General features: G+C 33.7%; 2 protein-coding genes across 4 annotated transcripts; both read left to right on the forward strand.

Annotated features, from left to right (window-relative positions):
* The first annotated feature begins 808 nt into the window (after positions 1–808).
* On the forward strand, positions 809–55,819 carry LOC128995068 (lysine-specific demethylase 4A-like). Of its 3 annotated transcripts, XM_054419948.1 has the most exons (22): positions 809–1,053; positions 15,138–15,277; positions 16,588–16,674; positions 19,511–19,729; positions 21,031–21,215; positions 21,442–21,595; positions 21,932–22,080; positions 22,522–22,686; positions 23,543–23,751; positions 33,578–33,619; positions 35,590–37,851; positions 43,328–43,405; positions 44,526–44,647; positions 45,737–45,808; positions 46,196–46,360; positions 47,147–47,314; positions 48,643–48,822; positions 49,842–49,997; positions 50,668–50,787; positions 51,683–51,775; positions 53,316–53,338; positions 53,875–54,004. In XM_054419948.1, the coding sequence occupies exons 2-21, from the start codon at positions 15,143–15,145 to the stop codon at positions 53,325–53,327; spliced, it is 4,773 nt and encodes a 1,590-aa protein (XP_054275923.1). In that variant the 5' UTR covers positions 809–1,053; positions 15,138–15,142; the 3' UTR covers positions 53,328–53,338; positions 53,875–54,004. The 3 variants fall into 3 exon arrangements, with proteins under 3 accessions (XP_054275923.1, XP_054275921.1, XP_054275922.1); XM_054419946.1 differs by lacking the exon at positions 53,316–53,338 and having other exon boundaries at positions 53,875–55,819; XM_054419947.1 differs by lacking the exons at positions 33,578–33,619; positions 53,316–53,338 and having other exon boundaries at positions 53,875–55,819.
* A 4,363-nt stretch (positions 55,820–60,182) lies between these two features.
* On the forward strand, positions 60,183–72,034 carry LOC128995420 (cystathionine gamma-lyase-like). Its single transcript, XM_054420429.1, has 9 exons — positions 60,183–60,306; positions 62,832–62,990; positions 63,753–63,940; positions 67,320–67,419; positions 67,837–67,971; positions 68,808–68,943; positions 69,508–69,660; positions 70,520–70,694; positions 71,112–72,034. Exons 2-9 carry the CDS (start codon positions 62,832–62,834, stop codon positions 71,269–71,271), a joined length of 1,206 nt encoding a protein of 401 aa, XP_054276404.1. The 5' UTR covers positions 60,183–60,306; the 3' UTR covers positions 71,272–72,034.
* Positions 72,035–72,089: the final 55 nt, after the last annotated feature.

Raw genomic sequence — 72,089 nt, forward strand, 5'->3', positions numbered from 1 at the left:
AAAAAACTACTTCAACTGCTAGAGGAGGAGAAAGAGATTCGACGCAAATTTGATCGTGTTTGGTGCGCTCAGCCTCGAGACAACATCGAATGGGCCGAGCACAATGCAGACATGGCAAGATGGAAAGAGCTCCATAATACAATAGAGGAGTTGAAGAAGTAAACATCCAAGTACACAAGCGTCGCCGAACTACACAAAACGGCCTTTATAAAGGCCACCAATAAACTCATTCGTTTTACACTTTAGCAGACGCTCACTCTAGATACGTACGTTCGCACATGTTTTCCTTATTAATTGTAATAGTATGTAAGTTATTGTCATCCCTCATGTTTTATACAAATAAACAATAAACAAAACAAGGAAGCTATCCTACACTACAAGTGTAGAATAGCTTCCTTTTTTTAAAACACAAACCTATGACCTTGAAAACCATATGATCACCCTCATACACCCCCCCCCCCCCCAATTACACATCACCTATGACGTCACAAAGTGACGTAGCACCGGAAGCAACCATTTCCGCCTGATGGGCTTTAAACTCAATTAATTCACCCCACCTGCCCTGACAGGTGGTGCGATAGGAGTGACCTTTGGCTACTACTACTATATGTTTTCATATTTAAAAATACTGATTGATGCTAATAAAAAACTATTTAAAACTGTTTTGTGGCCTACGTGACTTTTAGTACAACGACGATATACTGATGGCAGCGACTGAAAGTAATTACCCCACAGCCACAACATTGTTCGTGTTCTGTTCGTTTCTTCGTTCGTCTCGTCATCCCGTCATCCGTCCTCGTCGGGGAGAGAAAACTACCATTGCGTACTCTCTCCCATCGCAGGTTTTGCAACGTATATTATTGTTTATTTGTGCATAAATATGCTTCGTTTAGCGAATTTTAAGGCGATTATTGTGATCAATCGTGCAATGTGTTTTGAACTTACGTAGTGGACGACAAGTAACTAAGTTAAGTGATCTTGTGATTGTGACTATTTATTTGTACGGAGGTGGTGTGCCGGAGCCTAGCTTCATCTAGCTGGGGAGACATAGTGGTAAGCTGTTAATTTGACATAAGTGAATTTTTTATCTACCCCTTTGAAACTGTTGATTTAACTTAATACAATATATAAGGTTGATTCTTATACTAGATCATAGTGCAAATAATTTATTGCTGTGATTTGAAACCAAGCTCAATAAAAGTTGTCAAAACTAATCCCAACCCCTAGATAGGCCTAGGCTGTTGTCTTTGTTTATGTTTTCGTCTAAGCAGTCCTAGTTGGTAAAAAATCGTGTTGGTTTATTTTGTGCAATATGACATCTTTAGTAGCTATTTTAAGTGCAATAATTCATTTTTAACTGTAAACTAGGCCTAACTGTTAAACCTAAGCCCCAAAACACTTTGTCAAGTTATTGAAGGGTAAGTTAATTTTGTTTGTTTACACTTAACTTGCTTCAAGATGCACCTTATAGTAATATCGTCAGTGGTTTTATACAGTAGTTTATATATCCGTTTCTGTTTGTATGTAGGCCTATAACTTAGTTAGCTATTTAAATTATTTAACAGATGCATTAGGCCTACAGGTAGGGCCTAGATGTCTAAGTAATTAACTTCATGTAGGCCTAAGTTATTACTTAAGTTAGGCTAAGTTTAACTACATAATCCACCTATCTTGGCAGATAAGAATACGGCTTTACAACTAATTTATTTATTTAGGTCTATTTCAATGGCAACCACAGTTTTTGTCATGAACCTACCTTAAGTTGTTAACTTGTGTGGAATGTTTAGGGCCTAATTAAATAATGGAACTTGCTTGTTATTCTTATCTTGTGGTGGTCGAAACCTCTAAGTTATAACGTACATTAATAATTTAACTTAAAGTTAGTACGGAGCATTAAGTTAACTTTCCTATTACTTTCCTGTTATTTTCTTAAAGGGAACATTCATTATTATCGATGATTTTTTCCCGCTATATTTTTTGATCCGATATACCGATATTAATGAACGAGATGTCAGCTGACAACTACTATAACTTAAGTAAATATTGTTCAGTATCAACAAACAATTTAAAAGTATTATATTGAAATGAAACAGTTCTAAACTAACCTTAAGTAGCCAACCAAACTTGCTGTAACATTTCCAAATCCCGTTTCATATTACTCACATGCCTTTTCTGTAATCAAACAAAATTTTGAAATGGTACAGCAAGTTTGGTTAGTTATGTTTGGTTAGCTTAGAACAGTTTTTACTTATTTCTGGATCCGCATAATATACTATTTTTGCCTAAACAAGATCGTCAATTATTAATTTAAATGTGTTTGAAGATATAAAAACAGAAGGTAGCCTATGGATCGTAAAGGAAAACACAAATATCGATATATCGAAAGAAATCAGATCGATAATTAATGAATGTTCCCTTTAACAGGATAGTACCCATTACTTTTATTAACTAAGTAAGCCTAAACTTGACTTAAACTTACTTGGTCTCCAATGACTCCATGTTGTTAGTTCAAAGTGAAGTAGTGACAAATGCGGACGTAGCTCAAATTTGCGATTAATTTTCAAAGTTGATTGTGTCTTAAAGTCGCGTTTGGACATAAGTAGGAAACGGGGTGATTCCTGGTGAAATATGTGAGAATCAATATGTAATTGTTGGACGAAGGGATTTTAATTTTCGTTGTAGGCTAGTTGCTGGTTCGCTGTCGGCAAACCAAAGACATGGTGCTCTCCATGTGTGCCGGTTTCGGTTATCTTTGAGTGAGAGAGCAGTAAATTATATATTGAGTGTATATTCCTTGTAAATTTTTCATATCGATTTAGTGAATCCAACATTCTTGAAGTGAGGAATTGTGTAAAATTGGTGTAGGCCTACGGTACATTGAAGTTTTGGAGGAACTGTGCTTAGGGTCGGTTATATTAAATTCCAGTCAATAAGTATTTCATTGTATTTGGGACTGGAATTGCTTTTCCCCTAATTATTAACTTATCCTCCAAAACTTCATTTTATACACTTTTTAGGCCTACACAATTTTACACGTTTCAGGAAGTGTTTTTATAAGCTGGGGTCTAGGTTCTAAATTTTTACCGCATGTTTTGTTGATGTGCCAGAAATCAAAACTGGTTGGCCTAAGGGTGTGATTAAATTGCATAACTTAGTAATCAATCAATCTTGACTACGGTAGATGATGGTACAATTTACTGGTCCCTTGTCATGTAACTTAACTTATTTAGGCCTAATCCATCTTCAGTTCCAAAATCATTACTAGGCATAGTCTACGTTGTTGTTATTTTATTGTACCGGTACGTAGTTCTTAGGTCCCACTCACGTATTGTCAGCTTCCTTATTATTGCACGGTTTTTGTTACCACTGATATTAACTTATTATTTGCTACTTATTCATAAGTTAGTTCATAGTTTGAATTAGCACGAATTACGATTTTAGAACTTTCATCTTTAGAACTGCCATCTTGTAAATCTAGTTTTTAGACAAAATTGTATTAGGCCTAATGGAGAAACCGTTGGAATAAATAAATAAATTTGACCTAGAACTTACTAGGTGTTTCACCTTATTGCGGCATTGTAAATTCACAGTTTGGTTTGATTCATTTATTTAAATTTATTTGACTACAAATTTACACCAATTTTACAGTTTGATTAAGTTGTGAATATTGCATTATGATTAGTTAGCCTATACTGTAGGCCTATATAATAACAATGGGAGGAATGTCAAAAGTAACAATAATAATAAGAATAGGCCTACCACAGTCATCTGGTAGTATGTTTTAAAAACCAACCATTCATGGCTAAGTAATTTTTTATCACAACAACTTTTCTTGTTTAAGTTAATCTAATTAACTTATGCAGATTGTAAGACGGAAAAGTAAGTTAATGTTTTAATACAAGTAGGCCTAGCCTACATTCTTAAGTTAAGTTAGTATTTTCTTAGTTATTCAAATGTAGGTCCAGTGAATAATTTTGACCTCCATTTGATTTAACATTGGCCTAAGTTAATTTTAAGTGTTACCAGAATTTAGTACAGTGGTACTATTTATGTATTTTAATGTTACGGGTACCTAATAATTTTATCACTTTTTCGTATGAATAAATATATCCCTTTTTGTTACAAACATGCGTAGGCTATGTACATAAAATAATTAATTCCAAAATAAACTTAAACATTACTTTGTACTACATTTGTTTGATTACACCATATTATTAGGTATAATATAAACTCTACCTGTGCTTCGTAATGGGGCAAGAGTACTAAGTTAAGATAATAATGTGGGTCTCTAAATCTAATGTAAAAAAAAACATTAAAACAAAGGCCACCATGCAAATTATACCTAGGCAAATTTCAATTGTACTTTGAGGCTAAATGAAAATCCCTTGTAGAGGCTTATTTTCATTAAGCTGTGTGGCAGAATCAACGCTAAACTTTATCGTAATGTGAACATCTATAGGCCTAATGAGAATCTAAAGTTTAACTCAAGGAAAAAGTAGGTAAACATAAACTGTAAATAATAACCCCACCGCAGAAAACCTACTGGCTAAGTAAATTTCCATTTAACTGGTCCGATTTTCCCTAATAATCCCCTTAAAATTGTCAGATTTATTTACTATTTAAATAACATAAATTTTTGTGAGTAGGCTACCGGTACTTAGGTTTGCTGCTACTGGAAAGGACCTTTCCATTAGACTATTTATGAAAGTGTGTTTTTATTGAAACTAGAGGTAGGCCCCTAGTCCAGTATCTATATAAATAAAATTAGAGTTTTGTCTGTACATTGCTCAAAATTATAAATTTTTAGATTATTTTTCCGTTTTATACATTAAGGAAGCTGAAACAAATCTCATCTCTATTTTTCTGTCTGTCGGTCTGTCTGTTACGGCCCAAAAGGCATTTTACACGGCCTTCTCCTGAAAAACGAGAGTACCTATCAAGATCCAAATCATTTTATTGTATTCACTGGATTGGCGAGATTGTCTTTAGCCATTAAAATATGGCCTCACAATTTTTTAAATAAAATGACGGATGTTTAAAAACCTGATTTCGTGCGATTTTTGTCAAGTTTCCTCCCAAAGTCCATCACATAATCTTCTATGAAATAACGAACAGCTGTTCGGATCAAGATTATTTTTTCTAGCTGTCAGCTGTCACTGATATGTTTACATTAAATGTTGTTTACAAACACCGCAAACATTTCCAATAACGTTTTGAAAGCAAAATCCAAACCAAGTGAGATTAAAAACGATTTTCCTTACATAAAGGATTTAATTTATGGAAAGTTCAATAATATGTATATTGTAACCGTAAATGAAATTAGAGATTCTTTGTGTATACAATTGTTCTGAAGTTTTGATAACCGGGAAAAAGACCTTGAATCAGTGTTGTATAGCCCTCCGAGTGTCATGCGTCGCTGCAGCGACTCACGAACACTGTTTACGGCAAAGGCTCTGTGACTGACTGAATCAGATTGAACTGGATCGAGTTAGGTACCGTATCGTTCTTTTCGTTATACTCTAAGCTTTCTCCAGAGGTCTGTCTCAGTGCTGTATGTTCTCCGAGCCGATCGTAACTGTAGCAGACAGCTGACATGCATATCTGTAAACAGCTTGGTTATCCTCGGACCGATGACTGATGTGTTTTATTACGTTTATCATTGTTTTAGTGTTAAAAATCAAAAGTAGTGATATACGTGGTGCATTATAAGAAGATTTAAATGATTTTCCCTTATGAAAAAGTTTATATATGGCCATATAAAATTCTTTTTATCCGGTTATATTTGGTTTTGGACCAAATACAACCAGATATGATCATATATGGAATCCCCCAGATATGATCATATATGGAATCCTCCATATATGATCATATATATGGAATCCTCCATATATGGAATTTTTTAATAAAAAATATATAAATAAATAAAAAAATAACAATTAAACATATTTTTACCTTAAATGGTATAAACTATAAATTAAAACTATAATAAAAATTTTAAATTCAAAAATTTCAAAACAAAATTTTTAAGCATCTGACTGGGAATTGAACCCGGGACTCCGGCGTGAGAGTCTGCCCCCTTAGCCACTACACCACGATTGCTTCATATCATGTGGATGATCAAAACCCATTACAAATAAGAGAAGCTGTATTTGGTCTCGTAAAACAAGATTTTTCTTAGACATTTTATGTCATTTGAAGAATGTTATTATTAATATAGCCTAACTACGTGACATTGATATTTGAGGCTGTTTGATAGCAAAGGTACAATTAATTAATTATTAATATAATATTCTCCTTATTTAGGCCTACTACACTTACAATTTTAAAATTATACGTCAGTTTTAAGATTTTGTTGCGTTATAATAAAATTGTACAATAGATGTATGTACAGGATTTTGTCATCAGGGTTCAAATCTGGATATTTTATTTCTTTACTAATAATTACTTTAAAGGAGAATTGCCTATATTATCTGCCCCCTTACTGTACCACATATCAACTCAATCAGTTAAGTAGTTTGTGCTTGGAGAGCAACAAGAAAATACACAAACTGATAAACTTTAGATTTTTAATATTATAAGAAGTGTTTGGGAGTTTGAGAGTTACATAATCCTAAAGTGGCAACAATCCCTTATAATAATTCCAGTTATTGTCAAAAACTCATTTATAGATGAGCATAAATGGAAAATTATTATTCCATATATGAGTAATTTAATTTCATACCTGGGAGTCATATATGACCATATATAGACCATAATTCCATATATGGAGGATATTTATGGCCATATATGGGCAATATTTTCATATATAAAAAACATGTACGGCCATATATGAACAATAATTTCATATGTAGAAAACATGTATGGCCATATATGGGCAATAATTTCATATATAGAAAACATGTATGGCCATATATGAACAATTATTTCATATATAGAAAACATGTATGGCCATATATGAACAATTATTTCATATATAGAAAACATGTATGGCCATATAAGAACAATTATTTCATATATCGAAAACATGTATGGCCATATATGAACAATAATTCCATATATATACTACATATATGGCCATATATGGACACCACCATATATGGATACAACCACATCTGGCCATATATGCTTCCATATATGCTCATCAAAACCCATATATGGCTTTATAAAACCATATATGGAATTTTGATATGGCCATATATGGCCAGAAATTACTTTTTTATAGGGGTTGAAGGGCTGGTTGATGATCCTGAAGAAGTAGGTAGTGATATTGATGTAAATTATCAGCCAGATTCCTAGCTATGGTTAGGCTATGCATTCTTAGCTAAACGCAATGTACTGAAATCTGTTTTTCACTCATAACTTATTTATTTGATAACTTACCTCACTATATGATTATATATTTGTAATCCTCATAAAATTTAGAACCAAGTGGCTATTTTCATATATTTATAAACAAATGTTCCTTATGTTTTATATGTAATATTGAAGCCCATGATTTTCCAAACAAAATGGTATATAGAACAGTATAGGTAATTAACATTGTTTTTAAGCTTCTCAGAACCGTTTTAATAAAACCTTGCAAATGAGCCAAAAATAGGCAGACATTAAGGCCAAAACAAGGGACACTCGGAGGGATAGGGCTGGGAACTTACATTTATAAAATCATCGTCGCCAATAGCTTACTAACAAGTTTTTCACTCATTGACGGCGTTTCAATGGCGGTTGAGTGAAGTGTACCGTGAAAAATCATCACTGCAGTGGGTGATAGTAACAGAGGTTTGCCGGTTTACGGATGATGCTAAACTCGCTTTTCCAATGTGTCACTTTCGGTTTTACTCACCGCTATGTGCTGCAATCGCTGGACCATACAGCCAATAAGCCCATAGACTGTATCTTGGGTACGTAGACCTACCCAATTATTCATGACAACCTTTTCGACGATGATCCTTGATACCGGTACTTTTCCCTACAATACATGTCCTACCTACTTAGGAAATCAAATTAAAAACGTTAAAAAAACTAACATTGTGTGATTTTTTCACATTTCCTTCTTATGTTAACTACATATACGAAACATAGTTTAGAGAATACGCAATCTTTTATATAACAAAAAGCTGTTTGGATGAGGTTGTTTTGTTCAAACTGTCACCAAAATGTTTACATTAAAAGTTGTTTACAAATAATTCAATTAATGGGAAATAACTTTGATTTTCGATAACTTTTTGTTAGAAAATCCAAAACCAAGAGAGAGATCAATTAGCCTCGGAACTGGATTAAGGCATTTAATTGGTCGGATGTACTATAGTTCTTAACTGTAAACGTTGGTTTTTGGTACTGGGGTTTTCCTTAGAACCGGTGGTATCAACAAGAATAATTTTTACGTACCAACACATCACTATTTACAGATTACGTTTTGCTTTTCCTTTATAGGCCCTATGTCATTATAATAGGTTTATATATTCATTTTGTTTGAGTTAAGCCTCCGAATCACTGATCAATACGTGTACTGGTGAAATTACCTGCTGTCAAGTGATCCTTTTGACCTTGAAAGGCGACCGGTTTCGATCCTCACGGGATCATCTTCAGGCGGACGTCGTCATCGTCTTTTCGTTCTTGCGAACACGTCGTTTATGATACAATTTTCTGCACAAAACTCGGAATATATAAGCCAAAACTCCTATGTGCAGAAAATTGTATCATATTCACGCTACGTTGATGACACATTAGTTATATTCAATGGTAATAAAAGGCAATTAAACTCTTTAAGCAAGCATATCAATACATTGCACAGGAATATACAGTTCACATTAGAAGAAGAAGTCAACAGTTCAATTAATTTTCTTGATTTAACCATCACTAAATCTCAAGACAAACTCAAATTTAAAATCTTTAGGAAACCAACAACGACAAGCCAAACCATTCACAATTCGTCACACCACCCAATAAGTCAAAAAATGGCGGCATACCATAGCTTTGTGCATAGACTAATATCAATCCCCCTAAGCCCAGAAGATTACCAAAATGAAATAAATGTCATAAAGTTTATAGCTGTATCCAACGGATATAAAAGCGAAATGATCGACAAAATGATCCAGAGACATCACGCAAAAAACAAGGCTACAAAACCAGCCAATGAACGGAAAAAATATGCTTCTATGGAATACGGAGTCTCACTAAATAATGTAATTAAAAATGAAATGTCCAAAAATAACATCACACTATCCTTCAAAACATCCAACAAACTAGCCAGCATTCTCAAAGATAAGCCTCAAAATAACAAACAAACCGGAATATATAAACTGAAATGTAACGACTGTCCTAGTTTTTACATAGGCCAGACAGCAAGGTCATTTAATACCAGATTTAAGGAACATCTGCCAAAGCAATCAAGACAAAAATCCACCTCAGCATATGCCAACCATCTGATTGATTACAACCACAGCTACAGTAACATCGAACATAATTTAGAAATACTCCATAAATGTAATAAAGGGCCATTTATGACAACAATTGAGGAGTTCGAAATATACAAAGCCGTAAAACAGGACCCACAAAATGTTTTGAACGACAAGCTCTCTTTCGCATCTAACATTATATTCGACACAGCAATAAAAATAGTTGAAAATGGATACAAACAAAAGCGTGCACCTGATAAGAAAGATTAGGGGAGGGGACAAGTAAACAATGACACCGGCTTGCAGCGGTCAGTCTAGACTCAACTTCCGTGTCGCCCGCCGCTCCACCGATCGGTACCATAATAGTTATTGGCCATTTTTCGTGTTTTTGTGTTTTAAATGTTAAAAACTGTCTACTCAATGTTTTTTAATAAACGACGTGTTCGCAAGAACGAAAAGACGATGACGACGTCCGCCTGAAGATGATCCCGTGAGGATCGAAACCGGTCGCCTTTCAAGGTCAAAAGGATCACTTGACAGCAGGTAATTTCACCAGTACACGTATTGATCAGTGATTCGGAGGCTTAACTCAAACAAAATGAATATATAAACCTATTATAATGACATAGGGCCTATAAAGGAAAAGCAAAACGTAATCTGTAAATAGTGATGTGTTGGTACGTAAAAATTATTCTTGTTGATACCACCGGTTCTAAGGAAAACCCCAGTACCAAAAACCAACGTTTACAGTTAAGAACTATAGTACATCCGACCAATTAAATGCCTTAATCCAGTTCCGAGGCTAATTGATCTCTCTCTTGGTTTTGGATTTTCTAACAAAAAGTTATCGAAAATCAAAGTTATTTCCCATTAATTGAATTATTTGTAAACAACTTTTAATGTAAACATTTTGGTGACAGTTTGAACAAAACAACCTCATCCAAACAGATTTTTGTTATATAAAAGATTGCGTATTCTCTAAACTATGTTTCGTATATGTAGTTAACATAAGAAGGAAATGTGAAAAAATCACACAATGTTAGTTTTTTTAACGTTTTTGTGCATGGTTGGACTCATGGAAAGAGTATGCCTCAAAAAATGAAGCAGGGTTTTTAACTCAAGATACATACAACGCATTAAAGCACACCACATTAGCAATGAAAGAACTCATAAATTACATTTTAGTAGACATACAAGTACCTTACATTCTAACAGGTAAATTTCAAACTGACAATATTGAATCTAGGTTTGGCCAGTATCGCCAAATGGCAGGAGGGAATTATAACATAAGTGTAATTCAGATATATGAAGCAGAAAGAAAGATACGGGTAAAAAGTTTACTTGGTTTGCATTCTTCTAAATATGGGGAAGTAGCATTATGTGCAAATTTAAAGGAGCTATAATGTAAGGACTCTGTTACTCAGGGAAATGTGACGACGGAAATAGATTCCAAGTTATATGGGAAAAGGATCACTTGACAGCAGGTAATTTCACCAGTACACGGTTTATATATAATAGTTTTGCCAGCACATCTGAAAATATGCAAACCAACTGTTGTTCTTTGTATAATAAGGTTTCAACTGACTACTATAAGATCCCTGTGCGTAGAACGGGCACACAGCTAGTTAACTAACTAAAAGAACTTGACCAAAAATATGTAATTGAGCTGTACCGTACTGACTTCTCTGGCCAGAAATACATAAATGCATCGGCTGAGTCAGAAAATACAATTTGTCTTAAAAATCTAATTTCTTATTATAAAACAACTTTCAAACTAAACAATCCTACTAATATTATAAATGAGAAAGTTTGGATGTATGGATGGATGGATGTATGTTTGTGACAAGTAAACACGATCAAAATACCCCTCGGATTGGGCTGAAATTTGGTATGATGATAGCTCACATTCCCGATTAACATATAGACACATTCTTATCTTAAAAGTCCTTTCGGGCTCCGCCCCAGTGGCTCTGGAGTTTCCCATGTTAACCTTATGAGTAATCGTATTTAAAAGGAATAAAAGAATTTTTTCAGCGGTTTCAACTACACAAGTTGGTTCTATGATATTAAATAGCATTAAAAAGTTACAAGGTTTACCAACAGGGTGCAGTACTATTATTTTTTTACATTTATGACAACAGCTATCCTATTAAGGCCATAAAGGTAAAATTTTGTTTTTAAAAGGCTTATGTGTAACTATTTTATCAACAGATGTAAAGATCAAAATGTTTCTATTTCGTGTTCTCTTCCCGTTGCAAAGCACGGATACAACAGCTAGTATTTAATAATTCATAAACAAAGCATACCATATGTCTTTGACTACCGGTACCTATTCGCAATAAACTCACGGACGCGGTACGGTAGTAGCATTTCTAGACACTTGTAATTTACAAAGTGATTTTTTTAAATTACAGGACTTGACTCACTTTTTAGATAGTTTAGCAGTGCATTGAAAAGCACTAGTCTATACTGTTATAATAAAGATTTTTTTAGAAAACGGTGGTTGAATGCTTTGGGATCTGCAGATTAAGATTGTTTCGCAAAGAATATGGGCATGATCTGGAACTTGTAAAAATATAAATGTTATTTTTCCTACAGTCACTCAACAAAGTTGGCTTCCTTGTACTGTTTATAGTACAGAAAGCTGCTAATTGCTGCATATTTATACTTTGTCGTACGGTTTATACTTTGTCGTACGGTTTATACTTTGTCGTACGGTTTATACTTTGTCGCACATCAGGATTTTAACCAAACAACACAAAACAGCGTGGTTTTATTATGCACGTAATCCGTGTACACTTAGAAATAGGTTGGCAACACTTAAAGATAATGATACTATGATCAGCTGATTGACTATTATAACTACGATCTAACCTCTCATTTCATGTTTATAGTTTATGCTCTGTTTTCGTTCAACGCTTTGGTTTGAACACAATCTGAAGTGTAGTATTTGAAAGATGGATTATAAGTGGGCCTAACATGTTTAAAAATAATGAACTCAACGAAAGTAATTGTGAATATACTAGTAGAACAGAATTAGCAGAAACTGAAAACATGTTTTATTAAACCTGTGTTACCAGAAAAATCAAGAATGAAGTATGAACAAGCATACGAACTGTTTTCCTCTTTGGCGCGTAAGTAAGACAGTTACAAAACTGTCATAAAATATTTTATTGCCATATTTTGAAGAACATCTACTTGTTTATTATGCGTTTATACTGATTATTTCTGTTTATACCTGTACTCTTGAAAATAAGTAACACTTAAAGATATTAGAACTACAATCAGCTGAGTATTTCCTATTCCGTTAATGGCTTGGGTTTAACGTTTAACCTAACCTAAAAACGTGTTGTATATAGTTTGAAAGACTAATTATTTATATGCTTAATGCTTTATAAAGACTGTAGGAAAAATATACAGTAGACCCCCTCTTAACCGACCTCGTATTAACCGATAATCGGATTATCCGCCTTCCATCGTAAAATATTACTGTTTGTTTTAACCGACCATGCTTTGAGAGCAGTTCGGCTTAACCGCCGCTTTCTAGGAATCTCGGCATTTCCGCTCCCACGCTGGGCGATGAGAACTGAACCATACGCTTATCTCCTCAGGATGTGACTAAGAATAAATTATTTTTTATTGATCACAAAAAATATAGCATACCGTATTGTCAGTTTTTCATCATCGTTCGTAGCGCTATCACATCCTGATCTGATTTGTTATCTGTGTGGCAAATTTATAAAATCGTAAAGTGCGTTACGATTTTGAGAACTGATTATCTTATCGCTAGAGTAAACAAACAACGCAACTTGTAGGGAAGGCAGGGAAGGGGGGTTAACAACTCCAAGGTCAAGATAGTTTTTGTTCCTCGAGCATCCAGTGAGAGGCTATAAATAAACATCCTATCCTGTCTTGTAACAAAATGGTTGCTTGTATCTTTAATTTCGACAAAAGGTTCTGTACTGTATTACGGTGGATTTGGAAAGCATCAATTAATACATTACAGTACTAAAGTTATTAAAATAGGAGTTTTTATTGACTCTTGCCTAGTACTATAATCTATTACGTTTACGTTTCTTATTAAATGGCGACCATACAAAGTAGGTATTTTAAGCCAAGTATGAATGGAGATGAGTGTAGGATTCCACTGAAAGTAGGCCTATTTAACATAACAGTGTTTTGTGTTTATTTATGACTTTTCTATCAATAGGAAAAAATGAGATAAGGTATGACTTCAAAATAATGAATTTATAATTCCAAATGAATAACACTTAATTATGTTATGATTTTAGGGATTGCCGTTTTAACCGACCTTTTGAGTTATCCGACCTAGGTCCGGTCCCATTAGGGTCGGTTAAGAGAGGGTCTACTGTAATGTGTAACACGAGTGTTAAAGGCCTTTGCTGCACTCGAGATCATTCCACACTCGCCTGCGGCTCGTGCGTAAACATTGCTCTCGTGTGCAGCAAAGTGCCACTTTACCCACTAGTTACACAAATAACTATTTCAGAAAAGAGAGTGTTTTAAGAATGTATATGCATGGACAAGTTAAAATATTTGAAGACTGAACAAATTCTTTGCAGGAAGTTCGTGAGCTGATTTTGAACGCTAGTTAGAATTGCCCTGTTTTGAAGTTAAAATAGAAATCGGGTTCTTTTATTTTCATTTCCCATACCAGCAATGTGTACACCATATTAGGAAAGACTAGTGCACCTGTTGCTCGAATTCGAGCAATTGCAAAGTATTACAGGCTTTATTTCAAAACGAATAACAGTCATAAATTACGATGACTTAAACAAGTAAACTCAAAGATAATGTAATCAATCACTCCACTCCAGTTATTGAAACTGAAAACGAACTCACTCTGAAAACTAATGCTTTTTTGTGTATCATGTGTACTATGAACAGCTGTTTTAATATGCAATTAATACAAATTATTCGTCTGAAAGGTAAACAAAATCTTTTCTTCATAAGAAATACATTGGGATTTTGATGGCCTGTGGGGCAACACCCGAGGACTTTTATTACAGGAATTGGTGAAAGGAGGCATCTACACAAACAATACTTCATTTTGACACATCGTTTGTAAAAATCCGTCCATTATTAACGGAGGAGTAGTGTTTCGTAGAAATCACCTGCACGTAAAATATTATAAGGATGGCCCCATAATAGGCTGCTGTCATAAGGACATTCTGATCAGAAAAATTGGATATTTGTTTTAGCAGAAAGATTCCGGAACCAACCCTCATGCACACACTGTTGGCATGGTAAAAACCAAAAACAAAGAGGTTTGTCTTTTCGTTGTTATTTTGTCACTGGCATAGCAACCCGTAAGACCATTGTTAATTTAAAAAAAAATATAAATTTTTCATTTTTTGTGCTTGTTTTTTAACCTTATACTGTAAAGAGATTCTGTACATCTACAGGAAAATATCTTTCTAACAATACCGGTATGCAGAGATTTTTTCCACGGTTTTTATTTTTGCGATTCACACAAGCTGAGAAATAAGGTCTTAAAAAAACGTTAATATTTAGGATATTAATAGCTTAGTAGGTATCAAATTTAATCAAATTTACCTACCAAATTTTTTCAGCATACATATGCCTTTGTAGCGCTTAGTCTACAAATAAAGTGCACTATTTATTGTTTTAATTTTTTAAGAAAATGTAATAAAACATATGTAAATATAGGCCTATAATATTGTAACTAAAGTTTTATTAACCATTGATGTTTTGTTACAGGCAAGATGGATACGCCAAAGAACACCCACTGTGCTCCTCGGATACAAGTCTTCCGGCCGACCTATGAAGAGTTCAAGGATTTCTCCAAGTACATTTTGTACATGGAAGAGAAGGGAGCACACAAAGCTGGTCTTGCTAAGGTATTATTGTAGACAAACCTAAAAAAAATATGTCAGTAGCCTACAAATTACTTCGGAAAAATTATTATATTTTGTACAATAAATACGGCTTTGCATTTAAGTTTAATATGTCAATCCTTACTTAAATTAAATTTCAAATGGATTTTAGAGGAAGGAATTTTTCAAAACTCAAGAAAATTTTTGCTAGAGAGACCTACCGGTACTATTTGCTTGGTTTTTTCTTAACAAGCTACGGTAGCTGAACCACTGAGTCGCGTTATTTTCTCCAAGCTAATTTTGTAGGAAAGGAATCTCGTGCACTATCCAGGCACTACCCGTTTCTCTTTATGAGGTATGACAATTTGATGTTACCTAAATTAATTAAGTAGGCCTACCAATAGTCAATTACAGTTTAGACTTTTAATTAACCTAAATTGTAAACATGGATAGGCCTACTCTCTTCCCTGATTATTCATCCAAAGTGAAATTGGTATATTAATTGCTGGACCGTTAATTTCACATATTAATGTCTTTGGTTCTCCATTAGTTTTGACCTTTGACGTGGATAAGACCAATCTAGGGACTTAGTTGGTAGATGGCTCTGTCCGTAGTATGAGCTAAAGATGGGAGAAGAATGCTTAATAAGGGACAGAAAATATCGCTGTAGTGTTTCCAAACAAACAAACCAAAAAGCCTGCTTACTAGGTCAAGAAAATCCTGTTTTGTGCCGCTTAAATACAACAAAAATTCTGTATTACCCAACATGCAATTCCCCGTTATAATCGGAGTGAACTTTTATGATTTTATCATGTAGCCTACTTCTTTAAACCTTGCTAAAATACTGTGCTAGAACAATTGAATCAATTGGGGTTAGTTTTCATAAGAAAAACAATATAAACTTACACAAAAAGGCGTCAGAGCTGAAATTACATTTTATTCACCATCCCGTCTTAATCCCGTGCATGGTCTAAATATCTTGTTTTTGGGAGGGAAACCTTTGTATGGAAAACAGACCTATGATATGGCAGATTTTTTTAAAATGCTGCTGCTAGAGTTGATTAGTAATACACTTCACAATGTAACGACCTATCATTTGCTTGTTTTCATCCAAAAAGGTCAAAGGTTTAAGTTCAGAATGACATTATTTAGAGTGTCATCCTCCCTAACCTTATGACGCTTTGAATCAACTGTTCGTTGACCCATTTTAAGAATTGGATTGGTTATTGGGCAGAACTTGTACCTTGTCATTCATTTGTTAAGCATTCTGCTCTTATTTAATTTATATTAATGTTATTACCGCCATCTAACAGTATTACCATGTTTGTCCGCAGGTTATACCACCACCAGAATGGAAGCCTAGAAAGAACGGCTATGATTTGGACACCTTGAATGTCACAATCCCCGCTCCTATTTGTCAGGTATTTTTAATATAGTAACTAATTTTGCTGTAGTGAATACCATAGACTAACCAGCACAAGTATACTTCTCATCCCATTGTACATTTTGAAGCTCGTTTTTTGTTTCCAGTTCATGTACTGTAACACTGGGTACTAGTGTAGACGAAATTTTGTTCCTATTATTTTACGGTTAATTTCTTGATTTGTGCTTTACTGTTTTGTTATATAACTTGGAACGAGTTATTGTTTTTGATTGGATTGTATTTTTTGGCTAAACGAGATCTTAAATGACTGAAATAACAACAACAAAATTGTAAACAAAACCTCGGCAGTACACCGTACATAACTAACAATAAAATCGTCTTCAGCTGTTCCATAAGGATGAGAAATCTATTAAGGTAGGTAGTATGTTTTATCAATGATTAAACGTAACTTTTACAATGGTATTCAAAGAAAGACCTAGGCATACAACCTTCCCATTAAACTTAAAGATGCTTAGATGTTTGTTTCTTTAAATTCTTATACATATTGATAAACGCCCATAGGATTTATAATGCCAGACAATTTCTCTGATTTTTTTCTTAAATTTGGGTCTGAGTATTGAATCTACATCTGAAGGAAGGTTTCGTGGGGAGAGTTTTAAATAGGCCCAATCTCAAAATTAGGATTTAGCTTTTTGACCAATTTTTTCCCATTTTTAGTTAAATATATAAAACCAAACATTTTGAATCTAAAAGCTACATATTCGACACCCACCAGTTAGGGAAATATTAAAAGTGTAAAGAATTAAGTTTGTTGCTCTTATGTTCTTTCATGAAGGAAAAATTTGTTGCTGCCCAATGCTTGTTTTTTCAGACATATGACTAAAATGCTTTTTTGTTGCTTAAAGTCAAAGTCAAAGTCAAAACATTCTTTATTCAATGTTTTGTAGCGTAAGTACATTGAACATGCGTCACTTCTTAAAACTAATCCTTATATTACAATTTCTGGCAATACATACAATGATGTTAAAAACACCATCATTTCTGTTGGCAAATATTAAATTTAAGGCCGTTAGTTATTTAAAAACTCATCTAGTGAGTATAATGCTCTCTCAACTAGGTGTTCTATTAATTTTCTCTTAAATTTTGAAAACTCTTGATTTGTGTCTATTAGGCTATGGTAGAAATTTTGTATAAAAATTTATATCCTATATCATTTGGCTTTTTCTCAAACATTTTTAATCGGTGACTTTGCAACCTTATTTTTTTATTGTTTCTTGTATTATAATGGTGGATCAACTGACCAGTCTCAAATTGCTCTTGATTTTGTTTTGAGTAAACAATAGTTTCATATACATAGATACTAAATACCGTCATAATTCTTAATTCTTTAAAATTTTCTTTAACATGGTCAGTTTGTTCCATATTTAGCATTATTCTGATTTATTTCTTTTGTAGTTTTAATATCTCATTCAGATTATTAATATTGGTTGCTCCATAAACATGTATATTGTAGGCTAAATGAGAATGAATCATACCGTAATAGGCCAATTTGAGAGTTGTCAGATCACAAATATTTGTTAATGTCCTGAGAGCAGACACACCCGAATTCATTTTTGCCAGTACTTTTTCAACGTGGGAGTTCCAACTGAGACTGCTGTCTATATTTAGGCCTAAAAAGGTTGTTTGTCGAACAGGTTCTAAAGATGTATTATCAATTTTTATGTTGGGGAAAGCAATTGTTTTGTTTTTGGTGGAAAAGTTGAAATAATTAGTTTTAGAAATATTAAAAAATAAATTATGCTCAATTAAAAACCTTTGGATATTAATGAGTTCTGAGTTTGCCACAGATTCTATATCCTCCAATCTTTTTCCTGATATCTTTAAGTTTGAATCATCTGCATAAAGAATTATTTTGCTTTCCCTTTGATTTACTAGTGTTTGGTTCAAACCGTTGATGTAGATTATGAACAATAAGGGGCCCAAAATTGACCCTTGAGGTACACCTGTTTTTATTTTTTCAAGTTTTGATGTTATTTTTGTTGTACTGTTTTTGTGAGAGTGTGTTACTTCTACATATTGAGCTCTGTTTTCTATATATGACTGAAACCAATTATAAGAAATGTTGGTAATTCCCACATTCTTTAGAATTTCCAATAACTTACTGTGGCAAACACTGTCGAATGCTTTTTTAAGGTCCATAAAGATGCCAATACATGTTTCACCTTTATCTATTGAATTTAGAATGGTTTCCACAAATTCTGCTGTTGCAGTCCCAGTTGATCTCCCTTTGCGGAAACCATGCTGAGATTCATCTAACAAACCCTCCGTCTCTAAATATTCCAATATCCTTTTGTGCATGGCTCTTTCATAGATTTTTGAGAAAGTTGGGAGCAACGATAAGGGCCTATAATTTGAAATTTGTTTAGGATCACCTTTTTTTAGAGCTGGTATTACTTTGGCTATTTTTAGTTTGTGTGGAAAAATTCCAGAGACAAAGGATGAATTGATCAGATGTACCATCACCTTGCATATTGCTGGGCCAATAAACTTGACCACTTTTACTGGTACTTCATCGTACCCACAGGGAAGCTTCTAAAACTTTAACCGATTTAGTCTCTGTTTATTGTAGTATAAGACTCATTGGACCAAGTCACACAAGGCTTGAATCTGAAATAAATTCCCTCCTCTTTTGAATGTGTCTGAATAAAATATAATTAAATCTAGAATTTAGCTTAGTTTTGTTCAAGAAAAGGCTCTAGGCCAGGATTTTGAATTTTAGCTTATTTAGAATTTAGCTATTCTTTACAAATCTTCAGCTTTTGTTTTGCATTCAGTTTGTGTAGCCTACAATACTTATCTTATTTCCGTTATAGGTGGTAACTGGTAAACAAGGCCTTTACCAGCAGATCAACATCACAAAGAAGTCAATGTCAGTGCAGGAATATAAGAAGATGGCTGATAATCCTAGATACAACACGCCTCCGAGTTTTGACTATGAAGATCTCGAGAGGAAGTATTGGAAGAACATTACGTACATTGCTCCGATATATGGTGCCGATGTTTCTGGATCTCTCACTGACCCTGATGAACACGTGAGTTATCACTGACATGTTGTATCAATCAATCAAATATTCTTTATTCAAGTTTAGACAATATGTCTTGAATAGCGTCAATAAACTAGCATAAACAAAAAATTATAAACTAAATAATTAAAATCATTCATTACAAAGGATCAAATTCTTCAGCTTGAGCCTATAGTAAAACTAAAAATGAGTGCTTTAACTTTAAAAAATCAGAAAATCTTAAAAGGTTAGGTCAGAGTAAAACTACCGTAGGTAGTATCTGGAATTCAGATGAATGTTTTGAGATTACAATTAAGAATTATTTGATAGAATAAAATGGGTTTCTTATCAATAAGTCTTTTGGAGGCTTTTGAATCTGTTTGTATTATTTTCTTTTTCAGTGAAATCGGAAATTTTTGAAGAAATTTTAATCTTGCATATGAAGGTTTTTTGGTGTAGAATCGTAAATTAATTCTAGGAAGGTTAATTTGAAAGCGTGTGTTATATTTACTTGCAGTGGATAATAAATGAAATTGTTTTGCAAAAATAATTGTCTCATAAAAATACAAACTGTAAACTGTTAACATACCCAATTCAGGAAAGATATTTTTAATTTCATGATCACTCTAATAGCTTTTTCTTGTTTTATAAGTATTCTATCCAAATTTGCCTTAGTTGTTGCTCCATAAATGGCCATCCCATAGGATATGTGGGAATGAATTAAAGAATAATAGATTATCCCAAGAGTTTCCAAGTTGCAATCACTCGGATAAGTTGGTATTGGTACTGAAAAGTATATTCAATTTTTGTTATATGCAAAACATGGGATGTTTTCTTTCCTTTGGTGTTGACAACACTGGCATTTTTTCAGGAGAGGTAATGGTTTGTGTACCCAAATAACGCTTTTAGGAAGAGCGGTCCAAACCCACATGTAGATGTGCTGGTAATCGAGTCCTTTCCCGCACCAAAGTCCGAGATACTACTAGGCTAGCAATACACCTGTACGGTGGCAATTGTGTGTGCCTACTTCTCAATAACTTGTTTAGCATTGTAGTTGTTGGACATTGATTCTGATATAAAAGACATTTTACCAGACAGTAAGTATTTATAAAGATGTCACAATAGCAACGGTATCTATTTTAACCAGTCTCTTACCGTACTGAGTTGTTACTTGGGGAGATAAATTTGGGGATTATTGACTACCATTGCTACTATCCCAAATCCCAATTCCTCCATGAGTGCCTCAAAACCTTTAACATGTTGTTTTTAACTGGTAAAAATTACTTTTGAAATTTTCGAACAATTGCTTAACATCACGTTGACACTGGTAGGTGTGGAACATCAACAGACTCGGCACTATACTGGACTATGTGAACGAAGACTACGGCATCAGCATTGACGGAGTGAACACCGCGTATTTGTACTTCGGCATGTGGAAGACGACGTTCGCTTGGCATACGGAGGATATGGATCTATACAGTATCAATTACTTACACTTCGGTGCTCCCAAAACCTGGTATGTACATGAATATCTTGTTTTGTTCCATATTGAAATGTAAATAACAAATTATAGTAGAAAGAACTTTGAGCAAATCCTTACCTTAGACCCGTTATAACTGTATTTATAACTGTGATTTGTCAAATCTGAATCCCGAATCAACCACATCTCAAGATAAATTCAATTCAGGGATAACATCAGCTGGAATCTATAACCTAATCTCATATTTGTTTGGTATTCACAGGTATGGCATCCCACCTGAGCATGGTCGTCGGCTGGAAAGGTTAGCCAACGGTTTCTTTCCAAGTAATTGCAAATCCTGCCCTGCATTCCTCAGGCATAAAATGACAATTATCTCTCCTCATGTTCTCAAGAAATACTCCATTCCTTTCAATAAGGTGAGTTTGATCAATAGTTTTAACACATACATGTGTTCTGTTGATAAAAACAATCTCTAAATATTACAACAATAAACACTTTTGCCATCATCAAATTTTGCTCTAATTGGTAGTGGACCTTTCTTTTTGCTTCTTTTTGCTGAATTTTGTCACATTATTTTGACGTATGTAACATTGTTCTAAACCAAGATGATAATTTTTAACTGATAATTCTCCACTAGTTTTTTACTTACAGTCGAGTTTCAAATACCCCCCTACTATTTGTTGCAAACGCCTCATTTGATGTATTACCAAAAAAGCTTGGTGACTTATGATTATCAATGTAAATGTTGCCAGATCACCCAAGAGGCAGGAGAAATCATGATCACGTTCCCATACGGCTATCATGCAGGATTCAACCACGGCTTTAACTGTGCTGAGTCCACGAACTTTGCCTCCCCGCGCTGGGTCGAGTATGGAAAACGAGCAACGCAGTGCATGTGTCGGTGAGTGAATGATATTCTGATGTAACCTACTCTATTTGAAGCAACATTGCAAACCCTCAAGTTGATGGATTTTACACAAAAATAATATCCCTTTGAAGCCACTAGAAAACACATAAAATCTGTATACAAATTGAAATTAGCTTTAACGTTTAGAAAGTAACGTTCCTTTTGGTAATATAAATGTTTTATGAAAACATGGTCCTCTTTTTACCCTTGTAACTCTTCAACTCATTTTCTAATCGTCTAGACCTTTTACTGTTGATATCTGAAAACTGTAAAGTATCAAACATCTGTAACATAGAAGGAAATACATTAGTTACTACAAATATGAAGTCATGTTTAAAATCCCAATGTTTTAAATATTTTGAGCCAGTTCTCTTGACATTTTAACCCAGCATTTTGTTAAGGCTAGATTATTTTACTCGGTGTGTCAATGTTTAGGCCAGACAACGTGAAAATCAGCATGGATACGTTTGTAAAGAGGTTTCAGCCAGAGAAATATGAGTTGTGGCTTAAAGGTAAAGATGTCGGCCCTCATCCCGAGGATCCTAACAAGATGTCTGCAGCTCCGGCACCCAGCGAACTTGACATCCTATGTAACAAAAAGTAAGTAATTATTGCCTTGACCAGTACATGATTATTAACGTTTAATACACAACGTTAAATAGTTCACATAGTATGTTGCATTGTTTTGAAATCAAAATTGGTTTCATAGTATGAGGTGTAATTTTTTATTATTAGAAAGAGACTTATTTTTGTGCACAATCATGTATTCTATTCTGTTCTGTAGTAATGTTTGGCTCAAATTCCGCTATATTTAAGTATAATACTCGTGAGTGTGGTTGAGTTTGTTTGTCAAGTTTATTCTTGTCTCGTGGGAAAATTGTTGCAGACAATGTTTTGTAAATTAAAAATATTGATTCGTTGAGGGATTTGGTTGTTGAAGTATTCCTGGATCCCTAACAACAAATTTGCTTACAGCCCCCTATCAAAACACACCTTAGTTGTAGCATATGGTGTTAAAACACTATCTATCTTAGAGAAATTGTCAGGAGAAATCGGCAATACCATTTTGTTGAAAATTTATCAGTGACAAACTCATGAATTATATTTTTTTAAATTTTTAGTAGGAGCTTTTTTCTCAAAACCGTGTTTCGTATTTTCTAAATTCTCTAAGACTAATTGCCTAAAAGATCAACAAGGTTAGGATTTAAAAATCATCTTTCTTACCATCCTTATTTGACTTTGAAAATTGATTGTGTCTTAACTTGGTATCCACACTTTTGTAAAATGATGCTTGAAACGTTAACTATCTAAATTCACTGGATTTACTTTTTCTATTTTCTTTCTTCTATTTCATTTTTATATTTTGTGCTCTCTCATAGCCAGTATTTTAATTTTTTTTATTACATTATTAGTAAATCTTTTTAACATTATTACCAGACTCTTGTGTCTTGTGCAGTAATCCAGAGATTCCAGCAGCTTTCTTGGAAGGAGGCGGGAAAAAGAGACAGCCCTCAGTTCGTAAGCCGAAACTAGAAATCCCACCTAAAGTCGAGATACCTCCTGATGTGAAAAAAGTTATGGATGAATTAGAGTTTGAAGAGGAATTTCCAGATGAGCAACAGCTAGAAGTGCTCGAAGACATTTGGCTGAAAGCTGGGGAAATGGGTAAGTTGGGTGACTTACTCTGTCGTTTTTTATTTGTAGTGCTTTAGTATTCCCTTTCATGAGCTGTGTACATGTTGCTCTTTGGGCAGCTTTACCCAAACAACATCCTGCTTCTTTAAAACCATCTATAGACCATCTATCACAATTTTACTTAGTTCATTATCTGGCACTTTTTTAGAATTAGTTAAAAGTGTAGTGTAACTAAGTTTAATTTTACCTTAATGGAATACATTAAACCACTAACTCAAGACAAAAATTATGAACATTTCTCAAGCATAACGTACCATATAGCCTATTACAATAAAAGAAATTAAATTCTAATTTTGTGTTTACTAATTAATTCCTGAGTACGGTATGAAAAGTCCATTAAGGTTTATTAGAGGAAAAATAGCCACCTGACTTTTTTTTTTTTTAGTTGGTACTTTATGTGTTTTAATCATTCATTTCATTGGGTTAGAAACAGTTGTGAGTGGATTTAACAGAGAATGTAGAGTGGAATAGAATATGCTGTGGTTGTTACTTTTGACTTGAAAACACTTTTGATGTTTGACTTTTTTCTTAATTATTGTCTTACATTTTGGTTTGTCCATTTTATTGGTTATTTAATTTGATTGTTTGTTGGTCTGAAAAGCACTATGTAGGCCTACTACTGATAAACGCTTGCGCTTGGGCAATAATACATTTTTATTTGTTTAATTAGATTGTGACATATAAATGTTGGAGTATTTTGTCACCTTCATCACCTTTTGAGTAAACAACTTGGGGAAACAGAATCTGTGTACAAAGTGAGAGTGTAGAAATAACACGGAAACATTATTTTACCAAAGTTTGATTTTATTTTGCTTTTTTGTTTGAGAAACAGTGGTGGCTTGGTAGGACTTGAATCTACTAAAACTAGATTTTTGCTCAATCATAATCTTTAATTTTCCAATCTTTGCTTGTAAACTTTTGCGTGGATGTACAAGTTGATGTCTAGTTATAGCAAACATAATTTTCTCGGTTTTCAAAAACTATAGCTTTTTGGCTAACAATACTTATGTATAAATAGTTATGATGAAGGCGAAGCATGCAGTATCCTGTAAATATTTGGGTCGGTTTCACAAAATGGGACAATTTCATTCCCTGTAAGTTATATCAACAATAAAATAATAATATTCAACTAAAATGTATGTTTTTATTTCTATACCTACCTTTATTATAACATCCAAATAATTTAAGGTACCTTTTTTAATTTAAGACATCGTTCTAATGGCACATAACCTTCAAAATACAAGGTCGCTCACTGTCCCCAACCGCTGTGCTGAGCAGACGAACATCAACAAAACATAAATAACTTTGGAAATGTCAGCTGTTTGATAGCTAGACGATTACAACAAGACAGTTTTAAAGAAACTCCAAAGACATTACAACGAAAACTTATAAAGAATTGTACTTTTGCCGTCTTTGATCCCTGTCCCCCAGAATCGTTTCACCAAAGACTACTAAAGTTGAACGTCACCAAAAAAAAATCCGCTAGGTGGTTTCGGCGGGAATCGGTCTTCTATGTTACTAAATGAGTGTTACAAGTTGTGGTTGATTAATTATGTGTAAAGTTTCGTCAATTTCACCAAATAATAACAAATAAAGAGGTAAGTCACTATGCGTACCTTAATTAGGTGACAAGTCGTTCACGCTAACATTAATTAAAATATGTTTGCAAATCCAACAAGTTATACAATTAACGATTAACAAAGATGCTCTTTTCCTAACCTCAAAAGTAGGTTTGCCGCGAGGCTCAGACAGAGTAGCTATCCTAGGCTATATGGGAAATCTACAAGTCGCTCACGGACAATTCGCTCACGTGAACGACCAGGTAAAACGTGAGCGACTTGTACAATTCAGCACTTGTAAAGACAATAATATAATAATAACATAATAATATGCATAATATATACATAATAAGTCCATTTTAACAGCTAAATGATTCTTTAGCTTTATTTTGCTTATTCAAAAAAATTAATTACGTCCTTTGAGCATAATGTCTATTTTGAATTACTTTACTGTTTGAGCTAAAATAAACATTAAATTGTATTTCATTCTAAGGCAGTCTATTTATTTTTTCAAATAGCCTAGGCTACTAAATTCATAAACTAAAACGTTCAAAAGAATATTTTATTGTGGTAGTATTGGTACTTTATAAATTTATTTCGTCATCCATTGCTTTTAAAACCCATTTCATTTGGGTTTTTTTATATATATATGTTTATCTATGAATACTAAAAAGTAGTACCATTGACTATACACGACCGTAGTGTATAGTCAATGGTAGTACTATGTGCGGTAATATGTATTATAGTATAATACATATTATCTTATTTAAATTATTATTTTATTTTACTATGTTATATCCAAAAATAATAATTAATGTGACAAAATTATTAAGGACGAAATAAGTTTAGAAAATAAAAACCATAATTGAGAAATCAGAGTGATAGTTTTTTTTTTTTTTTTTTACAGACGCTTTAACTTATTCGGAGTGAAATGGCCCGCTCAAAAAAGCTTTCAGATAAAGAAAAATATGAACACCAAAAAAAACTAGCCCGTGAGCGGCAACGAAGAAGGAAAGCAAAAATGACAGATGAAGAATTAGAAGCAAAGAGGAAGTATGATCGAGAAAGAAGAGCTCGACTAAGAGCCGAAAAAAAAATCAAATCAGTAAAAGACATGACCTCTAGAGAACACAGACAAATGAAAAAGTATTGGCGGGAAAGGAATAAAGTACGAGCTTTAAAAAAAAACGCGCTTAAAGAAGCATTGGAAAATACGCCACCCCCATCACCGGCTGAACCTTCCCCTCAGAGGCTGAGGGGAAGAAGGAAAGTCCGAAGAGAAAGAGCAAAAGTTTATAGAACTGTAAAAAAGCAAAAAAAAGAAATTGAAAGTCTAAAGAAGAGATTAGAAAGATATAAGAAAAGACTTAGAAGGGAACAGGAACGAAATGTTAATCCAAGTTCACCTTCGCCTAGGAAACAGGTGAAGGAACTTCTCGGAACCCAGAGGGTCTCACCTGCAGTCAAGAGAAATTTATTGTTTGGATTCGCTTTGAGAAAACAAGTCAAAAGCCAACAAAAAGAGGTAGCTGGATCCAAGAAAAAATTGCAGTTTTTACGGAAGTATCTGGGCAACAAAGTGTTGAAGAAATACAGGATACAACGACATTTCCGTGACATACTACCTTACAAAAGCAATAAAGTATTGAATGATTCTGGCTCATTGGAAGAATATTCCAGGAAGAAGAAGGACAGTATAAGAAAAAAACTCAGTACTGAACTAGAACTATTTTATGAAGATGATAGAGTCAGCCGCATGTGTCCCGGAAAAAAAGATTTTGTACGCAAAGGATCAATAAAGAAGCAACGCCGTGTACTGTTACACCCACTTAGAGAACTTCATAAAATGTTCAAAAACGAAATTAACTGCAACATTTCGTTCACAACCTTTGTTAGAGCCAGACCTTTTTGGGTGTCTCTGCCTAAAAAGTGTGACAGGGAGACATGCCTTTGCATGAAACATGCAAACATGGAGCTGCTGGTTTCTGCTCTAAAGCAGCATAAACTCATTAAAGAAAAGTCCCCAAAAGAAGTTTTGAGGTCTGTCGTCTGTGCTGAAGCTGAAGAAAGTTGTATGATAGGTAAATGTGCTCATTGCAATAAGAAAAAAGTCTTCTTTTCATATGAACAAGATTTCAAGTTAAAATATTATAAATGGAAAATAATCAGTGAAGAAAAGGTCATTAAGGGGAACAAAAAGGTAGTCAAGAGAACAAAGAAAGTTAAAATAATGAAGATGGTTTCGAAACTTGAAGCTGAATTTGTTCATGAATTAGCTACATTTAAAAAGCATGTTCATTATTCTAGACACCAGATTAGTACCGTGAAATCGAAAGTTGAAACAATGAAGTCAAATGAGTTGATATTTCGAATCGATTTTTCGGAAAATTATGTAGCTAAGCTGGCTCAAAGCGCCAGTTATGCCTTAACACGGGTGTTCGTTACTCCAAAACAGATGAAGGTGTCACCGATGCTTTCTGCTTTGCCAGTGTATCGGATAATGCCGACCACCAAGCCCATGCAGTCTGGGCACACATGCAACCCATCTTAGAAAAATCGGCCCAAGAATTTCCCAACACCACTGAAATCCATATAGTTTCTGATAGCCCGTCGAACCAATATAGGAACAGATACAACATACATTTGTTCAAAGAGATGTTGCCCCACTTTTTCCTGAAGGTAAAATATATGACATGGAATTTCACAGAGGCCGGGCACGGAAAAGGCCCTATGGATGGTGTAGGGGGGACTTTAAAGAGGCTTGCGGACCACAAGGTATCATATGGGGCTGACATAACGTGCGCCCATGACTTTATTGAAGCTGTAGGAGATTGTCAGATCTTCATTATTGAAGTGCCACCCGAAGACGTTCAGATATATAAAGACAAACTTGTGCGCTTGAAAATTGATCCGATTAAAGGAATAATGAAAGTTCACCAGTTTGTGTATTTTGAAGGACAAATTTACGATGCTCGTGAGTTATCATGTTTTCAATGCCTTCCTCCCCAGATCTGTCGCCATTATAGCGTAAAACTTAATAGTAAAGAAAAGGTTCGACGTGCAAAATCTGGTCCTTCATCTAAATCATATCAAAAAAAAGTCAAACTGTCCGTGGATGCAATCTACACTTCCTCAGAAAATGAAGACGAAAATTGGAGTGATGAAGATTCTTCTTTGTGTGTTCTTCAGAAAGCAGATTGTAACATTTCTTCTGATAACTTGCAGTCTGGTGATTGTGTGTTGGTCAAATATAACGTCGGCCAAGATCAAAAAAAGAAATCCAATGTAAAGCAGTACGTTGGAATTTGTCAAGGCAACATGTCGGACGATCTAATAGAGGTGATGTTCTTAAGAAAATGTGCTAAAGACAACAACCTCTACTTTGTGAATGAAAACGACAAAGCTTCTGTCCACAAATCGGAAATATTTCAAAAGTTGAATCCGAAAATTATTTCTAAGGGCACCAGGGTTTTTTATAAGTTAATGAATTTAAATGTAACAAGCTAAACTAAAGGTTTTCCTGAACAAGACTACAGTTTCGGTATTATCTCTTTTGATGCCCATTTATTATTGTTGTTCTATATTACCCTTATCATGTTGCTATTGTTATTGTTATGTTGTTGTTGTTGTGTCAATTTGCATTTGTATTATGCCATACCTTGTTTTACAAGTTAGTTTGCTTATTATGTGTTTTTTTTCAGTTTTTTGGCGACAATCTCTGATGTATGAGTGATTATTTTATTAATTAGCCCCCCATAACATTTTTATAATTAATTAAAAAGGTAGAAAGTTAAAATAATGAAGATGGTTTCGAAACTTGAAGCTGAATTTGATCATTGTTGGTACTTCATTTTTATATATGTTAGTTTTATATTTGTAATAATGTCTTCTTTTATTTCGTTGTCTTTGGTTATTTTCGTTTGCGTAATAAACGATGTTCTTTGACTGATTGTTGAGTGTTCATTCTATTCTCCACTCTCCACACAAAATGTCTGTAGGTCTGAAAGTTAAAACATGCAGCAACGATTTCTTATTTTGTTTACTTATTACTATAAACACAATTTATTGGTTATGCACACTTAAGGACGGGAAAAGGAAAAATAAAACACAAATAATCAGTTAAAACGGCAGTTCTCTTCTGTTTATAGTCTTGCTGAATGTTAATCTGGCAGAGGTCACAAGTCGTTCACGCCAATGACAAGTCGTTCACACCAAGAACAAGGTCGTTCACGCTTACATATATAGCCATATTTCATTTTTGAAATAACTCTAATGGTTATTTTGGATGTCTGTGATAGTAAAACCTTGCACCGTAACCTATTATGGTAGTTGCAAGTAATAACTTTGAAGTTTATGGTAATTAATGGGACTTTTAGAAAGTGTTTCATAATATTACTTTGAAGTTGTCATGATAAATTGCACAATATTCGCTATTTTAAGAAATAATTCAAATTATGTTCAATATATCAGTGGATTAGGTGTTTGTAGTTATATTAAAATTATATTTTGAGGTTATGTTTAAAATTATTGTATTTTATGGCACTCCGAAATAGCGTGAGCGACTTGTACTTTTGAGTGACATGGAGGAACAAAAGTTCTTATTTCCTAAAAACAAAAAAATATTCAGTTCTGCTGCTTTTGCATAGTGATCATAGGATCATTATTCATTGTTTAGGCTAAAAAAGAAAATTTTTTCTTAAAGTTAATTTTAATTTTTTGTCATGGTGGATATTATCCCATTTTGTGAAACCGACCCATTTAGTAAAAAACAATTTCAAAATAAGTAATTTTACTTAAGTTTTCATTAAAGTTGTTAATTGTTTTTGGTTGCTAAATAATTATGCTACAACCCAACTTTTCTTATGCAATATACAAATATTTCTTATGTTTGCAAACTAAAAATGAAAGTAGTTGTTATCATAATAATACTCCTCTTCCTTTCACTTACTCTGCTTCTGCATACGCTTGGTGTTCATGATTTACTCTCTTCTTTGCCTTTCACTACTGTGTGTACTGTGTGTGTAGTATTAAAAAAAAATTAAGTCAGTTACCTAAAAATTTAGAAAATCCCCATTTCAAACCATAGCCAGGTGTGACTTAACTATGCCACACAAAAATTAAACAGTCAACCAGTTTTCTTCTATCAAGTGAGGAATTGTTTCCGATAAACACTGTCTAATTGACCAAAATCTTCTTTTGAAAAAAAAAAAAACAGTTTATGTCTTTGATTACAAACAAATGAGTAGAGGGGGAACCAGTACATCATTGGGAAGGGGTTTTGATACATCAGAAAAAGAGGGGGGAGGGGGAATAAATAACTAACAATGAATTTTACACCATCCTTACACTAACAGCAATTTAACTTAATATTTCTTCCATGCCTCTATTGGTACTAAAGGTAGTTTATTATTGATTATTGAGCTTGTTTTGATTGTTTATTGTCTTTCTATGATATGGTTTCAGTGTAAACAGTTTAATTGTTCTTGATTGTGACTATCAAAACACAGCTGATGTTTTTACCCATCAACATTTCATTCTTGGGTAAAATTCTACAGAACTCCCAACTATCTGAATAAATTGGTACCAAACCACATTCGTTTAACCAAAACTTGGGATAGTTGGATTTATATCGAAATGAGATGATCATGCCAAGCTGTTACTATCGTGATTGCAAAACGCATCTGCGAAGATTTCACAATGGAAAAATTCATGCTTCTTATGTTAGTGTGGAGGACGATTGTAAGTTTCCGTGGCTGCAGATAAAGATGATGTCTACACGAACGCAGGAGACATTCAGGATTTTGTCACAATCATGGCTTCTGCCTTTGAGTCCTTGGAGCTCAGCCTTTCTAAATCATAAAACAATTGCAAAACTATGAAGAGAACTTATTATCTCATAGTGCCCTGGATATTTAAATTACAATCACTTTGGTATTAAACATGTCTTGATCTATTGAATACGTTTCAGCTCGTTAGAACTACTAAGTTTTCAGAAATATTTTAGAATGATTTCAAGAGAAACATATGTTTTGTAGCGTTAAATTTTTCTGTCCTTGGAGCCTAGACATTCTTTCTTGTAAAACAATTTAACAAAACAAGGTTGGCCTCCAAGGACTGTCTTGGAAAACATTTACAAAAACACAAAGACAAATTCTGACTCACAGTGCCCTAGATATTTAAATTACAACCACTTAGGTAAAAGCTAAAGTAAAATTTTCTTTTTGTTGTTGGATCTTCATTTGCTTTTAATATGGTAGCTATTTAATGTTTTTAGAAGAGATTTAACTTAAATTGACTGTTTAGAATATTTTCATTGCTGCATTATTTTTTTCTTTACTTGAAAAATATCCTATTTTATCAAAAATACTTCATGGAAGGACATAAATACAGGGGTGGTTGTAGGATAACCGATCCATTCAGTAATTTGGTTAAACTATACAAAAATGGTATCGGTATCGAGAATAGATTTTTCAGGTATTGATATTGGTATTAAGAATCCATAAATTTTGGCATTGACACGTCATTACTTAAAAATAACTTATTCTTTTTCTTTTCTTTGATTATATGTCGAAGGACAAGTTTTTTCCACCACACATATATTTAGCGCAAACAGTCAGTATATCTAATTTAAAACGGATATACTTTCTTCCGGTTATTTATACCGGAAATCTTTCACGGTTATTTATTGTCTAAATTTAGTATTTTTCTCAGGGCCTTTTTTCGCAGTTTAAGAACTATCTAAATTATATTTGTTCAAAATTTTGTTTGGATGTTTCTCTTTGCATTGCCAGACCGTAGGGCAAATGATTATGTTATTGCACAAAATACCGGGTGTCCATAAAGTATTAACAACATTTGAAATAGTTTTTGTTTGTAGAATTGATGGGATTATACATGTTTTATATATGTTGTTTAACAGCTGATTGTATCAAGTTTTGTTTGTATATGTTGGTAACCCATAATTTCATTGTTGAGTGTCATACCAAACAAAAGTTACAATTCTTGTGTCTGTCGTAAAAATGGCTACTAAGGAAGGATAAGCTCAATGTCTTTTGTAACTTCACGAGTCTAATTCGCCTGTTTACCTTCAAAGACAGATCAGATTGCACTATGGGAGGCAAGCTAGAAGCTATAGATAAATTATTCGTTGATAAATAACTTCAAGAACAATGGAAGTGTTGCGGACCTGCCGCGTTCAGGTAGGCCTACAATTTTAAAAGAAACCGTTGATGTCGTTAGACAATGCTTCAACCGCAGTCCACGTACATCAGTTCGCAAAGCTTCCAGGGAACTTGGTTTACCACGTACCATAAGATTTTGCGTATAAAACTCAAAATAAGCGCATACAAGATTCAACTAGCGCAATTTTTGAAACCCTTACCGAGCTTCTTTTGCTAATGAAATTTTACATCTCATTCATGTAGATAACAACTATCTTAGACATCACACCTTTAGACTTCTTCTTTTGGGGCTTTGTGAAAGACAAGGTTATGCTACATCTGTCTCAGAAATGGGAGTGTTGAAGAACAGGATCAGGGAAGCAAATTCAACAATCACTGGAGAGATGTTGGCAAGTACTTGGGAGGAGATTGTATTTACACTGGAAATTCTACGGGACACAAATGGGTCACATGTGGAAGTGTACTAATGTTATATTAATTGTATATAAAACTTTTTTTCATGCTCTCTCTAAAAAATAAAATCTCACTTTTGTATGTCTAACGGTTTTCATTTTATTACACAACAAAATGTTGTCAGGACTTTATGGACACCCGGTATATTGATTTTAGTGAGTCCCGGTTACAAAATAGTGATATACGTCTTAAATTACATAAGTTAACCCCGAAAACATTTGTTGTATTATACATTGTGTATGATTATCCCATCTGTGAGTTTTGTCTACCTATGAACACTGAACACCCCTGCTATCATCCATATTTAAATTTAAGCCTTCACGACCATACTTTTGGAATTGACAATTGAAAAAGAGAGTTCTTACGGTAATGTCTGCTCGGCGTAGTGAGAAGACAACCCAAGTTTTTTATTTTCTTCTCATACCTATTAATTCTGAGTCAAACTAAAATTGTAGACGCTTATTAAAACTTCTATCTCTTCATTTTTTCCTGTTTAATATGGTTGCTTTGGGTGTATAAACTATGTTACCTTAAATTTTAATTTACTTATTCTTTGTTGTTATACTTTGTTCTGATTTTCGGTCGTCACATATTGTTTTGTAGATCGCAGAGCTATTGCGGCCGCATTGTGCAGGAAGAAAATCGGTATGTTCAAAACTATCTTCGACTAATAATTTAAAAACTAGGTTTTGTGGAGTTTGATAGGCTCAAAACCAAACTTTAAATGGGGGCTTAGAAGGTAAAAAGTTGTATATGATTTGTTTCATTTCAAGCAATAACAAGTAGAAAAACCTCTTGAGTTAATGTTCAAGTATCAACTGTACAAGTAGGAATAACTTTAATATAAAATTTGTTTACTTTTGCTTGGTTGAGGTTTTTGCTTCATAATGCTTTCAAGTCGCCACTTTATCTGTTACTTGTTTGTTTATTAAAATTTATTGCAAACTAGTTTTGTTTTCTTTATATGATGATCTTAAATTAGTGAGTGAACTTATCTGACTTCACTAAACGTTTTTTGCACCACTAACACCATTTGCCTTATAGTTTTTAATCAGTAATGCTTTAGTCTTATGACTTCCTAGTCAGTAACTATTGAAGTATGATGGTTGCTCATTAACTACATTTTTTGGATAATTAAAGCATTAAAATGTGTGGTATAGAGAGTGAACAACAAATTCAGTTATATAGTGGATAAAAAAAATAAAATAAACAACAGTATGATTAGTAATTAACACAAGGTGTATTCAGGGAACTCAATATTTTGAATAATGATCATGCTTAATTGAAAGAAAACGATACTTTACAACTTAAGTCTGAATTGTTGAGAGATCAATTTTAGGTTGAAATAAAAAGTAAAAATTAAATACTTATACTTAGCATTTTTACCACAGGTTTAAATGGCAATGGAGCAAAAATTTATTTTTTAATACATACCATTACTACTAAATGTAAGTTACGTAACTGCTTCGCTCCTCCTTAATGGCTTGAATGTAATGAGAGATAGGCCTACTTATTTAGCGATGGAAATAATACTGCAGGTTTGTAGGTGTGTAATCCTACAATTTAGTAGATTTATCAAATATGAGCATTTTGTAATGGGTCTTAAAGACAATGAATCATTTCATATTAAAAAATTTGCTTGTAAGTATGTCTTGAAAAAACGGTTTTGTGCAAACTTTTGGGTTTTGGGTATCATTTCATTTTGTAATATTTTATCATTTAGCTTGTGATTTTGTCATGCTGAATCCAAAATAAAGTTTATGAAGATTAAATAGTATTACCACCATGCATTGAAATCACAAAGTGTGCATTTGGAAAATAAAAAGTAACAGTCTTGTACATGTGAAAAGAATTGTGAATTTACTAATATGTTTATATAAAACTTAAAAATAGCTGTGAAACAACATTTAGATGCCCACCATAGCTGCTTTTACCAAAAATAAATCTATATGAATTCATACAGTATTTGTGAACAGCCAGTAAATTATAATTCTCCATGACAAGAATTTGTTCTTAAGTTATAAAACTAAGTAAAATAAATTTGACAAATACAGTAGAGTCCCGATAGTCCGAAATGGTTGGGACCGGACCCATTTCGGATGACCAAATATTTCGGATTAAACGGTTTTTAGTTTTAAATTTTTTTTTTATTTAAAGAATTATTTTAATGTTTTTATTTTTTTGTTGTCCAAGGATGCTAGGCCTGAGCCCTGGATTGTTTTTCTCATTATTGTATGCTAGACCTAGGAATTGGAACACGGGGCAAAAATGAAAATTTTTTCTAAAAAAAAGTGTTTTCAAAAATCAAAAAACCTTTTAAGAAAAATCCAAAACTTCTTTTAAAAAATCTAAAAACTTAAAAAAAATCTATAAAAATTTTTATGAAAATTAAAATTAAATAATGATAAAAAAAAATTGGGTTTGGATTATACGGACTTTCGGATTACCTACCGTAGTTCGGATTATCGGGGCTCAACTGTAGTCAATATGTTTAGTTGAGGTTAACTGTTAGGTTTCCATCATCAAAACTCATAATGTTAGATTCTTAGAGTTGCTACAAAAATTGTATGGAAACATTACAAAGTTAATTTAATCATGATTGTTTTTCTTTTTAGAAATGGAAGACGCCATGATACCAGACGAAGGTTCTAAAAACTCTGTAAAGAGAAAAGGAAAAAAGAAAAAGAAAAGAGATTCTGATGATGACGATGACGACGAGGAAAAAAAGCATACTAGAAGAAAGAAGAAATTACTTAAAGGGCTTGAAAATCTGACTCCTAAGAAGAAAGGAGGAAGGCCTAGAAAAATTAAATTAGAAGACGTCAAAGTGGAAGAGGTGAAAAAAGAAATTTCAGACAGTGATAACAATCCCAATGCCAGTGAAAACGAAAGCAAGTTCTTGGATAAAAGCGAAACTGAAGTGAAAAATAATAGTGGAAGTGAAAACGAGAGCAAATACAATGGAAGTGAAAGTGAGGCTAAAACTGATGTTGAAGATATGTTGAACAGTTTTTCACAGACTCCCCAAAAACCAGGGTCTCTTCCTGTACCTGATATTAAGAAACAAGAACAGTTTATGCAACAGTTTGTGAACTTTGTTCATAAAAGGAGGGGAAGACCGCCTGGGTCTAAAAACAAAGTTAAAAAAGTTAAAGAACCAAAAGAAGAAAACAAAGTAAAAGTAAGGCGAAAGAGGAAACCCAAAGAGGTTAAAGGTTCTGACGGTAACGGTGGAACAACAGGAATTTTAATGGTTCCAAATGATCAAAGGGTCAACAACAATCCTGCGATGATGCCCAATGTCGATCATTACCAACACCACAACGATCCACTGAGATTAACAAGTCCAGAAATGGAGACTGAGAAAAAGTACTTCCCTCCCCCTCCAGAACATTCTTATTCATCGTCGTTTCTTTCTCCTGGGCAGCAGCAGTACATGCAACCGCCTCAGCAGTACAGTAACCAGCAATACCAGAGCCAGCCATACCCTCATCAGATGTATCAGCAGCAGACCATGCACATGCAGATGCAACAGAACCCACCTTACATGCAGAATCAGAATATGAACCAATACTCGATGCAAAACCAGATGTACAACCAATCCATGAGATCGCCGGTGTCTAATGCGGGTCATAGTCACAATCAGTATGATCCGATGAGATCACCGGTGTCTAATGCGAGTCAAAGTCACAACCAGTACGATCCAATGAGATCACCGGTGTCCAATGCGGGTCAAAGTCACAACCATTACGATCCAATGAGATCACCGGTGTCCAATGCGGGTCAAAGTCACAACCAGTACGATCCAATGAGATCACCGGTGTCCAATGCGGGCCAAAGTCACAACCAGTACGATCCAATGAGATCACCCAGTCAAAATCAATTGCAGGCTCCTTCCCCAATCAACCAATCGATGATGAGTCGATCTCCAATTCAAAGCATGGTGCAAATGTCTAATTCCATTACACCGTCACCGGTTCAAAATCAGATGCAAAGCCCTTCCCCAACTAATATGCTTTCGCCTAGTCATATGAGTCAAATGAATAGGTCACCGCAGGAAAATCAGTCGTGTCAAATGCAAAATCACCTGATGAATCGTTCACCAATTCAAAACCAACATCCGGTGCAGGGAGATCCGGTAATGAACCGATCTTTGATTCCGACAAACTCAAATCACAACCAGATGCCTCAAACAACTCAGTGTCAACAACCCAATCAGTACCAGACATCACCCGAAGTTCAAGTACAAAGTCCTTCAGCAAACAGCTTGGTCAGTGTCAACCAGAACCACATTACGTACAAGAAGCCGTTATTAGTGACCGTGTCAGGTAGAGTTACACCAGGAAAAGGAAACTCCCCTCTACACTCTCCGGTTGTGATCCGAGCTCTGAATACACCCAACAGTTCCCCTCAGTCAGAGGGCAGTTCTCCTCAGCACTTCCGAGGCAAGCTGCTTACAACGCCGGTGATTAAAACTATCAACATGAGTAGCATCAGCATCGGAGGGAAACCCGTTCAGATGCGCATTCAGAACTCGAATCAACAGCGAGTGATCCGCGTCAAGATGTCGAACAAATCCAACGGTAAAGACAGTGACGAGGGTGAAGTGGCGTCGCCTAACAGGACGTTTACAGACGGATATTACGGGAATCAACATCAAGCTGGGGAGACGGATAGGTTGACGTACAATATGGACCACGCTACGGTGATATCGGAGACGAGTGCCTGTCGCGTGGAGACAGTGGAGCAGTACGATGTGCCGTACCAGTGTCAGCGACTGCCGAAACTGGAGAACCACCAACCTCACTCAGTCAGGAGTGACACCAGCTTTGACAGCTTGCACAACTCTTGGCACAGTGTCCAGAGCTCACCCACCTGTGAGTACAGAGCATGTAAATACACTTAAAACTTATCCAACTTTGCTTCACATGTAAATTAACTTGTACTCATTCAACTTTGCTCAGCATGTAAATAAACTTACAATTTATTTAACTTTGCTTTATTCTTAGTGTGTAGTATGTCAGATTTATTTGTAATTGACTGTGCAGATTGTGAACTTTATTTAAATATCAAGTTGATTTTATTTTATTTAGTACTATTTGTTTATTGCACTGTGAATTTTCTTCAAGTTATTTTATAAATAAATTGAATACTTTAACTTTTACATGCAGTTTTTTTAAAGTGAATTATCAATACAGGGCACACTAAAAAACAGCATATAGCTTCCAACTAACCAAGGTACATGCGTAGTTAAAACTAGAGGTCCCTAGAGTGACTAAACTAAACTAAGCTAGACTTAAAACTAGGGTGAAAACCAGAGGTCCCTATCTCAACCCAATACAAAATGGCGACAGTTTATTGAAAGAAACTAACTTGCTCAATGTCTATTTCCAATCACATGGTTTATAATTAATTAAATCATGTGAATGATTGTTTTATAATAAATCATACAGTTAATAATAAAGTTTAACAACTATTAATCAATTATATTTTCATTCTTTATTTAAAACAGTTTTAGCGAATTTCCCATATAGGGAATAAGCTATTACCGTAGTACTCATGGTAAGACCTGGACGCGGGACCGATTTTTTTTTTTTTTTTTGAGGTCCCTATAGGCCAAAAACACCATCCGTTCAAATTCATATCTATATATCTAATTCTGTAAGCCCAAAATTTTACAATGAAATTGTGAGCTAACGGGAGGCCGTAGAAAGCTGGGAGAGGTCTCATTTTAAAGGTCTGGGCATGAAATTTTGGGGAAAATGATTCATTTTTCATAATCTTGCACCAAAAAGTTGCTACGGAATAAAATAATTCACATTGAAATAGCATGGGAATCTAGGTCATGTCTGCTTTGTTTACTTTTAAACATGTGGTTTAACTTTATTTAAAGCATATGGTATGTAATGTCATTACTTTAATATGTGTAGGATACTATTTATAAAGCTGATATAAACTTTTTCCCAAATTTAAGGGTCTGGAGTTAATGAAGTACGATTGGTTGTGTAGGTATGTCTGAAATAAGTGTAAAGATAGAAGTAATTACTGGAGTAGGCAAAGGGGACATATTTTTCATGCCAAAAATTAAACTAATATCTACAGATCTTCATTATGCCGTTTAAGTTTACAAGGATTCAATGCCCATTGGAAATAGCTTTCACTATTATTATAAATAAAGTGCAAGGCCAAACCTTCACAAAAGTTGGCATTTATTTGAAAAAAACCAGTGTTAACATACACAAATGTTAAACGATAATTCAAGGTAACCCACATGTAATTTGTACAAAATAGTTACTAAAATATACATATAGGGGCTATTGCCCCTACAAGCCACTAGTATATATATATTTATGTATCCGTCAGCACGATAACTCGAGCAAAAATGATCTGATTTTGATGAAATTTGGTACAAACGTGTAAACCTACGTTTATTCGAACGAGTTCGCGATCCAGCATGATCGGACCATGGGAACGGGTGTTTACGGGGGGTTTTATGGGGTAAAAATAGGTTTTTCCCATTTTTGACCCAAAAACCATAAAACTTAGCAATTTATTTCCAAACCATTTTGTAGAGCTTCAAAAAACAAATAATTTAGTATATTGAAGCGTTATTATGCGCCTAATGGTTACGGAGAAAATTCCAAAAAATTGTCAATTTAAAATTCCCATGTTATTCTTATGGAGAATGAGTAAACTGTTGTAGTTTGCTTGTTTATGAACATATTTTGATCAAATTTGGAAAATTTTTTTATTTCTTACTAACTATTAACATAAAAAAAAAACTGTTTTACCCTCCCTGATGCAGCAAACCTAAGTACTTGTTAAACTAATTCTATTTAAATCGGGAATAAATGTTATATTTTCAAGTAGACATTTCAGTGTAAATCCAATCAGTCAAATGGAAATTCGCTTAGTCTGCAGGTTTGCTGCGGCGGGGGTATTTAGTTTTCTGGCATTACATTTAACATTTTTGAGCTGCCTTAATATGCTTCATTTTGTGTTCCCAGGGGAAATTGTGATGCCAATTGCCAACTAAAATAAACACTGTTTTTCTTATGAAGGGATAAACTTTCCTGGTACAACCTGATAAAATGTTAATATTGGGTGTTATAATGTATTTTTATGGGGTCTCTGAGGTTGATGAATATTAAAACTGACGCCATTTTGTATTGGAAAGAGATAGGGGGATAGAAAAAAATAAAAAATCACCGCCATTCTGCAATGAATGGGTTGAGATACAGACCTTTGTTTACCGGCGATATTCTTTTAAACTAATGGCCATTAAAATGATGTGCTACTTGATAGGGGTTACTATTTAAAAGCAAGTTTCCCCCAGCAACCCCTATTTGTGGGTGGGCATGAATTAAAAAATACCCCCAAAAAGTACTTTACATTACCCTAGTAACATGTATCAAAGCTCGTTAGAATATATACGGGAAACCTGGTTTCTCAAGAATGACAAACAATGAACATGTGAATCATAACTTATTGGTTCCAGTTAATCTCTAAATATGTACCAGTAAAAGTCTTCAAATAAAATTGTGTTGGAACCTGAACCTGCATTTTAAATTATTTCAAGTACGGCAGGTAGCAAAAATCACAGTTTCATTTAAAAATTCAATATAAGAAACATTGAAAAGCTTAAACACTTTATCTAAAACTTTTTGATTATTATAAGCATTTTTTGATTATTATTGTAATTGTAATGAGTATGAAGGGAAACCTCTTAGAAAAATTTAACCGCAAGATCCAAGGTGGCTGATGCTATGGTTTTTCTTTCGATTACAGTAGAGAGTCAAAAATCCAAACCAATTGGGACCGTAGGTAGTTCAGATTACCGATTTGTTAGGATTTTCAAACATAGCCTAGAAATGCCTAATAGACACATAATTAGGCATACAGTATTAAAAATACAGTTCTAGGATACAGTGAATGAAATAAAAATAATGATTTTTGTACTTAGATATTTCCGTTATGTAACTGTAATTTGTTTCTTGGAAAAATATGTAGAGCTTATACATTGGAAACCAACAAAACACAAACTGGCTCGGCGGGTTCACTCATTTTCCTGCCAGGCGCTGACTGAAATTGTAAAACATCTGTTGTCTCTGTGCTAATTCAATCTTTTAAAACCCTCAGGAGCGGTTCGGATTTTTTACGTTTCGGATTGTTGACGTTCGGATTTTCGACTCTAATGTAGTTTTATTAGTAGGATCGTATGCATGTTATGGAAGTATAAATACCAAGGAAAAAGAAAACCATAAATTTGTAAAAAATCACCTAACTTTATTCTGAGTTTTTTTACAGATAAAAAGCTGGTGGATGGCAATAGTTTTTGTATTCAAGTTATTCTTCAGAGAGGTTTCTTGAAATTTTGCCGTTCAAAAAGAGTGTAGTCTTTAACAGGATGTGTTACTAGTCATCAGGCTATTTAACTTTGTTTTTACACGTTTTGGTTTTTAGTAGCCTATTAAGTTTCTCACCAAGAACTCAAGAAGAAAATACAAAGCAAACATCTCGTAGGTTATGCTGTCAAAGATCATTTTCTTCACAAGGACATAAAAATACTCCAGTTTTCCACTAAGTTGGCCACTTAGTTTGTATTGGTTACCAAGAAACAAAGCATAATCTGTGAAAATCCTATGGTATTTTGGCTACAGACACTTGAATGGTAGCATAGTAGCCTATATTTCGTACTTAGGGCTGAAAATGAGGTTTTGCCAGTTCGAGATAGTTTTGAAGTTCAAGACGAAGTTGAGAACTTAAAACAATCCAGAGCTGCAAAACCATTTCGGTCCGTGGTACGAACAATATTTTTCACCACACTATACCATATTACCACTATTCACCAGAATAATAATTAACACTTATAGTCAACACAACTATACCTTTAAGATTATGTGAGAAATATTTTGAGGAATCAGCAAAAATAATAATAAAATGTTGCTAGGGAGTGGTGACAATAAAACAAGTTTTAATATGCATTAATATAAGTGAAAATCTGATTTTTGGCCCTAGGGATGTAAAAATCCTGTTCGGCCCTCAAATTATGATGACAGCTGGCATGGACAGCAATACGTAGATTCGGCCTCCAATAAACGTTTGTAAAACAGCTAAAAACATTGTAGTGTGGTGAAAACATATTAATGCTCCCTTACTTGTTGTTATGTTTTTGTCAACTAAACTTTGTAGAAAATTTGCATCTTAGATTGTTTAATGTATAATTTTGCTAGGAGGATAAAAGTAGCAGTGGCACAACAAAATTAAATTGAAGCGGTGTGTACATTTGCAATAACACCTGTATCACACTTGACACTGAATTAATACCATCAGACTGTACTTGGACAAATCACGTATCTTATTAATGTAGTAAAGCTTCTGCTGAAGACTTAACTTCTGCCGAGTTTGTGTCTTGCAAAACCAAACAATTTTAAAAATTGTTATCCGTATCATGTTTCTGTGTGTACAACAAAGTACCTAATAATACTTTTTTTATTTTAACTTTGCGATATTTAGCAGATGCAATAAACACAAATCTTCGTACAGACTGAAGAAGATTCAATTTGGCGCTAATACTATTGGTTTTTTGTTCAGTTTAAAGACCAATCATAGGGAAGTATTTACACAATTTTAATTTTTTCAATATTGTCTTATACAATAATGCAAATTTAAATTTATATTTGAAGAACCGAATTGACGGTTGGTTTGTTAAAAACAGCTGTTAGAAATGGTTTGTTATAATTCAAAGTTCAAACCCATGCAAAAGCTTTCATTCATAGTTTAACAAACTCTGCCTGTTAGGTAGCAGGTTGTTTTTTATTTAACAAATCCCAGATCCTAACTAATGGACTCAGTAAAATCTCATAAATTTCTATCTTATTTAAGACAAAAAAAAATAGTATATTAAACAAATGGAACATTAACCTATTAAATAAATACATATTTGTAAGAAGATACCAAAGACTAACCAACGTGACTGAGACGGTGGCGTTGTCCTGTAATCCAGCTACTTGGAGGTCATACATTTTGGATATTATCTAGGTACGATCTGTAGATGCAATGCTCCCTAGTGTGGATTAATGTCCCACATACATATGGGATTGATTACAAGAAAATAAATTGAGCCTGTCTTCTACACAAATCAAAACAAGAAGCTTCTTGATTACATTTTTAAGACAATTAAAACACATGACCTTAAATTTAACTTATTGAAACAAACCGTTTTTAACCAATGAATAAAAACCATCCTCTCAGCTAATGTTCTTTTAAATAGATTTTGGGGATAAAAAAATTTTTGTTATCGATCAGATTGTTAAATTTCCAATGTTATCCAAATATTTAAATAATTTCCAGGTTCAGATCGATCTCCTCCAACGTTGATGAGAGCAGACCAAGATTGGACTTCTAGTCAAAACTGTAGTGATAATGAACGTAAGTATACAATTTACCGTAGAATCAATTATAGGTCCAGGGGTAGTTTGATTGTACAAATTTTCAAACTTTGAACATCTAAATCAACTTATATTTATGTTAGTGCCTGGACATTTTTCTTGATGTACAATATATAAAAATTTGGTACTTTCCTGTTAAAAACATTCATTATTATCGATGATTTTTTCTTGATATATCGATATTAACAAATTGAAACATATCAGCTGACAACTACGAAAAATATTGTTCAGTATCAACAAACATTAATGAAATGAAACTGTTCTAAAAAAATAACCTAACATAACTAACCAAACTTGCTGTAACATTTAAAAATTCCGTGTTTATAACTTGCCTTTTATATTCAAACCCAAACGAAATTCTTTAAATGGTACAGCAAGTTTGGTTGGTTATGTTAGGTTAGCTTAGAACAGTTTCATTTCTTAATCCATATAATGGGCTAGGTATTTTAGCCTAAACAAGATCAGTTAGTTGTTGTCAATTTGTAATGGATCAGAAAACAAAAACATCGATATATCGAGAAATAAATCATCGATAATAATGAATGTTCCCTTTAACAGGAAAGTACCAAAAATTTGGCAATATTTATCTCCATTCTGTGACAAATTTCTAAGAAAAAAAATCTTAAGCAACTTGATTATTGATTTTATGACTTATTGTAAGCTATAGCATCTTTAATGCCATTATTTCAGTAACAAAATCCAGGGGAAAAATACAACTTAAGAATGTTGAACCATTGACTACTAGATACTAAAGTAGACATTCCATCTATATATGGACAAGCTGTTGCCAATCTTTTATTTAAAAAGAACATAGTTGTGAGAGCCAGTCACAGAATGACTACCCAGCTATCTGTCGGTGGCTCACATCAACTGTGGTGATTTTGATTAATAAACTGACTTAAACTTGGGGATGGATCGTTTAGTTGTATCAATAGTCAAAGGTAGCACATTCATTGAGTGGCTCTCTTGTTTTTAACAAAAAAATTGGTTACAGCTAGTCCGTATTCTGAAGACGGGATGTCTACTTTGTAACAACTAGTCCCGATAACCACTCGATTATTCGGACAAGAATATCTTTAATATTATATTTATGTTTACAGAGTTTCATCTTAAACTGATGAGTGCCAGTAATTGTGACTTAGAGCTGGAACGAACAATCAACCGATACAACAGCCATGCGGCCCCACATTGCTCCCTGTGTGTACTCTTCACTGCGGATAAGGTAGGTTTGCGACCTATCAAAAATTAAATCTTTGATTATCCGATAGTCCATGCTATAATCTTCAAGGATCAGCTGATAAAGACTATTACGTAATGTTTCTGTTCAGCCCATGTTCAGTTTACTGTTCTTATTTGTCTAATTAAAAAAAAAAAAAACTGTTTTAGCTGAATGTATAATCCATTTGTAATATATTTTGTGCTCTCTAAAGGCGGCTCCAGACATGCGTCATTCACCAAACACGAAATATTTCATTTTCGGCAACCTAGTTGCTTTGCTATTCGTTGATTAACGAGGAGACGCTTACACACATGTGTAGTTTTCTGAGCAACTTTTTGTTTCGGTAATAGAAAAAATTTGTACTTTGATCTGTGCAAAAATACCGACAATGAATGGAAAAACATAAGCACAAATGTTTGCTGCTTGACAAATAGACAAACGCCTATCCACACTACTCGCGATTCAGCGAGTCGCTGCTCAGTGCTTGGCGAATGGCGCATGTCTGGAGCCGCCTTACAGTGGACCCTCAATAACAAGTAGCCCTTTATAGCAAGTGTCCTTTTCAAATCACCTAGAGATTACTTTACCCCTAATCACACGTTATTGTAAACCTCGATAAGAAGTCAACCTTGATAACAAATCTTTTAAAGTCCCCATGAGAGTCTTATCAAGGTTCCACTTGAAATTAGCTTAGAATAAATATTCTTCAATTTACGTATGACAATTAATTATTGATGAAACATTTTTTAAATTTTTGCTGTCTTATAAAAAGGTTTGAGTCTCTTGACATTGTTCACTCGACCTTTTGCGCTTTGTGAAACACAAAAGTGAACAAGTACGAATGAAGATTGAACAGTAATGACAATATTCAGAAGCAACACTTAATACAAATTGTTCAAATTACTATTACTGTCTCAATATTTGTTGCATTTAAAAACAGAATTCTTATCCTACTTGTTGATCTGTAACTGTCTTTTCATTCATTTAACATTCATTCTTCATTCTTTTGTTTATTTGCACCCAGAGTTTTTTTATAAATCTAATCTAGTATTTCCATTTAGTACTCCAAATTATTTGCAATATTTTTTACAGTGGGGCGGCAAATTCACAGTTAAAGACTGGACTACTCGAGAATGGAGTCAGGAGTTGCCTTCAGAAAGTCAGGTAGGCTAATTCAATTAATAAATTTGAGTATCTGTGATTGAAATAGGCTTAACTATTTGTGTAATTGACGTAAAATTCTTGTGCTACAGTTCTCTCAGGAGCAGATATTTTCTTACCCTATTCTCTCTCTACTACTTTTTTTCTACAATATTTTACCAGGACATTTATTTCAAAGCAAAAATCTCTTTATCTTTGAAAATTTTGTATTGCTAGCTTAAATAACAAAAATAAAGATTTTTTATTATAAAATAGAATTCTGAGAACTGACTAACAATTTAGAAAAATTCTAAACAAGGAATATATTTTCCCAAAAAATTGTCCAGATCCTTAATAAATAATTAGGTATATGTTTATATTAAAAGTTTAATATTTCTGTTTACATTGCAGGTGATGATGCCCACGTACACTCAGTGCAGTAGACAAGCGCCACACAATGCGCCACTGGTAGTGTGTGCGTCGTGTGCGTTATGTGTGCATACAACCTGCTACGTCACTCCATCACCCATTGGAGACTGGCAGTGTGATAAGTGCAAGGCCAACGAGTCTTTTGCAGTAAGATTCATTTTCATATTGTTTTATCAAGGAAAGTAAGGATGTAGTAAGGATGTAGGTTTTTTTTATACTTTACAAAGCTTACAGGTTCAGATTGCATAAACAATCATTGAAAATGTTGTTAATACCTGCTAAGGTAAATGCCTTGAATTGTATTCAGCAAACTAATAAGTGCTGCAACTAGTGGCTCTACACAATTTAAGGGATTACAAAAACAGGTATATACTTTTTATACAATTTCTAATATTTATGTGATAGCTGTGATAGCATAATGAAAAAAATACATTTTACACGTTTTGTAACGTTTAAATGTAATTTGTCATTTTTATTTAAATCCCCTTCAATTTATTTTACCCCTAATCACATGTTATTGCAATCCTTGATAACAAGATGCATTCAACAATCCCCTTGAGAGTCTTGTTCTTCTACTGTATTTTCAATTAGTTTCTTAAATTAGGGAAAATAGTTACCTGAATCGTTCTTGTGTTCAGAAGGCAGCCTGTTCATTCTTGAGAAAAGTCAGTACCTTCTTGATTGTTCTCAACTCAACCCGACTGAATTAGCTTAGCTCTAATTACTGAACAAAGCTAAACAAGGAATATCACTCACTCTATATTAAACTACTCCTCTAGGCACACTTAGCTTAACATTTTTAACATTGTGCCATTCTCATTGTAAAATATTCAAGTTATTTAAACAGTTTAACCATCTTTGAACGAAAATAGGAAGGTAAAATTACAGTAGAATAACGTTAGAATTTTCCTAATTTGTATTTACACCACTTAGAGGTGCTGCCTGTGTCCCATCCGCGGCGGAGCTTTGCGAAGAACTACAGACTCTCGTTGGGTTCATGTCGTCTGTGCTCTCTTCATGCCAGATGCTAAGTTCCTCAACATCTGCAAGAGTAATAACGGAGACGTCATAGAACTCTCCAACTTTGCCACTTATCATTTGGTGAGTGAATTGATTGGTACAAGTTTTATTATTTCACCAGAACTTAGTTATTTTTTGTCTAACTTTAAGTTAAGATTTATTTTGCATTTTTTTTTACTTTCTAGACTCTCTAATGAGAAAACGTGACAGGTGATTTTTGACCACACGATACTCCAGCCTTTCATATTTAATTTTAAAAGGAGTATACTGTTTACATTTGGTTGAAATACCACTGTATTCATTGTATGGGTATGCACAATTTTTATTTCAGGTTTAGTTTTGCCGACAGTGTCATTTGGAGGCTTCTGATTGACTATAATGGAGGTTTACTAATCGAAAAAATAGTTCTGTTCATAAAATAAAATTATAAATGCCTCAAATTAAATTTTATAATGTTTAAATTTTAAATTATAAAATCAAACTGTCATAACCTAACCAAACTAACCAAACTTGCTGATAATGAAAAAATCAAATGAAGGTTTACTAATTGAAAAAAAGTTCTGTTCATGAAATCTATATCTATAAATGCCTCAAATTCAATTTGAATTTTTTTTAAATTATAAAATTAAACTGTCATAACCTAACTAAACTTGCTGATAATGAAAAAATTGAATGAAGGTTTAGTCGGACAAATAGTTTTGTTCATAAAATAAAACTATAAATGGCCTAAATATAATTTTATAATGTTTTAATTATAAAATTAAACCGTCAAACCCTAACCAAAAAAACCAAACTTGCTGATAATGAAAAAATGTTAACAAAAAGTTAGTGCTAGCAGTGGGATTCGAACCCGGCACCTTCAGATTATCAGCCCGACACGCTATCCAGAAGAGCTCTGGAAGCCAATGTCGTCCTATCGTATCGTTTCGGTAATAATGTTCCCACAGCCAATCAGAAGCCTCCAAATGACACTGTTGGCAAAACTGATCCTGAAATAAAAATACAGCATATAAACCTTATATTTATTATGTTTGGATTGGATGGATAGAAGGCTTACTTTACTAATAAAAATAGTTTAAAGTACAGTACATATAAACAACACATGAAGATGAGGCATAGCATTTTCTGTACTAGTTTCTTCTTCAGTCTTTGTTCTTGTGCTACTTTTCATGAGTAAGGCAAGTCTGCCGTTCTTCCTGTCCACCACACTGACCCAAAGCCATCTTTGCCAAATATTTGATTTTAGTAATAACTAGTTTTCATACCTCATGTCAACGTACCTTTTGCTTACCATATCTCATAAATGAATGTGCTTTTGTTTTGTTTGACACAAAGGTTTTTGGTTAAAATGCAAGAGCAAAACTATTATTTTGTACTTGGCACTGCCACTCACTGTATTTGTATTGCAGTGTGCCGTGTGCCAGATGGGCCAGGTGTACTCCCGGTGTTGTGAAGGCAACTGTGGTGTGTGGTACCATGTACCATGTGCCGTCTACCGTGGTGCCAAGATACGAGTCAACAGCGCCATGGCTGGCAGCCGGTTCCTCATCAACTGCCAGGGGCACAACAGTAATCACAGGCACGACAAGGTAAGGAAATGGACATATAAAAAGGTTAAATTACATGTTGTCACATTACGGTACACGTCCTGACTGGATTATGCACATTTCGGTTCTTCCGCCAACATCAGTTCCTCCTATAAGAACTTATCTTGTCTAAAGAGGTATGAAAAAGGTTCAAAATAAATCACATGGTAAGTAACGTAGAACACTTGTGGCACTTAAACATAGTTTTTTAAATAGGTCTAATTTTTCACGACGCCTGAATGGTCAGAATGGAAATTCCAAGTGTCTCATTGCCCTAGCATAATATTTTACAGTTTTACAGACTCGTCGCATAATCCAACTATGCCATCGCCATACATACTAAGTTACAACTAAGTGGCTTACTTACTAGCTTAGTTACATATTAAGTGACAATTTTATTGCGGTAATATCATGATCATTTCCCAAATATTTAACATCTTTCAAACTCGTGGGGACATCATCACCTTCTGCGATCACAAATACTTTATTGTTGTTATCTTCGTTTAGTGATATGTTTTGAGTGTAAATGGGAAAAACTAATGTTTACCCCCTGAAACCCATTTGCCATAGTCTGATCATGCTGGTTCGCAAACTTGTTGGAATAAATGTAGGTTTACGTGTTTGTAATAGCTTATTCCATAGTAGAAATTAACTTGTAGGTAAATTAGACTGTTCTCAAAACAGTTTGAGTCTACTACCTGCGCCGGGACCGTCCGCATCGTGTGATAGGCCTATCTAAATGTTTCGTTTCGTTTTATTTATTTATTGTGTGCATGTGACAGTAATGTCTTTCTGTGTTTGTACCCTGACAATGCCATATTAATGGTGAAACATGTAGGTTTTTAACCTAACATCAAAACATTGGATTACTTGACGAGGTAATTATACTACAATATTATAGTGTTCTCAAAACTAATTGTAATTTCTAAGCGTTTTATTCATTAAATAACATCTAATTTGAGTAAATAGGTGCAAACACTGAATGATCAACGTATTTAACCCCCCGAGTGTGTTTGTTACAGATGTGTGGTGTAGGTGTGGGACAGTGGGTGTGGGCTCGTCATGAGAATCACCGGTACTACCGTGGCAGAGTGGTCGACGTCGCTCGAACTCTCTTCTACTTGGTATCCTTCCCCGACGGTTCCTTTACAGACAGACTGCATCCATCCCTAGTCATCGTGAGTCACTGTTTTATACCAAGTTTCAACTAATTTGTCAAATACAAATTTTGAATCTGTTGAATTTCAAGCAAAAAAAATTGGATTAGAAATTCCAATCGGCTGGTTTCAAGGGTTGTATCTAGATCATAATTTGTTACAGTGCCGCTTAAGACAAAAATATTGATTTTTAAGTACCAAAACTTAAGTTAGGAAAGTTTTATCACTATTTGTTTTATATAATTCAAATAATTTTGTGATTTTTGTGGAACAGGAATCTTTAGATGTTATTTACAATGAAGGAGTGATAATCAATCACTATGTTACTATGATTTTGAGGTTTAAAAATAAAACATAAGTTTTGTTTAAACTAATTTGTAATTAAGTTAATAATTGTTAAAATTGATTTTGAAGGCATTTTTAATATTTTTTTAAAATTTTATAACACTTGTATTGAAAATTTGGGCCTTGCTATTTTAGTTCAGTTTTGAGGTTTGTAATTCCTAAATTTGACTCCTAGTTTCAACTGTCAGGGTACCTTATTTTTTCTTTTTGCCTTATTGTGGTTTTTTTCATCTTCCTGAAAAATTAGTTGTGTTCTATTCTGAAAGTGAATGTTATTTTGAATAATTTACTCGTACTTTGATAAGACATCCAAAATTTGCTCATTTTATCAATATGTTGTCTGCAGAAGAATCACGAGGGTGGCGAGGAAGACCCTGTTCCAGGAATGCAGATGAGGTTGCGATGGAACGGCCAAGAGTACTATGACGCAGTATACCAGGGCTCCGATACTAGGATTATGTACAGGGTGAGTAAGGGTAAACTTAAGACAATTTAAACCTAAAATACTACATCATTGCTAATTTCAGATTTGTAGACTTTGTGTGGTTTCGACGTAGTGGTTGTGTGATTTTTAAAACCGTAAAAAATAGAGAATTAAGCGAAGAGGCAACCTAAGTATCCTGCCGACGGGGAAGTGGCAAGACTGGAAGGCAATGACCTTGACTAAATCATGTAATGAAGATTTAGGCATTTTTTCAAATACTGCGGGGCTACAATCTTTTGCCAAATTGATATCGTAAAATCCTACATTATTTTCCTAAACATTTTTAAAAGGTCCTAAAAAACTTTAAACATTTTTTTGAGGTTTTTAAATTAGGAAATTTAAACTTAAGCATGTTATCTTGTGTTAAATGAATGAATGAATGAATGATGAATGTTTGAGTTTTTGGTGGATTTGCCCGTTTTAGGTCCCCTTTATTTGAAAAAAGTGGTTTTAGAAGTGATGTTTGTGTGGATATGTAGGCCTACTAAGCTACAGACTACACCTTCAGTCTGATTTTAATGAAATTTAGTATGTGCATACTAATCCATGTTATCTCCAGAAGTTTTTTCTTTTTTCAAAATTTTGTTTTTAATGGTGTTTTTTTTTTCATAAAAACCCATAAAAAACAGAAAAACCAGGCTTAATAAAAACTGGCCTTTACGACTTTGACTAAAATTTGACACAATATGACACAATTTAACTCTGAATACAATGGTATAACCATAACCCCCAATGCTGTAAGAATTGTGGTTCAAAAGTTATTGCAAATTTTGTGATTTTACTTATACCATAGTTACCTCCATCGCCCATGATAAGGGTTGTTGACAAGCTAATGGGAGAATGTATGTGTCGGATTGCTGAAACAGTTTGTTTATAGGTGGAGTTTGACGACCAATCCGTGTTATGTCTGGCCCGAGAAGAGATCTACAGCTTGGACGAAGATCTTCCCAAGAGGCTAAGGATGAGATTGGTTAGTTATTGTTGTTTGTTACTTTCTAGAATTATGTCTCTGCTACTAAACTGCTATCTCGGCTCACCTGATGCTGTTGGATGATAAAATGGCTTCATTTTTAAGTCCTAAATGATAAGTCACCTCAAATAAATGATTGTTATTCTCATCTCTGGATTGTCTAAAACAAATGTAGTAGGGATGGGACGGGTCTTGAGATTTTGGAAATTTTTCTGGAAATTTTAAATCTCGTTCTATGAGACAAGATTCTATTTTGGTCAACATTTTTTCGAGACGAGATTATAAAGAAAAAAACGCCTGCAGAAAGTCAATGCAATACCTGCAAAACAGGAGCGTGTTGATGTTGCATTTCCTTTGCGAAAGCGTTTTTATTTAATTATTAATAATTCTTTACATGGAAATAATGCTTCAATTGTTTTATAATTTTTTTATATAGCAAATGATGAGAAGTTTTGTTAGTGTTTCAAGCAGTGAGACATGTTTTGCCACTGTAAACTTAGCCAAAATGAGTCACTCCAAAATAATTCTAAAAATAACACAACACTGAACAATTTGTACTTTATACTTTACTGGTAAGACTGTTGTTTTAGACTTATAAATTTGGTATTTTTGAAAGTTGAACTATATTCTAACTGATATCTCCATGTTTTGTATGCCGAAGAGTTATTTTTAATAAGTTAGGCCTTATTAATATTTGTTTTTTTTATACTGACGTGTTTTATTATTGTTTTTTAATAAAAGATTTTAATTATTTTTGTATTTAAACAGTCCGTCATAAATCGTTACGTATTTAAAAATGTTGAAGAATCAGGTTAAAATGTGGAACTTGCATTTCCCGTTATGTGTGAGAAAGGAAATCCCATCTAAATCTTGTCTCGAAATTTTATGAGAAATAAAAAATCCTGTCTCGTCTCGTCTCGTCTCAAACTAAAAATCAAATATTGTTCATCCCTAAAATTTGGATTAGATTACTAATTGAAATGGGTATGCAACCGTGGTATTTCAACCCAAATATGAGTGTATAATGGTGTGAGATGATCTGTGTAGCTTTGTCACTGACTAAGGCCAGCTGTTTCATTAGGTAGGGCCATTTATGAAAAGCCCATTTCATTAAGGCTGGGTCCAGTTTCGAAAAACAGCCAAGAGTGTTGCAGTAAAATTTAAATCAGAAGTTGATATATAATAAACCTGTGACATTCTTTGTCTACCTATATAAAAAAGTACCACCCGTTTACACACTAAAGTTTTCTTTATTTATTTTTTCTTAAAAAACTTTCTTAAATAAATCGAGGCTGCCTTTAAAAGCATCCAATGATAACATTTCCCCAAATACTTTTTAAATAGTAAACAAAATGTTCACATAAAGTATTGACAGTTAAACATTTTTCTAACAGTTCTTTTTTGTCATATTTTGAAAATAATTTTAATATTGATCTCCTTCTCAAGTTAAAATAAAAAAAATACAAGTAATTCTGACCTGAGTTGAATTTTGATATATCATTCGCTGCTGCACTAGTGATATGGGGATGTTTTTTTGCAGCTGTACAGATAATAAGGAGAAGGGTGAGTGCATGTAAGCATGCCCTTCCCTCCCCTAGCATGATAAATCTCCAGTCAGTGTTGTATGCATCAGGCAGAAATCTTATTGACATTTTTTTCATCGTAAGACTTGGTTTAGTTTCACAGTTTAAATTAATTATACAAAAATTGTATAAATGATAGCTTATGCTTTGAGTGTTACCTAAAAGTGGTTTTGGGTTGTTCTTAGGTTGGTAGACAGCTCAAAATATGAGTTTTGTGAAGCTTTTCTTTAACATTCCTCAGCAAAAGATTTTGACCGCATTTATCATCATCTGACTTTATGTTTTATATTAATCTTCTTCTTTAGTTTACTAGATAAATAAACTTTTATCAGAAATGGCTTTCTTTATTCAAATGTTTTTGGTAATTCTAAACATTTACTGTCATCTGAATGAATAAAGAATTCAAGAGATTCCACTCAACATTGTCGACTGTAAAATGTAAACTGTAAAATCTGCAGAGGGTAAAAGGTAAAACGACATTTAAATCACGACTTTCTAAAATCTTGTGTTTTATAGATGCGATTGGCCAACGTTAAGAAGACATCGACGAAAGTGAAGGAGATAATTGTTTTACGGAAGACCAAACCTAACAGCCAGCATTCAGCCATCGTAGTAGTCCCCACTCCCAAACCTTGAACCGTCGTCGGCTACGATGATTGTTAGTTACCTAAGTAACTTGTTCTTCCGTCTCACTCACTACTTGTGCAACTATGACTATAGTAACCCACCATGTTAATGTTAGGATTATTTTCAAACTAAATGATTTGCGGTGTAATTAATTGGCCTCTAGTTTTCGCTTGCTGTCACTGATATGCTGCAATTGAAAATTTTTCAACTTTTTAATTTGTTTGAGATTGGAAATATTTTTTAGCAAATGGATTTACTCATGCTGCAAAGCTGTGTGTACGTTTGTTGAGAAGTTTAGCAAATTGTTAGAATAAGGTTTGAAGTTTTTAACTTAACGGTTGAAGTTGATCTGTAAATGTATTTAAAGTATTGCGTGATCCTAGCCATCAAGAATGAATGAATGTATACTTGAAAATTGTAAACCATACACATTTCAACATTGGTACCTGTTAAATTATTTTTTATTAATGCATGATACACACTATTTTGTAGGTTTGGTAATTGTGTTTTTTAACCCTTCCTGGGCAGGCAACAGATAATCCGCTTTTTTGTTGTTAATGAATAGGTGACGGATATATTTGCATAACGTTTCTCAATGTTGCAAACGGGATGTTGATATTTACGTTTCTGTAGACACACTGGTTAGTGTTGGTACATTAGCAGCTGGTTCACACTATTTTCCAGTACAGGGAAGTTATTGCCCGTTTTGTACTAAACACATTTTTTATGCAGATCATTTTCCAGAGCATAAATCTAGTAATTTAACCTATAATGTCCTTTTTTAAATAAAAATAATGTCCAACAAAATATAGTAAAGACTTATTTATTTTTGACCTATTGTAAAATTTTATAGACGGGTGGCAAATATTTCTGCATAATTTTTGTTGTTCCGATTTATTATCGTCTTAAACCACGTGACCACACCCGTCCGGGAAGGGTTAATGTATACTTATCACAAGCAAACACAAATCATTATACATTATTGTCCGTTCTCACCGTTATGAGCCAAAGCAATATTTTAGGTTAGGTATGCTCCTGTACCTATTCTTACATATTTCCTCAAAACTCTTTTAATTGAGTATTTTACTAAAGATTGCTCAATCGCAATGGTTTCAGATTGTACAAAAAGTTTGATTTATTTTTAGTTGATTTTGTATAGTTTTATGCATGAAATTAAATTTATTTTTATATAGCGATTTATGTAAGGAGTTTAATATACCTGACTGACTCAATCATTGTACTATATGGATTATTTTAACTGTACAGAGAATGAAGTGTGTGATATTTAACATTAATTTAAAATACCGTTTTGTTTAGTTATTGTGGAATAATTTATTTGATATTTTTGTGGTGCTAAAAAAACATCACCTTTCGTGAAACAATTTCAGTTTTGTCTATGATCAATTAACTTATTTCCTCAAGTTTTGATGACTATTCGAATCTAACTTGATCATGATTGGTTTTATTAGGAAGGTTTATCGTGTTTATTTAATTGTTTAGGTTTCTTTGTAGAAGTTGTACGAAGATAATTTAGAGGTTCCTTAGTACTTTTTCCTTTTACATTGTATTCCTGTTTACTAACTCATATTTAATTTTTGCCATGTATTGATAACCGTGTAAATAATATCAGACTACTGTATTATCATCTAATGTTTAAGATTCTGCAAAGTAGATTTAATATTTCATATGATCTCTTAAACTCTATATGTTATCAATAGGCACAAAAGATTAGATCATGTTGAGTAATAAAAAATTTTATGTAAGAAATATAAGTCAGGAGTATTATTTGTGTACTAGCAGGTTTCTGTATATGTGTAGGAAATAATAAACTTAAGCTTTTAATTCAAATTGCTTTTTTGTTCTTATTAATTTGTTTGCCTATTTTGAAGCGTTCAGCCTCCTATTCCTCCTTTTCCAATTTCGGGAAATAAAATAAATGGAAAAACATTTAACCATCTCTTTATACAGTGTTTTCTATTTTGTCATATTTTTCAGCTGTGTGGTCAACAGAAAACCATTGTAACCACTTATGTCAAATTTTGACTTAAGGGAGGTTATTATTCATCTACGTATTTTGTATCATCTAACAAAATTAAAATTTATGTCGTTACACATTTATGGCTTCGCACAGCATATGGCTGGGCAGTAGACGTATAACAGTAAACGTTATGGCTCCATTGCGAGCCGAATCTAGTTGCCACAGCAACCAATTGGATTACCGATAACACAGGTATTTTAAACCACTTTTAGTTAAAAAGTAAACCCACCACTGCTGTAGGGCCTAACTTAGAAATATAAGACAAAACAGTACTTGTTCACCAAGCCACAGTTGCTTCGCTCTGCAAACTGCAATAGACATGAGTAGCGGAGATGTATGCAGGTACAGCTCGTGACATTTAAGCACTTGGCCGATCGCTACTAGTATCTAGTTCAAATCATTATGTCCAGTCATATGGGTTGCAGCAACTGTCCTCGCGACCCATATGAAGGCGCTCAAGTACATAAAACAAGGGGAGTCAAAACCGTGAGGCAGTGGAAATGTTTGCAGTGCTTTTCCCTACCTCCACCCTTCTCCCGCCTACACTGCCTGTGCTAGGCCAAGTGCCAGCTTAGATGTCACAAGCTGGGTTGACAAATAGTGTATGCAGCACACTAAACCAATCAGAATGAAAGTGGATGTGGCAAAAACCTGCCAAGCACTTTCCGAGCACAGACGGGCGGCAAAAAGGCTATCATACCACTCTAAAATAGCTTGTGATTTTCTTAGTACATTCCACCTTTGCTAATAAAATTAATAGTTCATCCCCTCACGCTTACAATTCCGTCAAAACTTTAGTGCACACGGATGAGTCGCTTCTAGCCAAACTAAAACGTATGGCTGCGTTTACATTGGAGGCACGCTTGGGCAAGTAAAATGGTGGCGCACGCTTGGCCAAGCTTGCCCCTTGAAACAAAATTGTAGCAGATTAATGGAAACCTGTGGCGACTTGACCAGTCATGGTTACAGTGCTCACCACTAGCAAGCGCACGCTGGGGAAAGCTTGCGCTTCTCAAATCACGAAACAAATAAATTTGTTTTTGAAGCAAGCGTGCCTCAGTTTGTTGTGGTTCACAGACAAAGTAGCATAGGCTGTGTATCTGAAAACTGTAGTTTTTTACATTTAATTGTTGTTATAAGTTGTTTAATTGTTTAAAATGGATACCGAGGCGTTGATTGATACAGTTTTTTTTTATAACTATTTTATAGTTACAGCATTATCATTGCTGTACGCTATTTGCAAATTAATTTTAACTTGTTAATCAAAATATATTGAATTTTATTTTTCTATCAAAATAGACCTGTAATAATGCTATGATAAAATTTTAAGCTCATCTAGGCTTATTAAATATATTTTGTTTTAGTCGGTATAGTTATGTTTTTTTTATAAAATAATTAATTATACAAACATAACATCAACTTCTACAGTTTCCCGTTCCCCCAACACGTTCGGAGTCTAATAATACAAATTTAACTCCATTTTCAAGCACAATGTCCGCATCATTTGACATCTCAATTTTGACTGATCTGTGATGTAGGCCTACTGTGACTAGTGGGGGCTACCACTTGTTCTTGGTTGCTCTGCTCTAGTATAACCACACCATCGGCAACTGCACGCTTGCACAAGCGTGCGCCACCATTTAACTTGCCCAAGCGTGCTTCCAATGTAAACGCAGCCTATGGGAGCCAGTTGCTGGGGGTCAGTAAGTCACGCTGAGTAGCAAGACAAATGTTTTCACAAAAGTACCCACTGCCAACCCCCTCACCTTAACTTGACCAGTTTTTTGGGCGCGCCCAAAAGACTTCTTTGGGCTGTAATCATAATTTATAAACTTAGTACAAGCTGTATGGCAGCGGTTTTCAAACTGGGGGGTTTGTAAGGATTTTAGGGGGGCATGAGTGCTCCTAGAAAAATAAAATAGTAAGTAAAAATAAAATAAATACCCCCGCCGCAGCAAACCTGCAGACTAAGCGAATTTCCATTTCCCTGAATGGATTTACACTAAAATGTCTCCTTAAAATTATCACATTTATTCCCTATTTAAATAGAATCAGTTTAAAACATACTTAGGTTTGCTGCAACAGGGAGGGTAAAAGTGTTTTTTAAGTAAAATGTTAATAGTTAGTAAGAAATAAAAACATTTTCCAAATTTGGGCAAAATATGTTTATAAACAAGCAAACTACAACAGTTTACTTATTCTCCATAAGAATAACATGGGAATTTTAAATTTACAATTTTTTGGAATTTTCTCCGTAACCATTAGGCGCATTATAACGCTTCAATATACTAAATTATTTGTTTTTTTAAGCTCTACAAAATAGTTACAAAAGAAATTGCAAAATTTTATGTTTTTTGGGTCAAAAATGGGAAAAACCCATTTTTTCCCCATAAAAGCCCCCATAAACCCCCGTTCCCATGGTCCGATCATGCTGGTTCGCGATCTCGTTTGAATAAACGTAGGTTTACACGTTTGTACCAAATTTCATCAAAATCGGATCATTTTTGCTCGAGTTATCGCGCTAACGGACACATATATATATATATATAAATATATATATATATAAATATATATATATATATATATATATATATATATGAATTTGAACGGATGGTGTTTTTGACCTCTAGGGACCTCAAAACGAAAAAAAAATCGGTCCCGGGTCCAGGTCTTACCGTGAGTACTACGGTAATAGCTTATTCCCTATATGGGAAATTCGCTAAAAGGGCTAAAATATATAATTAATCTGAGATTGAGTAGCCATATAAAAACTTAAATATGAAAAAAGAGTATAATTAACTAATGAGACAGGGAGATTAGAATGCTGCAACTAAATATGTATAAGCTTAATGGGGAGAGTGAGAAAAATTCAGGATTTTAAGGGGGTTTTGTAGCAAAAAAGGTTGAGAACCCCGCTGTATTGTATTTGTACTAATTACTCTATTGCATTTTAAAACTATTTTGAGTTTTGGTCTAAGATCTTCAGAGGTTAATTTGAATTCAATGACAACAATTAAGCCAGTTGACAACATTATGACCAGAGTTTGATTTTCAACCTTTCTTTCTTCATGAAAGCATGCTACTGAAAAACTTTTTGTGCTGCATCATTTCCATTGGAAAAACAGTTGTTCAAAAATAGACAGATAAATATTCTAAGGGAAAAAGAGATGATTCTCTGAGTCAGCTAAAATAGGTATATCTTTACTACTTATACTATTTTTTATTTTATAAGTGTTTGAATATACTAAAAGAATACAAGCACATTGCAGAATGATGATAATGGCTTCTGGATGATTTATAAATAGGCAATAATAACTAGAATTAATTTAGAAACAAAATAGTATTAAATCGACTAAATATACACGCCACAGCCAAGGAAATGAACTCAGCCTAGAACAACGAATTTTTGAGTAAAATGGTCTCAAAGTTTAATGTTTCTACTAATGTTCAGAGCTAGAGCAAATGTGATATGACTCATAATTTTAAGGTCGACAGTGGCCCATTCCAGGAAAGTACAACTTATGTATACCGACATGAAATACAAAATAATTGCTCAAATAAATACAGTAGTTTCCAAATTGATTAGTTTTAATTTTCTTGTTAGCTATATGAAGCACATATTGCACAACATATTTCAACCAAAAGGAATATATTAAATTCAGTTTGGTGTTTTTGAATTTACTTAAACATAAATATTGAATTTTTTTTATATTAATACAGTATAATAAATTATACAGATTTCTAAATGTACTTGGACGCTGTTTTGAAAGTACAACCAGGAAAATACAAGTTAAATTTTACTGGAACCGATAATGACAATGACTGGAATTATTACGTCACTCCTGGCCTTTGGGCTGTTTGCAAGTTATCGGAAACACGGACATGTAATCTAGGTTTGCCAACAACACTAAAACTATTTACAAAATAAAGTTTACAATAAATACTACGATTAGTAAATAAATGCTTGAAATGAGAATATTCAAATATCAGTCCACTTCTTGTTCTGGTAAAACTATGTAAATGTGAGTTTAATAAACCACGTTTGCATTTTTAATTAAACAGTTTTGAGGGAAATTTTTCGCTGAGGTAGGGACTAGGGAGCATCGCTGTTTGCCTTAGTATAAATCAGCTGACTGGGCGACCTATTTCTCTTTGCAGACGGGAATCCACAATCAGCTACAACCAATCGTGTGCTAGTAACGCTAGTGCCGTATCGATCTTCTGTCGTCTGTCTGCTGTCATTCAATACACGTGTGTGACTGTGTGCTAGGTTAGGGCACAAGGTATGTAAACTATTATGTTTGGTATTGTATTTTTATGTTTTTCTCTGGCTTAATTTGTATAATTAGACATATCGGTATTTTTAAATGCCAATGATGAATTAATTGTTGTTGATGTATTTGTATAGTTAGTTGTTTAATAGTTTGAATTGGTTTCAACATATACCTAACAAAAGTTATGCATGTTAGTGCAGGGTGTTTTATGGAATAATTTTTTAGGAAATTGAGATCCAAATTGTATTTTGAAAAAGGTTGTTCTTATTGTTCTTAATATGGATATTCCAGCCTCGGTACTAGAAAATAATAGAATTTTGCAAGGATGGTTTTGTTAGAGGTCCATGCATTTCTTTAAACATGTCATAATTGATGAAAAAATTAGTAAACACACTTTATAAAATTGTTTAATTAATAATTCCAAAACATAAATTTAGGCCTATTTAAGGTACCCTACTAGACTTTCTCGTCTGCTTGCTGTTTAGTTTTTACTTCACTTCGATTTGATATATTACAGTATTGGCACATTAAAATACCATCTAACTTAAGTTTTTTACCAATTTTTGTGTTAGATTTAAGAAATTTATTTGTAAAATAAATAGTAGGCCTGCTAGATGTCGTGCAGTGGTTGAAAACTTTACCAAAAATGTGTAATGTACAGACTTTATTTTCTCCCCACGCTGTAAATAAAACACGCGATTGGAATTTATTCCATTTATTCGTTTAGATTTTCTGTTTATAAGTTATTTCGTTGTCATTTCGTCACCTGCATGACAACCCATACGACTCATGTTAATAAAAAAAAATTAAATTTTTTTTTGTGCTTATTTTTTAGTCTATTTAAATGTATAAAGGGATTATGCACATCTACAGGAAAATGCCTTTCTTTTCTAACAGTGCGAAGATTTTCCCTGCGATGCACACAAGCTGAGAAAAAGATTTTTAAGAAACATGCTTGCCTATCAAGATATCTAAGTTTAGGATACTTTAATTTTTACTTATTCCCAACCAATGTCAGACCACCTGTAAACACATAGCATAAATCCTAAAGAACCAACAGACCTGAGTTTGTTATTCAATCTTAATGATGGTTGTTTTATCCAACTCAGATACCCAGGTTTTCCCTGATTGCCGTTACGTAACTTAAGTAATTATTATATAATAATGGTAATGAATAATTTGAGTATAGTCCTATACAAATCATTAATTCCCCCCCCCCCCCCCCATTTACAAATATATCCACAGATAGTTTTAAAAAAGAAATTTTGACTGTACACAAAATATATTTTGGTTTAAAATATTGAATTGAGGTACAGAATCTTATTGTTATCCCTTATTCAGCATCATACTCTAAATTGAAGATTCAAAAATTTACAAGTGCTCAGTTATTTAAAATAGGCTATTTTTATATCCTGAAAAAATATGCATATTATTTTATATTTCAGAACTAAAACACAAGAGGTTATATTTTTTCAACAAAACCAATTTAGCTGGGAAATGTTCCAGTAAAAAAAAACTACTTTACAGTTTTACTGCAGAAGTCTAGTCAACAAAGTGCAAAGTCATCCCTGACTTGATCAACATTTGAATTGCTTTCCCATCTTTTGTGATGTTACATTTTATGTTTACATAATTTTTGTGATATTTCGGTTTAGAAGACAATTTTGTCCTTGAATGATGCCAATACAAGGTATGGTGAGTTTTCGTGGTCATTGGAAATGATGTCATGTAATGGTCTAGTAGAACAATGGATTAATCTATTTATTCACTCCTGAATATTCAGAATTCCAATTGAAACCATACAGTACACACTATTTATAGTAATGACGAGTTTAGCAGCTTATAAAGAGTGAGTCATTAGGTTCTTTGAACCAGCTTTTATTGAGGTGTCTTTTTATTTTACAGGTACGCTAAGACTTACCCTTTATATTATATTGTATATTTATAAAATCCATTTCATTAGTAGGCATACACAAAAATAGTTAAATTCTCAAAAATGATACTAGTATTTTCGCTTCAATAGGTAATGTAATTTGTATAACTAGGTTACTGTTGAGTAACTGTTGAAACCCTATAGAAAAAAAAGAAAAATGTCATAATGTACGTAAAAAAAATGTTTGATCAGTGTGTAGTTTAATTCTAAAATTATTCCCCAAAATTTCAAATTAAATTGTTTTGTGTATACTGCTTATTGACTGCTTATTTTAAAGCTAGGTAATTTACAAAGTACAGTAGCAATATTTTGCTGGTAAATATTTTTTTTGCCTTTTTTTATGGAGAATTTAATCTAGAGATAAAAACAAATCCAGTAAAATATTAATGTTTTAATGTTGTGGATTAAAATACCGTTAATCTAGGGTTAAAAAAGGTTTTATTTTGTATGGTTACATTTTATATACACTAGCTAAAAAAAAAACACCACTAAAATTAAAAATTTTGAATAAGTAAATGTTGACATTCTGAAGCTTGATTATAAATATTTAATGGAACTCTGAATTTATATTATTACAAGTCAGATGTTTATGTTGGTGTAGATGTCGACCAATGAAAATGGATATCGCAAGAAGGACTTGCACTTTGCGACCAAAGCAATCCATGCAGGGTCTGAAGCAGAACAATGGAAGAGTATGGCTGTCGTTCCTCCCATCTCACTCTCTACGACTTTCAAGCAGTACGGCCCTGCGGATTTTGAGGTTGGTATAAAAAAATATATTTTACCTAGTTATAATACGATACATCTTATAGCATTGAAAAATTTCAACTTTTGATTTGCGACAGGTGTAAAATTTGCAGGGACCTAACAATTATTTAACAAATTTTTGCGGTAAAATGTCTAATTCAAAGACTTTCCAAGGCTCATAAATTTAAATTTATGTAAAAACTGAATGTTTCTTGTGGAGTATATTTGTTATTCAGATGGTTTGGAATAAAGTGTTTTATCTATCTAGAGTCTTGTTTCTGATTTTCTAATGTACTTTTTTAGCCTTAAAATTAATATACTGTACACACCTAAGATTGTATTTTAGGAGTGCTACTACCAAGTTAGATTAGTTTTGGGGACTATACCTTCTATCTTCACTTTGAACAAAATAATATAGTTACATGCCCACTCTAGACGTGTTTAATTTTTTGATATATTTTAACCAGTCGATTAAAAGGTTAAATTATTTAAAGACCATCCTCCTTTTTCGCCAATAATTACAATTTTTTTTCAACATTTTAACAGCTTTTGTGAAAATGTTTAGTTAGCCTACTATATTCTCAAATGCTAAAATACAAATTTGTTATACCAGTAACAACTGAAATAATATTTAACTCATTGGTGAATTTTCGATGGAGGGCGGTGTAACCTTTTGCAACGATTGAACAGACTGAAGAAGAATTGTCAGCCACAATAAAATATTATAGTCATTAACCTTCAGAACCTCGTCCCTCACAAAGTCTTTTGTCTATAGCAATACGAGTACTCTCGTAGCGGCAACCCTACCCGCACATGTCTACAGCGATGTCTGGCGTCTCTAGATGATGCCAAGTACGGCCTGTGCTACTCCTCGGGTCTGGGGGCGACCACCGCCATTGTCAGCCTGCTGAGCGCAGGTGACCACATGCTCAGCGTGGACGACATCTACGGAGGCACTGGCAGGTAAACCAAACTGTTAACTGTTGGTTTTAAGAATTATAGTGTGATTAAAAAATCATTCTGTTGTTTTTTGAAGAAGGGAAAAAATCTGCCAACCAATGCTTTAGGTGCTAGGGGCCTGCCTCTCTTAACCATTTTTTTGGTGACCAACTAAACAAACTCTCTCCTTTATTTCCTTCTTGTCCTGTTTCTGATCACAGGACCGCCTTTCAATATAACTTAATGATCAGTTGGGCGTTTCACCTCTTAGCATTGTCTTAGTGTTTCAGCTCAGCTGCCTTATTTTCCATCACCTAATGAATGATTGAATGAATAAGCTTTCTATGCTCCAGTTTTTTCTTCCTCATCAGCTGACCAGGTTCTCAGTGCTGACCCTCTGATTCTATGTGTATTGCAAACTCACCAGTTAAGTTAAGTTATTCAGAGAGTTAAGATTCAAGAGTTAAAGTTGTTCAGCGTTATTCCCAGTCTCTACTTTTCTTAAAGAGCAATATCTCAGATTTCGTCTATGACATGTTTTTTTCCACTCTAATATCTAGGCACCTAAAAAAAACATAGATGCATGTGTTCCTAAAATGGTGCTCAAGAATTCATTAAGATTCTAAAGAGAGTTAGAACAGTAATCTGACATATAAGATCGGTCAAAGAATAAAAGGTAAAAAAAGCTGGCAAAAAATGTATCATTAGACTCATACAACCTCAGAAGTATATAGTAATTAGGGTTTCAGTTTTGTTCCTCTATAAAAGTGGTCCCACAGATCTTAAAGGAAAATAGACAAAGCTTAATTTTAAAGAATATAAGTAGTTCTCACTTTAGAAGAACAAATACGTAATTTTGTATTCTGGTGTATTGTTAATGTTACTTGTTTCCATGATTGATGTAAGGCAGTCCTGTTACCCATTGTGCAATAATTTTGATCATCTTCCGCTAGTAAGTTGTTTTTTATTAATGAAACAAATAGTTTTAAAAAGAAAAGTTTATCAGTAAAAATTTTAAGTCACAAGCGGGAACTTGTAGAATTCCTAACATTGCTGGCAAAAAAATTACATTTTAATCCAGGGACTGCTAAATTCACTTAGTGAATGTCATGGAGATAAAATGTCACAATCAATAAAAATGTCAAGGTTTATGGTTGATATAGTAGATTTGTGGTCTTGTAATCTAAATGGATGCATAATCGTTGTGTTGATATTACGTGCAAACTCGTGTTTCATCTGACATATGATAACCTCAAAGCCAGTCACACTTTTAACCTCTTCATTCAGATAAAAATAACCTTTGATAAGACAGAATGTTTATTTAAAGATAAGACCCAAGCCATAACTTGCTGTTTGTTTATTCATAGAGTACAATCATCGGTTCATCTCCTATCAGTTATGTAACTTAATTGTTGTTTCTAAAAAAACTTGACAATAGAAGAATACGTGGTAGGTCATGTTTGGCCAAATTCAAAATTTGAGTTTGCCCAGTGGATTTGTTTTAAGTGTTCAAAGAAGTATTTGAACATTTGAATTACTTGCACCTATTTCAGTTGGCTTTTCTTTCAGTTTTACTAATTCATTTTATTCTTTAAATAAATCCATTCTGAACTCTTAATATTTTTAAAGATTTGTCATTACAGTATAAAATAAAATTATAAGAAACAAATCTTGGGGTCCAAATTCATCCTATTCTCTTCCTATATATCCATTGCCATCATTTAAGACTTGTAATTTTAGGTGTATACCAACGTTTTTGGATAATCAAATGATAACAAATCAAATATACTTTTGGGTTTTCATCCTCTAACAAGCCCTATAGGAGTTAGTTATCACTTATACTTATAAACATAAACCAGTGGTATAGCACCAAAATGATAATAAATATTTAGTAATAATTAGCCGATACCGGTACATTGGAGCCCACTATATGTCCAATGTTTAAATGGCATGAGAAAATTGTGTTGCTAGTCAATGGCAAAACTAACTAGGTCAGCAGGGTTTTCCTCTTTAAATGATCAATTACATGATTCTATTTTGAAATGAATGGAATGTAACCAATGAATACAATCCCTTTAAATAGTGAAATGCTAGTCAGACTGGAATTTTACGATCGCTCGTGTGGCGGCCGCGCTACTCTCTCTAAGCTGATTCTTTGTCTTACTCTCTCTCATTCTGTCAGCTGACTTGGCCACGCGCTCCCGATAGTCTACCTAGCGGCCGCCATGGGAACTATCCGATATTCAAATATTCCCAGACTGAATTTTTAATAAAGGCATTGCGCTTCTTAAAGGGTTTTTATTCATTGTTGTAACTCAGACTACATCTAATTATGTCTTGTGAAAGACTCGATTGGCCAGTTATTAAAACCCCAAAAAAAACACCAGTATTCAAACATTTAGATACCCTTTCAAATCAAGATTTTGCTCTTAAAGTTATTTTTTCAACAGCTGTATAACTGCAACTTTTAAAGATGAAAATTACACGAGTAAGGGGGCAACTTCCCCAGGGGTCTAGGGGTGGCAACTTCCCCATAAAGGAGTTTTTGGGACCTCCGGAAAATTAAGTGCTAATTAATTATACAACAAACTAATGTATAGTATATAGTCATTCATATTTGTTCTGGAAAATAAATATATCCCTGCTACTGAGTGGGGAGTTATAATCAATTTCCAGCCATTATTACTTTGTTATGTAACTGCAGAACAGTTGATATAAAATTGAAAGATAGTTGAGAATTGTTTAAAATTTGATTGCAAAATACATGCTACTCACTTTAAGGTGATTTTTTTGTTGCAGTGACCAAATTTATGGACTGGTAAATCCTGCTCATGGTTTTTGCTATTGGTTCCATGGCCACTTCTAGTGTTAACACAATTTATTCACTACTTTCCTTTAATTTGAATCAAAGATCCAAAGAATTAATAGAATTAAAAGAAGTATACACTTTAATATAAAATGGGGATGATAAGAATGTTGGTATTTTGAGCAAAGTATGAATTGAGATGAGTGTAGGATAAGTGGCATGATCTTTGTTAGTCACTAAGACCGACATGTTCCTTGGACACAGCTGTTAATTAATAGCCCATACTGCCATTTGGAACAATTGTATTAACTAAACCTATGCTTTACTAAGTCAAACAAAGGTCAAACTGAATTAAACCATTATCTCATAACAGTCTTATAACTGCTGTTAGTAATAGTTGTAGTGTGTAGTGTTTGAATTACTTACTTATCTGTACAGCTGCGTGTCGCTCCAATACTTGAGGATTTTTCATAAATAATATATTGATAAGCTAAATTTTTTGCTCTTTACCTTAGGCCTTGTGAACAACTGGTTGATGTTAAATAACATTTTGAACAAGGTTACTTTGGGATTACAGATTTTTGAATATTGTTTTAGATTGTTCAGAAGCGTTGCTCAAAGGTTCAACATTTCTACAACCTTTGCTGAAGGAGTGGATGCTGAAAAGTTCTGTCAACATCTCCAACCGAACACTAAGGTTAGTTTTGGTTAAAATTCAAAGCTATGAGATAGTTTAAATATAGGCAAAGATCAAAATGTCTTCACTACACTATTAGAGGTCGTACGGAACGAGGTGAAGCTTTGGGGGGGAATAGTGGTGTGGCAGGAGAAGTGTCGCTATGCGAGGCGACGATCGACTCGTCTCCTACCCCCACCATGGATTTCCCCGCTTTAGAACGTTCCCACCGAAAATCTCAGGCTTCACCTCGTTCCGCACGACCTCTACACTTTGACGTAGTTATTTAGTCAGAATAGTTTCTGGACATTCTGGACCTAATTGGCATTTTCATTTTGCTGTCTTTGATAATCTAATAAAAGATTGATGTTAGAAACAAGACCAGAGTTTAGACCTTTCCCTTGAGAACATATATTAAAGTGTGTTTTCTGCTTTTAGCTGGTGTGGGTAGAGAGTCCCACCAATCCCCTACTGAAGGTGATGGACATCCCTCGAATCGCAAGTCTCATCAAAGCGTACAACAAAGACATTATCTTCGTAGTTGACAATACGTTTCTTACGTCCTACTTCCAGGTGTGTTAGCCTAAGCCTAAGGTTATATAGCTTATCTTGGTTGCTGAGTGGTCATAGTGCTTGTTCATTAATCAGAAGTTAGTTCTGGTTCGATGCAGATATACGAAAGTAGCTTTTTGATAGTTTTTAACCACGAAAACTAGAACATATGTATCATAAACATAAACAAATGATGGTACTGGCCCAAAAGTAAATATTATTTAACATTGTTTATAGAACTGTTTAAACCATATGTTATGCTATAAGTATAGGATTCGGGCCATTTCTTTATGTTTAAGATCCATACCGGTTCTGTTCGAGTATTCAAGTTTTTAACCCAACTATTTTCGGAGATTGGCATCTAATGAATGAGCCTGGATAAGAAACAGCTAGTTTTATAATCAATAAAATATGTAATACTTTGCAGGAAGTCATGTAATGTTTATTTTCCTATAATATCTACTTTGAATTCAATCAATCTGTAATGGGCTAGACTTTTGGGCTATTTTTTTCTGAGTAAAGATTAAATAATTCTTTATAAACATAAAATAATTGATAAAATCAGCATGATTTTTAAAATCATAACAAACTATTATTATTCTATAATCATGGTGTAAACAGTAGGGTTTTACACAAAACCTTTGTAGTTCGCCTTTCTGATGAAATTGGAGAAAACACTACAATGAAACGGATTTAATCGAGATTGTATGTGATGAAAAGATTCAATATTCGTTATTTATTTAAACAAATTATTTTCTTGCTCCGGTGTCCATACTAAACTAATAAATCTGTTGCCTTTTTTTTTGGATTTTCTCTTCTCAGACAGATATTTTTACGTTTATTTGTGGCTGTTTCAGAAACCTCTAGCCCTCGGAGCTGACATAGTTGTCTACTCGGCTACCAAATATCTGAACGGACATTCTGATGTTGTGATGGGGGCCGTCACTACAAACAATGATGGTTATTATGATAGACTCAAGTTCTTACAGAATGGTTAGTATGAAAGGTCTTCTATATATCTAAAATTGATGTGTACATTTTGTATAAATTTAACAGTCCTTAGGTTGGTGCAGTTATGACACCATTTTGGTATTCAAAGAACACTGAAAGTGTGCTTCTGTATGGGTAGGCTAAAATATTTTGATACCTTTTTACAGGGTCTAAATACTGATATGACTTTTGTATTCTGTATTCAATGACAACAACACAGTTAATTTACTGTTAATCTAAGTCAAGTAATCTTAAAAGTGTAGATAAAAAGTCTTGTAGCATTTCCAAATGTTAAATTCAAAACAAAACTATAGCAATAATAACATAAGCTATTTACCTTTTTTAAATCATTTTATAGCTACTCCTACAATGATCACTCTTTAGTTGTTACTTGTCTTTGGAATGCCATGACTTAAGTATAAGTAAATCTTTGCTCCATGACCTTTGAAAAAAGAAAAACACACAAAACACTTCTTTGATTGTAGCTATGGGCATCGTTCCTTCTCCGTTCGAATGCTACCTGGTGCTTCGTGGTCAAAAACACACTAAACACTTGTTTTATTGTAGCTATGGGCATCGTTCCTTCTCCGTTCGACTGCTACCTGGTGCTTCGTAGTCTTAAGACTCTTAAACTGAGAATGGAACAACACATGAAGAACTCTCTCGCTGTCGCTGAGTTCTTGGAAAGTCATCCATTAGTGGAGAAAGTCATGCATCCAGGTACTCAACATCTGCTTTTATATAAAGTACCAGAATTCAAAGTCTTGGTGTAAATCATAATCATACTCAGTTGATTAAAATTTTATCAAGGCAAGAAAAATAAAAGAAAAAAAGGTTTGTGTAGGGGATCATTGAGTTATATTGCTTACGAAATTGGTACCCATTTTATCAAGGCAAGAAAAATAAAAGAAAAGAGTTTTTGCAAGGATCATTGAGTTATATTGCTTACGAAATTGGCACCCCAGAGTTAAAAGTTTCCAAGTTTAAGTTTGTGGGATAAGCTATATTAAATCTGGGAAAAACATTGCTCTCCTTCCCATTCTCTTGGTTTTCATTACTGCTATGCTATGCAGTTAGTCCTCCTGCTTTTTCTTTATCTCTGTCAACATATTCCCGGTCACTGTCCTGATCATATATTTATCTAATCTAATGGCACATACTCTTAAATTTTACCGTTGAATTTTTTAAACATTGATTGGTATCCTGTAACATACTTTTACTAGCCAGCTATACGAGGCAATATGTGAAGAAAACAATGAACAGTAAGAGAGACCTTGTAATATAGCTTGTGTAGACTGCAATAATATTTAGGGCAGTTGATTGTCTCTGCGTAAAATATTAGAAACTCAAAACATATATGTAGAAAGTATAATTTAAGACAACATTTTTTTGAATCTTCAAATGTTAAAATAGCTATGTAACCAGAAGTGTAAAAAGATTGCCTACAAACACCGTTATGCAAGGCAATGTTGGCTGGTACTGTACTCGTTCCTTATACCACTGCTTAATTTGTTCACTCACATTCGTCATACATCCATGTAGTATAAAATAAATGGTATAAAGAAGTTTATGTTGGCAGGACTGCCTTCCCATCCTCAACACGAGGTGGCGCGTAGAGTCTGGTCTGGCTGTAGTGGAATGCTCTCAGTGTACGTCCGTGGAGGACTAGACGAGACCAAAGCCTTCCTCTCAGCTCTCAAGGTCATCACACTGGCGGAGAGCCTGGGCGGCTACGAGAGTCTGGCTGACCATCCGTGAGTGATATTTTGTTAGGTTAAAGTTGTGCAAGGAAGCATTCATTCTGTGTCTGGGGTTGTGTTTATGTGGTCGAGTTGTCGCTGTAAAGCCTTATTCACACCAGTTTTAAATTTTGTTTGCAAACACCTTAAAAAGTGCTGTAAATAAATGATAACTTTTTGCGAATTGTTGTTTCTGTTGTAATGAGTAACAGTCAAAAACATCAAAATGTTTTGATCCAATAAAAAAAAAAAAAAAACTACATTATTTGGGTTGTTATGAACATTTGTTTCGAAACACACTGCAGCTGTTTAAGTTTGCTACTAAACATTGTGAAAATGTTTATAACAATTGTAATGCTTTTGAATCATTGATATTCTACTTTCATGACACATTGGTATATTGGTGTGTTAACGTTTATTCTGTTGTTCCAGAGAGCTGATGACTCATGCGTCAGTCCCAGCTGATGTCAGGAAGCAGCTCGGCATCACAAGCAACCTAGTCCGTCTCTCCATCGGACTGGAGTCTGTAGAAGATCTGATCCGGGACTTGGATCAGGCCCTCCAGGCTGGCCAGAAGATCAAAAAGAGCTAGCAAACTGATTGCCAAAACTGTTATCCACCAGCATTACCAAATTTACCATTCCTAAAAGATGCAGCAATTCAGAAAGACTAACCAAGTCTATTATCGAACGTAATTCCATCAAGATATTCACAGTGAAATAAGAGCCGTTCCATATCACATCAATTGAAAAGAATAGAATTTAACAAGTAGTAAAGTACCCAGTTCTCCTAAGTGTCAAGTGTTAATGTGCCTATCAAATCTTTCTGAATTGTTGTATATTGTTGTTAGATGTTAGAGTAACGTGATTTCTTCAAATTTATAAATTGCCTTGTTAAGTTTATTATTGTTACTGTAATATTACCATGACTTACTATATGAATTGAGATCTGTGATAAATTTATTGTTTAGGCCCAAGAGATCAATAGAACATTTTATTTGTAAGATTTAAAGCTATATAATATTTTTCATAACAGATAAGCCTATTTTAAATTATTATTGATTACGTATTTAAATATTGATATATAATAAATAAATATAATGATTTTCAATATGGGGATGTTATATCCTCCTCCAAAAAGAATTAAACTAAATTAGTGATAATAATGTATGAATTCATTTCATTAAAACTTTTAGGTGATTCCAAATGTGTTAACCTTTCACCGCCTAAAAAAAGTTTTTTTTTGTTCGAGGTTTACATCCCAAAACTTTACCTGAGGTTTCACAAATCTTCATCTGCTATATTTCTTGGTAATTGAAAAAATATAAACAAATACAACATATTGTTTTAATAATGATAAGTCTTTTTAATTTCCTTTTATGTTCACCATTGATACACAACATTTTGAAGA

Source organism: Macrosteles quadrilineatus, unplaced genomic scaffold, assembly GCF_028750875.1.
Source record: "Macrosteles quadrilineatus isolate MER2022 unplaced genomic scaffold, UCM_ALF_1.0 Scaffold_5__1_contigs__length_97177068, whole genome shotgun sequence".
NCBI lineage: Eukaryota > Metazoa > Arthropoda > Insecta > Hemiptera > Cicadellidae > Macrosteles > Macrosteles quadrilineatus.

What these genes read in the sequence shown, in the direction of transcription:
- LOC128995068 (XM_054419946.1), top strand. Translation starts at nt 15,143, where the DNA reads ATGGATACGCCAAAGAACACCCACTGTGCTCCTCGGATACAAGTCTTC. An exon ending in TGTCCAGAGCTCACCCACCT is followed by an intron (nt 37,852 to 43,327) that starts GTGAGTACAGAG and finishes AATAATTTCCAG; the next exon opens with GTTCAGATCGATCTCCTCCA. An exon ending in TACTCTTCACTGCGGATAAG is followed by an intron (nt 44,648 to 45,736) that starts GTAGGTTTGCGA and finishes TATTTTTTACAG; the next exon opens with TGGGGCGGCAAATTCACAGT.
- LOC128995420 (XM_054420429.1), top strand. Translation starts at nt 62,832, where the DNA reads ATGTCGACCAATGAAAATGGATATCGCAAGAAGGACTTGCACTTTGCG. An exon ending in ATCTACGGAGGCACTGGCAG is followed by an intron (nt 63,941 to 67,319) that starts GTAAACCAAACT and finishes ATATTGTTTTAG; the next exon opens with ATTGTTCAGAAGCGTTGCTC. An exon ending in ACTCAAGTTCTTACAGAATG is followed by an intron (nt 68,944 to 69,507) that starts GTTAGTATGAAA and finishes GTTTTATTGTAG; the next exon opens with CTATGGGCATCGTTCCTTCT.